General features: G+C 50.6%; 9 protein-coding genes and 1 pseudogene across 9 annotated transcripts in view; 6 read left to right on the top strand and 4 right to left on the bottom strand.

The window, feature by feature from the left end:
• Positions 1 to 12,784, top strand: part of LOC100898561 (homeobox protein CHOX-CAD) — a 12,915-nt gene extending 131 nt beyond the window's left edge. The window contains exons 1-5 of the mRNA XM_003744212.2: positions 1 to 373; positions 9,219 to 9,302; positions 9,409 to 9,516; positions 9,653 to 9,808; positions 11,813 to 12,784. The exon at positions 1 to 373 is cut by the window's left edge and continues 131 nt beyond it. Coding sequence (XP_003744260.1) covers positions 139 to 373; positions 9,219 to 9,302; positions 9,409 to 9,516; positions 9,653 to 9,808; positions 11,813 to 12,318 — 1,089 coding nt within the window. The 5' untranslated portion in view covers positions 1 to 138 and the 3' untranslated portion in view covers positions 12,319 to 12,784. The remainder of the gene's footprint in view (positions 374 to 9,218; positions 9,303 to 9,408; positions 9,517 to 9,652; positions 9,809 to 11,812) is intronic.
• Positions 12,785 to 14,378: 1,594 nt separating this feature from the next.
• Pld (Phospholipase D) lies at positions 14,379 to 24,079 on the bottom strand. Its single transcript, XM_018639858.1, has 17 exons — positions 23,646 to 24,079; positions 19,815 to 19,981; positions 19,478 to 19,658; positions 19,178 to 19,306; positions 18,850 to 19,030; positions 18,275 to 18,738; positions 18,023 to 18,191; positions 17,774 to 17,912; positions 17,448 to 17,630; positions 17,137 to 17,342; positions 16,869 to 16,960; positions 16,608 to 16,723; positions 16,338 to 16,531; positions 15,982 to 16,235; positions 15,709 to 15,872; positions 15,512 to 15,633; positions 14,379 to 15,334 (listed from the first exon to the last, which is right to left on the bottom strand). Exons 2-17 carry the CDS (start codon positions 19,930 to 19,932, stop codon positions 14,843 to 14,845), a joined length of 3,204 nt encoding a protein of 1,067 aa, XP_018495374.1. The 5' UTR covers positions 19,933 to 19,981; positions 23,646 to 24,079; the 3' UTR covers positions 14,379 to 14,842.
• Positions 24,080 to 25,001: 922 nt separating this feature from the next.
• Mccc1 (Methylcrotonoyl-CoA carboxylase 1) lies at positions 25,002 to 28,687 on the top strand. The gene is made up of 7 exons (XM_003744210.1): positions 25,002 to 25,074; positions 25,602 to 25,869; positions 25,980 to 26,115; positions 26,196 to 26,354; positions 26,675 to 26,830; positions 26,936 to 28,134; positions 28,240 to 28,687. The coding sequence occupies exons 1-7, from the start codon at positions 25,037 to 25,039 to the stop codon at positions 28,348 to 28,350; spliced, it is 2,067 nt and encodes a 688-aa protein (XP_003744258.1). The 5' UTR covers positions 25,002 to 25,036; the 3' UTR covers positions 28,351 to 28,687.
• A 96-nt stretch (positions 28,688 to 28,783) lies between these two features.
• LOC100898899 (probable aconitate hydratase, mitochondrial) lies at positions 28,784 to 32,084 on the bottom strand. Its single transcript, XM_018639862.1, has 5 exons — positions 31,972 to 32,084; positions 31,501 to 31,794; positions 31,001 to 31,386; positions 29,605 to 30,905; positions 28,784 to 29,502 (listed from the first exon to the last, which is right to left on the bottom strand). The coding sequence occupies exons 2-5, from the start codon at positions 31,767 to 31,769 to the stop codon at positions 29,113 to 29,115; spliced, it is 2,346 nt and encodes a 781-aa protein (XP_018495378.1). The 5' UTR covers positions 31,770 to 31,794; positions 31,972 to 32,084; the 3' UTR covers positions 28,784 to 29,112.
• Positions 32,085 to 34,084: 2,000 nt separating this feature from the next.
• On the bottom strand, positions 34,085 to 38,675 carry LOC100898130 (uncharacterized; annotated as a pseudogene).
• Positions 38,676 to 40,168: 1,493 nt separating this feature from the next.
• On the top strand, positions 40,169 to 41,478 carry LOC100899045 (uncharacterized). Its single transcript, XM_003744133.2, has 6 exons — positions 40,169 to 40,241; positions 40,340 to 40,468; positions 40,573 to 40,636; positions 40,743 to 40,915; positions 41,033 to 41,217; positions 41,308 to 41,478. The coding sequence occupies exons 2-6, from the start codon at positions 40,364 to 40,366 to the stop codon at positions 41,423 to 41,425; spliced, it is 645 nt and encodes a 214-aa protein (XP_003744181.1). The 5' UTR covers positions 40,169 to 40,241; positions 40,340 to 40,363; the 3' UTR covers positions 41,426 to 41,478.
• Positions 41,479 to 43,229: 1,751 nt separating this feature from the next.
• Positions 43,230 to 53,610, bottom strand: mEFTs (elongation factor Ts, mitochondrial). Its single transcript, XM_018639861.2, has 7 exons — positions 53,428 to 53,610; positions 52,967 to 53,210; positions 52,742 to 52,854; positions 52,536 to 52,659; positions 51,989 to 52,438; positions 51,328 to 51,330; positions 43,230 to 43,239 (listed from the first exon to the last, which is right to left on the bottom strand). The coding sequence occupies exons 1-5, from the start codon at positions 53,524 to 53,526 to the stop codon at positions 52,065 to 52,067; spliced, it is 954 nt and encodes a 317-aa protein (XP_018495377.1). The 5' UTR covers positions 53,527 to 53,610; the 3' UTR covers positions 43,230 to 43,239; positions 51,328 to 51,330; positions 51,989 to 52,064.
• Positions 49,387 to 50,101, top strand: Dim1 (thioredoxin-like protein Dim1). The gene is made up of 2 exons (XM_003744135.1): positions 49,387 to 49,660; positions 49,767 to 50,101. Exons 1-2 carry the CDS (start codon positions 49,508 to 49,510, stop codon positions 50,040 to 50,042), a joined length of 429 nt encoding a protein of 142 aa, XP_003744183.1. The 5' UTR covers positions 49,387 to 49,507; the 3' UTR covers positions 50,043 to 50,101.
• On the top strand, positions 51,325 to 51,982 carry LOC100899472 (diphthamide biosynthesis protein 4). Its single transcript, XM_003744136.1, has 2 exons — positions 51,325 to 51,583; positions 51,688 to 51,982. The coding sequence occupies exons 1-2, from the start codon at positions 51,437 to 51,439 to the stop codon at positions 51,928 to 51,930; spliced, it is 390 nt and encodes a 129-aa protein (XP_003744184.1). The 5' UTR covers positions 51,325 to 51,436; the 3' UTR covers positions 51,931 to 51,982.
• Positions 53,611 to 57,297: 3,687 nt separating the features above from the next.
• Positions 57,298 to 59,802, top strand: LOC108864364 (uncharacterized). Its single transcript, XM_018639856.2, has 5 exons — positions 57,298 to 57,490; positions 58,767 to 58,928; positions 59,014 to 59,091; positions 59,240 to 59,377; positions 59,576 to 59,802. Exons 1-5 carry the CDS (start codon positions 57,298 to 57,300, stop codon positions 59,800 to 59,802), a joined length of 798 nt encoding a protein of 265 aa, XP_018495372.2.
• Positions 59,803 to 67,246: the final 7,444 nt, after the last annotated feature.

Below are 67,246 nucleotides of genomic sequence, written 5' to 3'. Positions count from 1 at the left end.
TCGCCGGTGTCGTCTCCTCTACTCGCTTGCTGTCTCTCCGTGTTGGATGCGTGGGACTTGTAGTTGGTTGACTAGTTCGTTCGTTGGTAGTCAACCCCGACTTGGATAACGTTCCGCGTGGAACGTGAACACGTGATCATGTACCATCCTCCGTACTACTCGTACGAATTCACCGAGCCGTATTGGCCTGCCACTTCTGCACACGTGAGTTCGGCCGGCGCCGAATGGCCGCCAACACCGGCAGGCTCGACACCGACTCAGCTACCCTCGCTTGCCTACAACGGCTATTACGCGACTACCTACGGAGATTTACACGCCGAATCGAACGGACCCCCTACGTTCACCGAACTGCCGACTCCGAACTCTCACATAGGTCAGTATCATGTCAGCTCGTTGTAGATTATCGTGAACGGCTAAGAAATGCTCAGCTCCTCGGAGGATATCCGTTAGTTGTGCTGTTGTCGCGACGCTGTTCACCGCAAATTCGGGAGCGTCATGCGCACTGGGAGACGCGACGAGCTTTGCAGCGAGCGGAAGAAATCTACGAGTGCGTCCCGTTGTGATGAAGGCCAATATGAGACGTATACTTCTAGTGCATGGAATTCCGTGTTCCTCCGAGCTCTCGGTGTTCGACCGATCGAAGGAGAAAAGGCATTTCGTGATTTTTCATGGATGTATCCCCACAATGCCACTCGAGAGTTTATTTCGCTGCATCTCCCCCTTCAGAAGTCCCGCGAACTCTTTTTCGGGAACTCATTCACTTCGAAACATCTGCGCAGAAACGTCGTCAGATAAACCCGTGTTGAGTCCCTACCCTGCGTACTCGCAATCACTGAAAGTTGTAGATGACAGTTCAGAGGGAAGAATTGTTCGCTACAAATTGAATCGAGATCGGTCGGATCGCTTGATGCAGCTCTCTTTCCTTCCTGATCTACCTATTCATTCCCTCTAGAATCAGACATCCAAAAACAACTTACCGCCCGAATATCTGACATCTGTGCGAACTCTGATCAACGGCAAATCGGATTCGGGTCGAGAGAATTCCTCTACTTGGCCACCTTCTAAATCTTCAAGGATTCGAGATTCCTGTATGGGACCGATCCAGCGAGTTCGCGAGATGTCGCGGATCAGAATCACACGACATAATGCTCTTGGATAGCAAAAAAACATCCCGAGAGCAAAAAGACATGAAAAGTCAAGTCCGATAGCCCGAGAGTTCTTCTTTATTTTCGGGAGTTCATTCCGTGACCTTCTATCAGGTCTGCCATCAAGCCGGGATGACAGATTTCTGCGCTTGGAGGGTTCGAGCTCATATCCGGATATTGTGATTCGTGCCCGAGTTGCATGACCCTCACAAGGCTTTCAGTTGAACCACCGTTCAATTGAGAGACGATTCCGCGGACCCTGATTTTATCGACGTTCTCGATGTGGAGCTTATTCTAACTGATGTCATTTACAAAACGCTTACATCCTGGATGTTCGGACGTCCTACATCAGGGGTGGCCAACTTGGGTGAGCTGGGGGACCCCCTGACCGGGTGAGCTGGAATCGGCGGACCCCCTATTTCTCATAATGCACTTTTTGGCAAGCTTCGAATGCGAGGTTCGACGTTCAACTCGACGTGTTTGTCAGCAATGTCTGCAGACTTGATATTCCCGCTGCGAAACGTGCAGCGTTTAGTCACTCCCAGACAGTCCATGATTAATCATCATATTTTCCATTGGGGAATCTGACTCCGAATCTGACTCAGGCACCCCGTCGCGGACCCCCGAAAATCTTGCTGCGGACCCCCAGGGGTCCGCGGACCCCCACTTGGCCACCCCTGTCCTACATCGACAGGGACAAGGGTCAAAGCGTCACGTCACGAGACCCCTAGCCTAAGAGTCTGGGTCGGGTCATTCGGTGTCTCGTTTGGTCTATGATGATGGATTCATGTATCATGATTCTCAGATTCCTCAATCATTGTCTGGAAAAAAATCGTATTGCGATAAACACACTTAGAACGTATATTCCGGGGTTCGACTTCCTCTCGCGTAAACTGCACTCTCGCGTTGAGGTTGGGCCTGACCCTGACATGTTGGGTCCACGTCAAATCGCTCTTCAAGGCTAGATACTCGTCGGAAGACCTCTGTCCCCGGATCGATCCGATAGACGATTCGGTTCCATTCGCTCAGGCTAGATATTGGGTATCGGGAATCATCAGGCAAGTTCCGACGGAAGCAGAATCGAGGAAGGGACGCGTTCTTAGGCGGCATATTTGGAACGAAACATTCAGAGGGATGGTTTGCAGGAGACTTCCCCCCAGACGCACTGATATTACGCTATCTCCCCATCAAATGCTCAATCAGTTTTAAGATTAGTCAAATCCATTGAAAACAATACAGATAGACAAAACAGTTCAATGTAGATTGTTATGAGGTGTGACAAAGAGGTTTTCCCACGTTTTATAGCAAGGACTAGAAGAGCCACCACGAAATGAATCGGCTCTCTGTCCCCGTTGATTTTATAGCAAGAACCCTCGCGCTAACCGCGCAATTGGTAGTAAAATAAAATATATAAACACTTGAACACTACACACCTCCTCTGGACTTTCGCTGGCTTGCGGCTGGCTTGGGTGACTTTCTTTGCTCGTAGGGTCGCCGTACTCGACTGGCTAGCTGGCTGGCGGGTTGGATCGCGGGGTGGCTGGCTGGCCGCCCTGCCGCCCGCCTGGCTGCCCTAGTCTACCCTCCTCTCGCTCAACTCAACGATAAAACGGCCATAAAGCAAGAGCCCACTCTTCCCGGGATGAATCATTCAGTCCCGTCTCCCTAGCAAGCCGGCGTTTCCCAAGCGAAGCTCAACTCCCCTTTTTCTCGAACCATCCGGCCTGTCGAGCATGGCAAGCAGCCACCCACCAGTTCGTTCCCCGCGCATCGGAAGACCACCCCAAGGAAGCCGAGCTGATTATGAAATGCAATTCAAACATAGAGTTTACCCCGCGCCGGGGCAATGACACTGAGCAATAGAGCTCGCAGAATCGATTCCTTTGTACGTTTGCCATAACACACCCACCGAGCGAGCGAGCGAGCGAGCGAGCAACCGTCCTCGAACCGAGAGAGCCAGATGATTTTTCTCTCCTTCATAATATTTATTTGGAGGAAGCTATCCGCTCTATGGGTTGGGAGAGCTGAGCGCATTCCGTAGAGAACGATCCAGAAGAGTTACTCGGAAATATCACCTTCGTATAATTCGCTGATCTGGAGGCATATTTGTCAATGCAAGTACAGCTCGTCTGAAAACACGAGAGAAGATTACCTCCCGAGCGTTCTGAAGTTCCGATGGACGAGGAGTTCAGGAGAAAAATCGGAGAGACGTTTCCTTTGGAACTCCTTCTCCGCCTACATTTCCGGATAGGCGAGTGGACAGTAGAATGGGCGACAAGACCGTGTCAGGTGTTGAAGTGGCGTGAATGAAGTCAAGAGCGTGTTTCGTCTCTCGTTGTCGTCTCGTTTGCCATAAAATCGTCACCTCCCTCCGGCATAAAATTCGATAACCTCAGAGTGGCCTCAGCGGTCTCTGGTGCTTGGCCGTTTACGACGCTGAATCGTGTTTTACAACATTATAATGTGAAGCAAGTAGCGGCCCTATCCGCCGCCACCGCCACTACCACCACCTCATGTGTCGCTTCGGCAAGATGTGATTTTAATTCGGTTACTTTCCCATAATAGAGATTGATTGCCGTCGTTGCATTCGACGCATTTTTCTCACTCGCAGCAAAAGTCGTTCAGGCAAAAGAACAGTCGTTTTCGATTTGCGAGCGCCTCTGTCCCCGCTGCAGGGCGCGCCGCATCTCCTGCATATGATTTCAGAATAGGCTCATATCCACGAGGGTAGGCAGCCATCTCGTTTCCCATGTACAATTGCGTGTGGTAAAACATCTGCAGACTCTCGAGTTGCTCATTTTCTTCCCGTTGCCTGCGTGTTTCCAATCATTGTCCCGGGAAAGCGAGCAGAGGGGTCATAATTTATGAGGTAATTATCAAATCAGCGGTAATCGCTAATCGAAAAACATCGGGATTCACCCTGCCGAGACAAGCTCCGCAGACGAATTTTTATACGTTGGAAATTCGAATCGAAACCGAGCAGGTCTCCACTCCGCATCCGTATATGGGGGTATTTTCGGGGACGCGAATCCAGACGGACCAGAAGAAGTTTCGGAAGGAACGGCGGGACCTCTATATATTTAGATTTTTTTTCTCTGCTCCCTGCATATTTGTAGAGCATGTTTTTGCTGTGGCTCGGTTCTTGAGACTTGACCAGGGTTTGGTGCCTCCTTCTCCGACATCTGTCGTCTCAGCACATAGAGCACCTCTCGATTCCCCAGCTGAATACATGTAGCCCATGTATACTCAAGCGTTCCACATTATGTACCGCCTCCGAATCGGATTCGGCTATTCTGCTCGATGTCTGCAACCAATCATAACTGTCCCGACATTGTTCCGCTATCGATATGGTTATAATGATCCCAACTACGTTAGCTCGGAGAATTGACACTCCGAAGCGGGAGATCAAGAGGTTTCCCGGAAGTGAGCCATTGATTTCATGGATTCATTAAAGCAATGTCATAGACGTGGATTGACCAGGAACTCGCTCCTGAACCTCGGCAGAAGCACATTCCGAACGAGAATGCGCGAACATTCGACTTGAGCAGCTCGAGTCGCCCATGTCGAGCGGAGTAAACGCTATCGGTACGAGAAACGCGAGACTCGCTATGGAAACGCTCGGCCATTCCGATGTCCGGTGCTCCAGTAGCGAATACTTGGCAGGTAAAACCAGTTCGCCGGCGATTCACCTTTAGGCAGACGTTAATAAGAAGAAGCCGGCGGTAGGTAATTAATTTCGCTCCGAGTCCAAAGTAACTGATTTCTGAAACTTCGTGACGTCCTTTGAGCCTCTCCAAAATGAAGGAACGGAAGAAAATCGAGGCCCAAACAATGATGTGATTATCTTCGTCCTGCTGACGATGATCATATCTCCATAAGGAGTAGCTCCAGTGGAGATTGAACGAATAATGCGGAACCGCCGGCCGGGATCCCTCGAATCCGATCACTGATTCGGGGGATGATCTTGACTAAAGTCTACGGCATTATGGAATAAGCATAACATGCTTATATGGGAATGCAAGAAGCGCGAATCACAGAGCGAGGAGGCAGGATCGGTTGAAAGTGAGCAATCAACATCGGTAGCGAATCCTGTTCACCAACTGTGTCTAATAGCGTATCGTTGGTTTCCACGAAGCGCTTGCACTGTTAGTTTATCCTACGATCGACGAAGCCGGTGGTGGATGCGTGAAAGAAGGATGTTTTTGGTCTTCGTACCTTCGTTCGGTCGGTCTGTTTGTCGGCCGCTCGCATGAGCTGATCGTCCATCTAGTTCGCCAGTAGTTTGATCCAGCAGCCAACGACATTGGCGACGGCGGCAGCAGCACGAGGCCAAACCAAACACTGACGACTAAGTGAGTCCAATGGTATACGGTGGGAGCGCAACTCTGCGAGCTCAGTTCAGCTCACCTACGATGCTCAAGGAACGAAGACTAGAAGCAGCTCTGGGGTAGCAGCCGCATCGGCGGCAGTCGCGGCAGCGTCAGAGACTGGGTCTGCATGCGTCGCTCGAGCGAAGTTGTAAATCTTCGAGACTGGCTGCCGCTGCTGCCTGCTTCCCGAGTCCCCCCGAAACAGTCAGCCAAGCCGGTACGGCTGCCTGCCTGCAGGCAGGCAAGTCGACTGCCACTAGGTAGGATACCGGACATGCAATGAGCTATGGGATCGACTAATGTACCCGGCAAGCTCGCCTGGATCGCTGGATGACTGGCTGGAGGGCTGACTGTTACTGACCAGGCGCCCCGGCGAGGCCTATGGAGCACGCTCTGTATGCGTATCGCGCGCGCATGCATTTATTCATTGTTTTCTTCATCCATAATTTGGGTGTTCTGCGTGTAGTCCTTATGGCACGAAAGCATAGCATTATGTCGTCCGACTGTTTGTTTGCTGCCCGCCAACTCAAAGGTGCCCGCACCGAGAGGAGCTCGCTCGATGACTTGCTAGCGGTCCCGATGGTGTGGCTGCAGTCGGTGGTGGAGGCGGACGCTCGCCGACCAGTTAGTCAGCCAGCCAGCCACGCACGCTCACTCGCGCGCTGTTAAGATCTAGGCCTTCGACGAATCCGACCCGGAAAAACCCCCAACTCTGATTGTCGGCTAACCGAATCGTTGTTGTGGTGAAGCGGCCTTGGGTTGTGCCAGTCAGGTAGCTACCTAAACCTACCCGGCCAGGCAGCCGTGCAAACACTAAACGTTGCTCGACTCCGACTGGCAATCGATCTCTTGAGCTCTAAACAGTCATTTGTTGAGGTTAACCCAGCTTTTGATTTGATTGCTGCCAACGAACACCCCAGAGAAGATCCGGCTCGTTGTCCTGATGTCCCTCCTCACTTCTTCCATCCACGGGATTTCCAGCTGAAGCATATCATCGTCAGAGTCGAGAGAGCCCCTCTGTTCGTGTCCAGACGATGCTTCTGGATATTCGATGGCCTCTAGAACTAGGTGAACTCGAGGTGCTGTATGCGTGCATGCATTCAGGTCTTCTACGTTCACTTATATTGAGCGAACGATGCGGAGCGGAGCAAGTCGCATCCGAGCGGTCATAAACTCGTCACCGCCGACCGCTCGTCGTAGAGGAAGATCGTCTCAATCTACACTGACCGGCAACGTCCGTGTAAACAGGTCCGCAAGGAGAACGAGAACGAACCGAAAGTTGCGGCTTGGTGGAACGATTTCGCAAGCGCGCACCGATGTCCATAAGGTGTTTTCCTGCGATTTTTTCTACCAATATTGCGCTAGTCCTCCTTTCGAGATCGTTACGAACGACCGACCTTGGAGATAACAGATAACTGTGCATGACAACGGAATCTACCTCCACCGCGTCGACGGCGACTTCTGTGTGCGCTGTGAAAGTATCACATTATGTGAGTATGCGGGAAGCAGCGGCTGCTGGAGCCATTTCTCACTCTGTTCTTTTGGTTTCTCGTTCTCTCGTTACTCGCTCTCTGTCGTCTTTCTCCGCGGAGCCATCAGTCAGATGTCGCTTCGGCTATAATTTATAGCTACACTCGCTCTCTTCTGACTTCTCTAGCAGTCAGTCGGCCGGGCAGGCAGGCAGGCAACCACGCAAGCGAGCGAGCTAGTCAGAGCCAGCAGCTCGCGAAACGACAACCCCGTCCGTCGGTTCGTCCGATCCGATCCGTGCGACAAAATGGGCTGTACACCATACATACACAGATACATACATACATACATTGAAACGCAACAACAGCCGACTTAAAAGTGCTTTCTATGGCGACCCAATCTTTCACGAGGATCCGCCTTTTTTTTCTTTGCAAATCCCATTGAGTGAGTCCTCAGGCGATGCCAGCGCTCCATTGCGGCGCAGTGAGCATCGATTATAACAGACTTGTCCCAATACGGATTCTACCGGCGCGACGACTCTGCGGTCAGAAATCAGCTTTCGGCATCTGTTCACGAATATTCGTCATCTGCGAACTCAAATTCACGCATCTGCATCTGGCTTCCGCCATATGCTGTGAGCGAGAGTCCTGACGGTGCATCTCCTTTTCGAGATTCGGGGCAAATCCAAATGAGAATAATATTATGAAGGAACGACACTCGATCTTCACTTAATCTGCAGAAAATCCTCGCCGTCCGGTGCCTTTTAGTCATTCCGAAGAATGAATCTGATTTCTCATAAGTTATTTCCTCCACGAGATTTGTGGCGGGGTGGGAACAAGGGCCGAAGAACTCCATTCCGAGATGAGCCCCGGTCTCGCCCACCTGAAGCTCGAGCTGTTCTGGAGAGGTCACTGGTCTCGTAGGATTCAATCGCCGATAGTCAGTAGAAGTCTTCGAGTGCCATCCAAGCTCGGTGGATGAAGATAACCATGAAGATGGCGATCGTAAAGTCTCCATCGTCATTCCTCTCTTTTCATGAACGGAGAAGGCCTCACGCTCCGAAGAAAGTAACGAGACTCTCTTTGGATGAGATGCCAAAGAAACAACACCTTATACGACCAATGATGCTCTTTCTTTCAACATTGATCAGCACTCACTCTTCATCTGGTCCGGCTCCGAACATTCGGAGTTCGGTCTTTCTCGGTGCTCCGCTTTCATCCGCCGCGCTTCATTCACTCGACCTGTCGGGCTGTTTAACCCCTTCGTGTCGGCTTCTGATGATCTATGATACTTTAGTAACCGCAGTTTATTTGGAGAGGGACTCTCCTCGGAGTCTATTTGAGAATCGTATCTCGGACGGTCGGCGCGCCGAGGTGGACGAAAACGAAAACATTTGATCTTATGCAGCAACGCACAGGAGAGCCGTTGCCGTGGTCATTGCCGTTTTACGTGACCACCCCCGCTGCGCAAGAAATGTCAAAGGTCGTGGGGCCCGCGTCAGCGGCGAATGTTCGATTGGATATTATTGTGAACCGCGCGAAATCGCACTGTCTTGTGGAGCCGTCTTCCTCTTATAGAAATTATGCGAGGGACGGCCCGTTTCAATTCGTTGGAACTGATCTCGCATTGGGTCAAAGTCTCGTACAGCGATGGACATCGGCTGAAAATACACTTCGGCCGCGGTATCTTGCATCCGAGATCCGGGCCTATGTTTTGTGCGATGCTCCGCTCGGAACGAAAAATTTCTCTCGAGTATCCACAAAGGAGCTGCAGCTCCTTCGGATCACTGGCCTTTGTTGAAGATTCCAGCGGAAGCTCCATGAAGACAAAGAAAAATCCGAATGAATTAAGCGACGCTTCGCGAGCTTCTCCAAAAATGAATAATTATATATATTGCTCAACGTGATGGCGGAGGGAAAACTCTCGACACCTCAATTATCTTTCTGGACCCTGAACAGATTCGCGGGCCGAAATTCTCCTCGAAAAAAATTCCATTGCTCCCTCTGAGCGCTCACTTCGAAATGAACCCATCGCTGAGAGAAAGCGAACCACCCTGGAATGACGACATGATTAGGTACTGCGCCAGTGCCGGCTGCGCAGCTCTCGCGGACGGAATTGAGAAAGCTACTTAGGAATAGGTCGGAATCGATAATTATTTCAATCGAGTTATGTGAGGCAGCCACAAGCGAGGAGCTTCATGATAGACATGCAAGTAAGTCGAATTGTTTTCCAGGTCTATTATCGGCGGGAAACACACCGACGGACTCTTTCAACCAAACCAGCAACAGTTCACCTCTTTCACCTCAGTCACCCCTAGGTGAGGCTACTTCTCAGCATTATCCGTAATAGTTGCCCCGATTCGGGGCTGAAGTAGAGAGCAGTCACAGTATTTAACTCGGCTCAATCTTCTTGAAATTTGACAGCAAGTTACCATCATAGACAATGGACAGCAGCTCAGTCAGGTTTCCAACCATATCATCCACCGCTCCCCGACGGGAGCCTTCCCCTGCCACCGAATTCTTGCTCTCCAGGTTAGTTCCCGACGGGAGGGTCCATGTGTTCCTCATGAGAATGTGCGGATGCTCCTACACGAGCTCCTCCATGAGTTATAGCTAGGTGTCATTTCCTCGAAAATACGAGTTTAGACAATGTCTTTCCCATCCCAAGGTGCACCAGGTGCTGGAGGATCGAATTCGAGTCAGATGGAAGACGCCCTGGAAAGCGAAAGTGCCAAATCCGATTGTGAGAGCTTGTCTCCGCAGAACGCCAAGGGCGACTGGTCGAAACAAGCCAGAGAGAAAAAGCCTTATCCAGGAGTAATCGGTAGGTTCTATTTGTTCGCTTCTAGACGAACACGCTCGCACACCCAGAAAACACTTGCTCCAGAGCGTCGAGATTAGTTAGAATAATTCGCCGATCCCAATTTTCTCACACTTTTCACTCCCACGGAAACATGGAGCGGTGCGGATCGTCGACGGCATGACGGAGCTCTTATCTCAGCCGTCGGACGGGCTCATTCCTCAATCAATCTACCGCGACCGATTGTCTCTAGAGGTTTCATTCATCGGTCAGCCGACAGTGCTCCTTTGCGCTGAGCTTGAATGCCGGCGAGTAGTCTCTCACAAACCACACCTTCGGCGCCTGTCTACTAGGCATGGTCTCGAATCACCTGAATCTTGCGATCCTCTCTCTATGCCCGTCGCTTTTCATGCGACCGTTCCAGTGCTCGACGTTTCCATCCTGGCGACTGGTCGTCTCCGGGTCGGTAGCGCTTTGCCAAACACCCCAACCCGTTGACTAATCGTTCGAAAGACGCCTTACTCAAACGCTATCCACTTGGCTGGTTCGCGACCTTACCGTAAGCCTGCCCACATCTGGCTCTATTGTGTGCTTGTTACGGACGCTGCTGTCAGTGCTGTCGCCGCTGCTTCTTGGCAAACAGCGGCCGTCCAACTTTGGTCTCCCATTCTGGTGGCATCCTCTCAACACCTTTTCCACCCCGAACGACCACAAGTTATTGACTGAACAACGACGAGATATCGTCGGGGTAGGCAACCGCAGAACCGAAGGTGCCCGCGACGACGGCGCTTGCTACCGAGACAAGTCGGAAAGCGGCGAGGAAACGGCGAGACAGCGCAGGTGAACTGATAACATATGCGCTCACTATCCCAGGCACCAGATCCAGCGTCGACGCCGCTGCGACGACAGCGATATCGAAGGAACCTTTGGGGCGACTCGTCGAAGACGACGACGACGAGAGATTATGCCGCCAAGTCGGTAGCCTACGCGAATTTCAATTCCACCTGGATGTCTCGAATGACAATCGTTTCGCGTCCCGAATTCAATATTTGCTCTCGACATCTGCAACCATCTGCTCGTCGGACGGCTCGTCGATAAGGAGAAGCTCCTCGCAGCAGAGCCCCCCCCTGCCGCATAAGTTGCTTCGTGCTGCTGGTTATGCCACGCCTCGATTCATCTTTTTCCGAAGCAGAATCGGGACGTTAATAATTACCCCTCTCTAATATCCCGTAGAGACAGTTAGACTGGAGTGGTACCCCGTAGATTGGAGTAGTTCACATTGACGCTCCGATCACGGTGATTCTACCGCAGCTCGTCTCTAGCGAGGGAATTCCATGTGAACGAAATCGTCGTAGGAAAAGTCGTACGTTGGGGTATGAACCGGAATTCCGCGCGGAAGTCATTCCGGTGTCAAAAAAAATCTCTCGGTGTTTCCTGTGAATTAGCTTCCGAAATCGGAAGCCAGGAATGGCACATCAGCGACTCGAAAGTCTCCCCTTGATTTCTTGGCGCCGGATTTCGATACACATTCAGATCAATTTTTTACCTACTCATTATTTGTGGAAGCTTGTTCTGCCCAATTGAGAAATGTGTAACTTCTACATTCTCCGCTGAGATCCCAAATCGTGGGACACCCAATGTTTTCGAAGGTGCGGATCGCTCTCGGGTCTGGTGTCCGGATTTGGATCTTGCTGTGGTATCAGCATCCTGAAGCTGGTTCCGGCGAACAACAAAAGACAGGCGCAGGTTGTTAGCCCACCGTTGTTGGGTCTGTAGTTTCTGTGGTCAGCGCGAATCAGGGGAAGATTGTGGGCGGACAGAAGCAAAAAGATTCAAAGTTGTCTCTGCCGATACGAGCTCCGATGCCGATCGGGACGATGACAAGCAACAAAAGCGTCCCGCTCGAAACCAGAGCGGCGCGGCGTTTCCTTCAGAGCTCTTCGGGTGTTTTGAGCTCAACAAGTCTGTTGACTTAACTATTGCCTTCTAGCTTCGGAATGGTAGTTTAGCCTGATTCTTCATTTTCAGGTAAAACGCGAACGAAAGACAAGTACCGCGTAGTCTACACCGATCACCAACGGCTGGAGCTCGAAAAAGAATTCTACCATTCGAAATATATCACGATCCGGAGGAAAGCTGAACTCGCCGCAGCGCTGGATCTTTCGGAACGTCAGGTGAAAATCTGGTTCCAGAACCGACGAGCGAAGGACCGGAAACAGGAGAAGAAACGGAAGGGCGAAGGTTCCGATACGAGTATGCACGAAGGCCTCGGCTCTCCGTTGGATCCCGGCTGCCTCCCGCAGATCAAGGCTGATGAATATCCTCCTCACTTAGAACTCGGTCACCAGGGTCATCCGAATGCGCCTCCGTCTGCTCTAGATCATCATCCGCTCTCTCATCAGATCTCGGCCATAGTAGAGCACCCGCATCCTAACGTGCTTGCCAATTCCTACCACCCGATATTATTGATGCCGCGGCCGGATGAGAGACAACCTCCGCCCGACGACCTTTTGAAGCGTGAAAGCCTCTATTGATCGCAGAAGGAAATATTCTTCCTCGGCAACGTACAGCATGACACGACGGATGGAAGATTACGAACTCCCTCTGGGTGGCGACCCTCAACGGAGGAGAGGAAGCTCCGGAGGAGGGTCTGCACAGGCTCTCGAGGATCTCGATCTTCCGTGACTTAACCAAATACGTATTCAATAAGACTTCTTTGTAGAAGTAATTATGAAACAATTGTGCACTGTGACGGCGAAGGAGCGCCCTTGTTCCGAGAAGCGCGTCGGTTGCCCTTAGGAAAAACGTAGTTCAATTCCGATAAGATCTATTCAAGGAGAACGAAAGCGAAACTACCTTAGGTATCGACCCATTCTGCTTCGGTAATCCATCGAGAGGGTTGATGGCGAGAAGGACCGGCATGACAACCAGGACAAATCCTTCGGCGCCCCGAATAAATTATAATTGTGTAAAAATGTACATAAAGTGTCTCAAAAAACTGCTACGAGTTGTATTCTTTTTCTCAATCCGCATCTCGAGGAGAGTTGTTGATCGGTCTGGAAACGATTGCCGGTCTGATTTGAGCTCGAGCTCGATTATTTCCGCTTACCGAACGATGATAGGGTTCGATAGAGATCTTGCGGAGAAAGGACTCCCATCGAAAGAAGACGAGTGTGATTCCTCCGGCCGGGCAAAACTCGCTCGTTAACTCATCAACGTTTGCCAAACGTTCGATCATTGTCGAGAATCAAACGACTCCCCGAGGGGCTGTCGATCGAGGCTTCAGAGCGAGCGAACAGAGCTATAAGGAACGATTGCCTTCGCTCACAATTGTTTCTTCCTCTGGCTTGTCTGCGCTCCTCCTATGTGTACATGAGTGCGTCTGAGTGCGCGAAAGCGGAAAATATGTGTGTGTCTACGCGAAAGAGCTGCGAATGAGAAAAGCGAATGGGGAGAATCGGAGCCGAAGCGATCGCTGCGGCAACACCAAACCCCCGAAAACCAATCACCGATCACTCCCCAGAGGAACGCTTGGCCTCGAAGAATGAAATGTCTGACTCGATTGCCGAGAACAACTCGGGACATGTCGAGCTTCGGAAACACACACCGATGAGTTTCATACGGATTCGGGGTCCGGGGCGGTCCTCTCCGAGTCACAGAGGAATGGCCATGCATTACTACCGTCATTCTGTCATTCGAACGCTTAAGCAAGCGATTGTCTGTGTGCTGGGAGTTCAGGAGGATAGCGAGCGAACAGCGGGTTAACGCTATTTGCTCTCCAGGTTTCGGCGACATCATTGAATAGTTTCCAACGCATCATCGACCGAGGAGCAGGGAATACCTCTCTGCTGACCCTGCAGCAGGCGTTCGTATGCCAGAGGTGTCCAGATCCAGAAAGCCCGGGAATCTTTGCCGGATGCTTCGCGAGAATACTGACGCTGGAAATCTCCAAGAGACGCCCTTTCCCATCGCGAGCCTTGGTATCCCTCAGAATGCAGTCAGTGATAGAAGTCACCAAGGGAGGCGGATGCTAATTTTCGGAGGGGGTGGACAACCTATTTCTAGGGGAACGAGTCTCTCATTGCTCATCAGGGCCCCGAGGGTATAAACGGAGTTTGCTCAGGAGCGAGGAAACAGAGGTTCGGATAGTCCTGGCATTCTTCTTCCCAGAAGAATCGAATCTAGACTCAGCGGAGACTTAGGGTAAGTCTGGCGGAAATAAGCGTCGAATTCTCGTCAAAGAAGAGACGTGGTCGCTCGTTGTGGAATTTCAAGCGATACACGGATCGTACTCATATCATCGGGGTCAAGACTGGAGACATTCGAGCTCCAGGAGAGTGGTTTCTTCTCGAATCTCCGAAAAAGCGTGCAGTATGGACACGGAGTACCGAGAAGGTGATGCCTGGTTATGCTCGTCAACAGAGCTGAGATCTTCCCATGGCCGGTCTGGGCTATCGAAAGATTCATACTCTTCCCGAAAACTCTTCGATACCGATGGTCTTCGAGCTCGGATTCAATAGCTGCGTTCGTTCATCAGGGACATTCCAAGATCTTGTTGAATTGAGCGAGAAATGAACAGAAACCCGTTCATATACAATACTCAATTTATTCGATAGCAAGATTCTTCGATTCAGTCACACGAGAACACGATCTTCAATAAAACTTCTCAATGAGAACAATCGATAACATCGCGGCAAATCAAGATCCCCTATTCAGATAGAGGAAATCGGAAATTCAAAATATATGTATGTACAAGGGATTTCTGGATGAACAGGCATTCATGATTAAAACCAGCGCTCAAAACAGTCTCAAAGGAAGTTTTCGCACGTGATGCAACAAATCCCGAAATTCAATAACTGGACATTGATTAGCAGTTCCTGCCGAAGGCCCAAGTGATGAATGCCATTTTCTGAATACGCACTCGCCGGAAGCGGGTCGCATTAAGGGATCTATGTAATCATCCCCAGTCATATATGAGTCGTCATGATAATATATTACACAGCAGATTGGATCGTCGAGGGTCTCGATTATAGGTAGAGAGTTCTGAGAAACCTCCCTTCAGGTCCACAATCTCGTCGGCATGAGACTCTCTTTGGTTGTTGGCGCAGGTGTCAAATTCTCGTCCTCTAAAAATCTCTCGGGCAACTCGACGAGATGCCCCTGGACGTCTCGCAATTTCTCAAGTGCCGCAGAGGGGTCCTCAATGGCAAGAGGCGAAACGCGACTGTAGGCTCTGAGTTCGGCGAACGTTTTCACGCAGTCCGTTGGCAAGGGTTTGAATACCTCTTCGAATATTTCAGTGTTTCTCCGGGCGATCTTCTTCCACACGTCTGAATAGAAACTGTCAGCGACCGGATCCTCCACATCTCTGATACCGAGATGCTCTCTGAATATCCATCTCCGAAGCGACGAAACGTACAAACCAGCCTTCACCGGTTTGCCGTCGAATGTCGCGCGCAGAAAATGCTGATCGCTGACAACCTTAGCGATCTCAGAATCCCTTTCGCCAAGGAGTGATCGGTCGTTTATGTTCGCAGATCCGATTATGGCCTGGAAAACGATGAGAGTATCAAATATATTATCTCGATCAGGGAAAGACTTCAGTGGATAATCGCTAGGTCGTGTCCACCGACCCGCGCGATTAAGATGCGACACGCTAGATCGGAGAGCCCCTGGGAACGCACGAGTGGACTGCGCCAAATGTTCAAGATGCCGTCCCTCACTCACCTGCACGTCATCCACGATCATAAGCTTACTATGAACGTATATGAGTTCAGTCACCGGGATTCCATTCAGCATATCATGCTTCCGTAAGCCATAGAAGCCGATGTATTCTTTCGGATCGTCCACTGAAAATGATCTCTAGGATTACTCCATTGAACGTCGGGGGAAACTCGATTCCGTATTGTTGAGTCCTAACGAACCTTCTCTTTTGAGTCTCTCTAGGAGAGAGTACTCGCCGCGACATAATGAGTTGTAGTTCCAGTGTGTGATCGCCTGGATTGAAACTCCGCTTGGAGTTCCCACTTCTCCCTCGAATGCGGGCAGTAGCGGAAGGACAATGTACACTCGGAATTTCTCCTTCGCCCTAGAATAGCGAGAGAGTGAGCTCATCAGCGACCATGATTCGCGCAGTCGCCGAATACTTCGGAAAACCGATGCGCTGTCGAGTCGCCGTGAATCTTAAGGACTCTTACTTGAAAGCACCGACAATCCTAGTAAACAAGGCGTCAGCGACCTCATTGTAGACAATATTGTCGGGCGATTGAAGCGATATGAAAAACTGGTTTTCAATGTAGATGAAATGTTTCGCTTTGAGTATCAGGTCGACGTAAGCCGAATGAATAGAGTTCTCGGTCTCAGAAATCCCCGCCGACCAACTGGAGGCCGATCGGAGAATCTGAACCTCGCACCGATAGAGCTTGCCGAACAATTCTTCACACCTCTCCCCCTGCAATGGATGGAGTCGCGGTGAGCCCGCTGATAACTTCAATGGATCGATTTCCAGGTGATATTGTCTCAACTCGGCCGATCGACTTGGGAAACAACTCACTTCAATATCCTCTGCCGAATCGTAACTTTTGGGAATAAGCCACGGATATGATTTCGCTTTCTTAGCCTTCTGGATCTTGATGGAATTCCATCGTTGAATAAAATGTCTCGCCAAGTCCCTGGCCGCTCGGCCGAGCACCACGGCGCCGATATCGTGCCAGGGCATGCGCGGTATCTTGGTCCGATCAATATGATCTACAAGGGGTCAAGTCGAACCAGAGGGAGGTTCCATCACAGCACACACGGAATTCCAGCGTATCCATGCACTCACCGTCGAAGGGTTTCTCGAGATTCGTCACATCCTTATATATGAAATTGCTGTAGTCTTTGCCGATCCAATACTTCGTCCCGTCCGTCACAAACGGCTCGAGCTTCTCCTCCTCCAAGCTGATGGAGAATTTCAATATTGATAATGAAATTATAATGTATAATTAATAATTAATATTTGCAAAGACTCGTCATCGCGATCAGGGGTTGCCTCCGAAAAGGCTCGTTTCGTGCATATGGATTCCCTGGGAATGGAGGGGCTCACCATTCAAATTGAGAGTTCAAATACCCGGAGTGCGGATCCTCATACATAATTTCGGCCGTGGAGCCCTCCAGGTAGTGCAGATGTTTGAATGCCTGCCGGATCGATAGAATTACTTCGAGAGCCTCGCCCTCTCGTACTAGCTCCTTCAGGGGGATGGAACGCCAACGGAAAGTGGACATCGCTCATGGCTCTTGCTCGAGAAATGTGAGACCCCACGAACTTATCAATGAGCGTCACATAAAAATAACTGAACAAACTCAACACAAACCCTCAATGCTTTCAGTTTGGCTTTTACCCTCTGCAGCATCAGCCGTCGACTGACTCTGTCACTCGGAGATTTACTGTTCACAATTTTCCCTTCGGCTTGATCGAAATATTCAGGCACCACTAGACAGCGCTCGAAGTTGTGCGGCGGTCCGGCAACATTGAGAAAGCGAGTCTCCGAAACGCAGCATGAAGGCTTCACCATGTACCCTGCAACAGATCCCCTTTGCAGCAGGAATTTCGTGTCGCTTCCGAGATCCTGAGAGTCGTTCCATGGCTTGCTAAACGACCGAAATCGGCATCTCTGGGACGTACCATCTACTTCGTCGACATCGGATTCATCGCACACTCCTTGGCGCTTGTTCTCGTCGGGAACCAGGTCGGTCAGTCTATGACCGGCGTCATCCCAACGTCCATAGCATAAATCAATTCCTCCGAGGAATGCGTATTTTTGGTCCACAATAACCAGCTTCTCGTGATGAGCCCACAAGTAAACAGCTGTAAGTTCGTGGAAGAAAAAAAACAGTATAGAACACTAGCACAGCATGGAGAGGCATCGGGTCATTGAAATTCTATAACAGACGTCTGGAAACTTGAGCGGAAATCCGACGTGGAGTCGAGGCGGTCAGATGTAAACGAACCTGCATTGACATGATCGGGATGTCGGAATACTTTTATGTTCGGATGAGTGCTGATTTTCTGTTTCGAATACAGTGAATTGATGGCAAGAGCTGAGCTGACTTCTTTGTACAACATGATGAAAATGCGCACGCCGCTGCTCTGTGAATATTATTCCTCCTACCGATCAGGAATATTCCATTCGAACGTCGTGGAGAATATGTAAATCCGATACAATACAATCCTCGCAAATCCTCGAGCTTCTCTCTCACCGCTTTCCGCCGGAGCAGTAGGTCTAGTCTCCAATCCTCGTTGTTTTTATTGTGCGATCGCTTGAGGAATAATTCGGGCGAAAGCCACCAGTCCGTGATGAAAATTTCTTCCCTGGCGTTCTCAATTGCATTAGCCACTGCTCTCATGTACATGGCGCCGTCGACATACCTGGAAAGGGGGCAAATGTGATACGTTATCAAAGCTCGTCTTTCGTGGCGTACGCTCGGAATAGGCGAGGCACGGCTGCTCACCATCGCGCTAAGGTCCGACTGCGCACAGGGGCATAACTTCCGTGACGATTCTCAGCGACGAAATCCTTCGCCCTAGTCTTGACAAGTTCTTCGATGTGCTTCACCCATTCCATCCTCTGACGTTTCGTCCAGACGTCGATCAACAATTCCCTGGACAAGTTCGATATGATCACACCCGATCGAGAGCCGGTCGGACGCCCATCTTCATGAACTCGGAACCGTCCATCCATGAGAATCACTGATTTCACAGCCCCGGTTTTCGGATGAATGTACAGAATGTACGTGTCCTTCGCGATCAACCAGCGTCTTCTCCACCGTTTGCAAATTTTATACCATACGGATTTCATATAAATGAAACAGGAATTGGGATTGTGTCCTCCAGCTCGTTTACTGACTGCGCCTTCCTTGCCCTTGGGACCAGTGGAGTTCAGAAATGAGTATGGGGAAACTTCCAGGAACTCAGTCTGGAAAGAACCGTAGCGGCAATAATTTTCCAAGCACTTATTATTGCATCCAGGTGCTTTATCATTGAATGATGATGAGCCAGAAATATATTCATATGACTGAAGTCGTACCATTTTTGGATGATTCCGATAATTGGCAACCTTGACAACTTTGTTCAAATAAGAGACTAATTGCTCGCCACGAGCCTGAACTTGAGCCGACGACAGTATCGATTCCGGACGTTTTGGAAACTGAGGGACCTCCTTGCGTTTCGCTCTATCATCGAAAAAACTCTTCCTCCTCATTTGATGCCTGTAGGATTAGCATGACGCAACGCATATGAGCATGAAGTGAAACTATTCTCCGTTGAACCGACTTGACCGGCGGATCAGCCTCTATACAGATGTGCGGGAACCTAGGCGATATATCCTCGAAATCCTGATTTCAGACGAAACTCACGATTCGTTCGGAAGGGGCAGCGCCAAGCTCGCTCTGAACAGTTTCAGGATGGTGTGCAATTCCAGGAAGTGTTTGTATCGTTTCTTCAGCACCCACACAAAATCTCCATGAGTAACTTCTATCACATATCTGGAGGAAAGTAAGATCTTAGGTACTTCCAGGTTTCTGACGATTTCGCACATCGCTTGCCGGATCGCATTTCCCGGCAGCATCGGAATGAGAATTTTCGGGGCGTCCATCTATAATAATTAATTATGCCCAATCGCCTGTTAGGAACACTCGACCGGCTACTCAACTCACAAGTTCGGGTGCACCATGTGACTTGGTCTCGGATCTCGCTCGAATCCCAATAATTTAAAACACATCGGAACGCCCGGCACGAAGAAGCCATCCGAGGAATCGGTGACTGATTGAGACGAGTCGTAGATACGAGCGAAAGGTATACTTCCGAAATGTGTTGAAAGATGAGTAGCTATACCACCTGCGTCGGTACATAAGCGATATTATTACCCATGGGACGCAACGATTCCGCCTTGGATTTCTTTGATAAGGAAATACAATCGGCACCGAAAGCTCAGGCAATCAGGAGTCGCTCAGAATGAGCGAAGTTCGCAATAATCGGGGAGAAACTGCATACAATCTGTATCCAGAGGCGAATTCCGTAGATTCTCGTCCTCCTCATCGTCTTCCAGCTCGAGTTCTTCAAACTCTTCGACGTCCTCTGATCCGTCAGAGTTCTCGCGTCTCAAGTCCATGGTGTTGTAGGACTTGACGGTTTTCTCCACGCTGAGGAGACGCCTGACGCTGCAACAGGGAAGTTCACGAATTAAAGATCAGAGAGACGGCTGGTTCACCAAGAGCAGTCTCGCGAGAGCTGCATTGAGCATCGGATTCGGAGAGCGGGGCCGCACCAGAGCGACGAGCTCAAGAAAGAACAAATTCTCGCGGAGTGTATCTCAATCACGGGACCCAGAACATTCGGAGGCGCATTTGAGCTTCATGCCTCGAACCAGAGTGAGTCGTCCTGAACTGCCGGTTGATCTCAGTCTCACTCGGGACCCTCGGATTACGTTCGCGTGTAGTATTTAGAGCGCTCGATCAGCGGCACGTGAGAATTCAGCGTGCTTACAGTGCTTGGCTCCTTCCGTGCAATCTGCGGGAGCGGGTTTTCCGAAAAAGGAACCGAGTTTTCCCTGTTCGCTCCCTGGATAGGGCGGAGCTCCACTCGGAGTCTCCCGAGCTTTCGTTGATTGAACAGATATCGTTGATTGATGCATACCGACGGGTCGGGAATCCCTCAGCAGCGTTTCAGGTCGGTTCTACGTTTCGGACAGCAAAATGAAATCGATCCGTAGAGAATCACGGTGTGAAGGAACACGGCTCGACATCGCCGAACGGTATCAGCTCCCTAAACGAGCGGGACCCTCACCTTCAGCGGTTTCTCGCCCAAGTTTTCCTAGCTCACGTCCAGGCAGGGGTCGATCGCACGCAACGACGATCGTAGCTCGCCGACAATCTGTTACGTATGACGTCATTCCGCCTCTGGACTTTAAAGACTCGGTCTCCAATAACCGTGTCAACCGAACGAAGGCGTGACAAGCCATGGTCAAGAGTCGTCGAACACGGCCTTATCTCACTTGATGCCATGACTCATGCTTACCGAATAATCGAGCCATCAGGGGATTTAGATTGTCTATATCCATCGAGAGGGTCAAATGATATCTTGCCGTGGCTTCCGATACGGAGCAATTTAGGAGGTACAATCACTATAACTAGCACGTATCCGGAGATTTGACTGCGAACCTATGAAGCTCCTCCATCAGCCCTCGGGAGAAGAGTTCGAGTCGCACGCCTGGACTCGTCGTGATTCGCCAACACACTCTTACAGATGCCGTAATAGACGGAGTACGCTGATCATGGAAAGTCGTCGATCGGAGTCCCGAACTCGCCGGTGATTGAATTCTGCGATCCATGCCGAGCAACTTCCAGTAAGTATACTCAGCGTATCGATTGTTTCGCAGTTGGCAGAGCGAGACTTGCTACCCGTAAATCATCGCACATCAGCTCTGACCGGCAAGCCAGCTAATTATTTCATGGAAAAACTAGATACCACTGAGAATAAGAAAAAAAACTCCAATCCACGACAAAATAATGATCTAAAGACCAAGCTCAGTGCTATCGAGCAGAGTCGGTCATCATTCTCGGTCGCCTGACAGCTTGGTGTCGATCGAGATCGATGACGGTGGGATCCGAACCCTCCGAATCAGACTGTCCAGCACTTTTCCGATCTCCTCTCTAATGTGTTTTTCATGCTTTCATCTACCTCGTCCTCTCATTGGAGGGAATAATGCTAGATCATGAGGAGGGGGTGCCGATCGTCAAACAAAGACGGAGGTAAGGAGGAGTTCCGCTGTGGAAACTCCTGAGGACTGCGACATCCTGGCCCACATTTCTCACTTGCCTAAACATCTCGAATCGCCTCGATGTTTACAGAGAAGTCAGAGGTGAGATTGCGCAGATACGGTGATGCCCTCCCCGGCAGCGGGAGTTACAACACGAAGCGGAAAAACGCCACAATAGATCCACCGAGAACAGCAACTTTAGGAGCACCGGCTGGAACCACGAACGGACTGAAAGTGCTCGGCTGCCTAGTAGACGAACGAGCGGGCCCACAGGTGAACATGATCTGTTGGAAGCCGCCGGCCGGACTGACGGTCTCGCAGCCCAGCCTGATTCGCAGCTGATCGTTTGTTAGGCAGCTCGGTGCCAAGCTGAGAAGGTAACAGTCTCATGTTCCAAACTCGGACGAAAACGACGGGCTCGAGAACAGGCGGCGCGCAAATGGGATTGCGCACTCCAATCTCGAGATATGCGGCGCCGGATCCATCGCTACATTCCCATCGGTTTCCGGACTCGGATCCAGAGAGACTGGGTTCCAAGAGGTCGAACGGAGCCCGAGTCTTGCACTGTGGTGATATCCGACCTTTCCCTTACTCATCTGGGAAAGCCATCCGCTCTATAGTGTATTTCTTTATCAGGAACCCCGGACTGATTGAGTCTCCACCAACGACTCTTGAGAATGGATTTCCGGTCTCATTCTAGAGCTCGAAAAACACGGCCCGGCGGTCGTCAGATTCCGACAAAACGTAAGTTTGGAAGCATGCTCTAGCGTGACGATTTCTGATCCGAATCGATTCAGAAGGAATATTAGCCGTTTCGTCGGTCGCGATGATGACTCCCCTATACCATGAAATTCAATAGGGGTGCGATCTCGGAGTCTCACAGGATACACAATGAAAGTTTGGAGGTTGACCGCAAACCTGCTCGAGTTTTCTCAATTATGGGGCGCGGTGAGCATTCATTGAAGCATCTGACGAATTTTTCTGAATTTAATCCGAATCGGAAGAGATACGCTCTAGGGGATCTTCGACGTGACGGAGGGCAGATCGCTGATAGATATGGGGTTTCTCAGTCTCTGTTACGCTGTGCACCTTCCCATCATTTCATGTCGTGGACACTCAAAATCATCTTGCGGTCTCCACTGGGAGCTGAGAACATCTGCTATCCTCACGGAACAGATAAGGTGCTCTCTGTGAAATGATAGTAGTTTTCTTAGCCACGTTAAGTGCTCTGATCGAGGTGGACCATGAAGACGAGTGTCAGTCGAAACGAGTAAACAGCCTATACTATCAGTAATCGGAACTCATCGTCGGGGAGTCGTACCGAAGGTGATGGGGAATCGTTGCATCATGATTGAATTGATGTTCCTGATCCGGTATTGCATGCCTCAGCACCCTGCGATCGATCCCGCATGTGATTGAGAGCTATCCCGAAACCCCGAGCTGCGTCGCAAGGTTGGCTCCGACAGGAGCGAATCCCGATGCATAATCCCATTCTGTGCCGGATTAGCTCTAGATATACAATCGCGCAACCTTCCCACCCGGAGACGTGAATCGGATATCGGATCCTCCGCTTTTTCGATTAGAAACTGCAACCAGAATGCCCAGAAGAAAATCATTTCGAACGAGAAAAACTGTATAAAATACGCAGATTAATGCGGAAATGTCCGATCGATCTCTGATCATATCTTCCTTTTTCCTCGAATCGAAAGCAGGAATTTGAAATCGGTTTGGAATAGCATGGCGCTATTGTTTTTTTTTATCGATGAGTGCATATTCACATCTCTGAACCTCTTTCCTCGCCAGAGTACCCGGTGAAGCAGGCCTCTGTTTGAGCGGTCTGATACATGCTGGCACTGTTCCCTCCTCATAGTCAGTCTCTACTACTCCAGCGGCAACCTGTGCTGTCAGCTGAGCGAGCCATCTGCCGGAGTAATGCTCCATCAGGGAGGCAAGAAAGTGGGATCACGGTCACTTTTCTCTAGCTCACGAGCAAGTCACCTGATTCATTATTTACACCGGAGCGATCAATTACTCCCGAAATTCCAATTCTAATTTCCTTTACTCACCTCCTCTCACTAATTTAAATTCGACGGCAAGTCATCCTGCTTTCGGTCGTGATGAAATTCATTTCACACTGTCACGGTTCAACAAAAGCGGCACAGAGAGTTCCAAGCGAGGAACTTGGAAAAAACCGTCCGAACAAATCACTTCTACGTTCACAAGATCTTCCGAAATGCGCCTGCTGCGGCGGGATGAACCGCCGTCGAGCTGCGAGGGTTCTTGAAGCGCGGCGATTACTTCACCGTCGTGAATCGGCTCTGCCTCCTCTCCCGATGGCGACTTGAGCAGTCACGAAAACTGCCCAAGTCGCCATCGCACACAGCCTCCGCTTGAGAGTCGACGATCCGCGATGTTGATTCACTTCAACTCGGAAACTCACAAATTCTTCCACTGACGACCAAGACGATCCCGTCGCACCGCCTGTTCCACCGGATCCCGAGCGAGTGGGCTTGGCCCCGGGTATGACTCAGGAGTTCAGACAGACGGGTGCCGCCGTCCTGTCTGGCGCCACGGGAAAGGGGCTTCGAGTTGCCGTTTGCCCGGGAGAACGTTGCTTGTCTGAAACAACACGAGACGAATACTGTACGCGCTCCTTACTCCGCTCCATCTGCTGCTCCAGACGGAGCATTGGTACCTGTTGTACGGTCGGCATTTCGATGAGTTCAGTCCGCTCTCTTCGGAGTATGCGTCCGACATTGGCTGCTTTTGTCTTCCGATCTATTTTGAGAGTATTGCGAATGAACCCAGCAATCATGAGAACTCGTGCCGTATGCCGACCTCGAGGGGGGAATCATTGCAAATGGGACTCGTTGTGCAGAAAACAAGTCAAATGGAGGAGGTTGATCCACACACATTTTTCGGGATATGTCCCCGGAGGAAGCTCGATGGGCGAAGCGATCGAGGCTGAGCAAAATTTATCGAGTGTGAAACTCAAATAATGATAAATCTTTGTAATTGGAGGTCGCAGGAAAACAGACCGATGGAGAATGCGGAATAACTCGGGAAAATTCTGTCCCTCGATCGCTTTGGAGTCGCCGGACGCTGATGAGACGTAGGAGCGGAGGCTCACTCAGTCAGTATACATGGCATGTCCCTTCCAATCTCGTGGATTTGAACGTGGCGCCATCTCATTCATACAACGCTCGGGCACTCCGCTAGGCCGCGATAGGTTCGGGATCTCCGGGACTGCTGTGGGCGTCTTACCCATTAAGTATCCTGCTGGTTCGCGACGATTAGTCTTGTCGCTACTCACTCTGCGAATCCGATGTCCCGATAGAAATCTGAGCATGCGTTGTGAGAATGTTGACGTCACGAGGTCGGCGGGAGATCTGCTACTGGCTCCTGCTGATACCACCGAAAGCCGTATGAACGTCTTAGATGTGGCTGGCAAGCAGCAATGGCCGCACACATTAGGTTATTCCAACTCAGGAAAAGGTATGCGCTTTTCCAGACTCTTCTCTACCGGGAGAGAAATCATCTCGATGAGTCTTCACTAAAACGCTTCTTAGCTCCGCGATAATCGCGTACACCGCTCTGCTCAACGCTACGTTCGGTCTGGTCGGATGAACCGCGCATCCGATCCGCTCTAGCGTCACCCATTGTTTACATCAGAGACCTTTCGTCACCTCTCCGTCAGTCACGCTGCACATCCGCGCGTCTGGAATGCCGGGGAGCGATGAACTCAGTGGACCGTGCCCCGGCTGGTTTTGCGGAACCAATGCATGCAGTGCTCCCTCATGGTCCTCCATGATATCTTCAGATAATGCGCTTGATAGGGAGGGCAGCCGGCGCTTCGTCCGTGAGTCGGGACCGTCCGTGAGGCCGGTCGCATGAGCCCCATAGCGCGAAGTGATATTCTGATCTTGGGTGAGGGGTCTCCGAACTAGCTGTTTCGTGCTAAGGGGGTAGAATGGGACCGGAGACCGGGGAATATTTTTCGAGCTGTTTCCGCTTGTTTCCAGTCTCGGTATACGCTTGCAATCTTGTCGTGGAGTTTCGTCATTGCCTGATTTGGAGACCAAACACCCGATCGATAAATTACTGATCGCAAATCGCGGAGAGATCGCCTGCAGGATCATCAGAAGTGCTCGCAAGCTGGGCATCCGATCCGTGGCCATATACAGCGATGTCGATAAGAACTCGGTTCACGTGCGTGAAGCAGATGAAGCCTACAGGGTCGGAACGGCTGCGGCGGCCGAGAGTTACCTTCGTCAAGACAAAATCATCGAGGTGAATGCTGAACAATTCTCGTTTGCCAATCGAATGTGTTCCTCTCATCCAATGCCGAAATGGGATAATTCTTCAGAGATTGAGGAGTACGAGCAGGACGACTTCCCCAGGTTGCGAAGCACTGCGGCGCAAAAGCAATCCATCCTGGGTATGGATTCCTATCGGAAAATGTCGAATTCGCTGAGCTCTGTAAAAAAGAAGACCTGATTTTCGTCGGACCGCCAGTCAACGCTATAAGAGACATGGGTGCGTATTCATGAAACAGAATACCCCGGCAACCGATCATTTGGCTGGCTGAGAGAGCTTTTCATTATTTATTGTTTCAGGGATCAAGTCAACTTCAAAGCAGATTATGGCTAAGGCCGGAGTCCCCATTATAGAGGGTTACCACGGAGTGGAGCAAGACGACGCAATTTTGCTCCAAGAAGCCAAGAAAATCGGCTTTCCCGTGATGCTGAAAGCTGTACGGGGCGGTGGCGGAAAAGGTGAATACACCGACTAGCATGACTAGACGAGCGAGGGAGGCTGCCCTCAGAGAGCGTCGCGCCGTTTGCGGTACAGGACGGACCGTTCCTTGAGGAGTGGAGAATCTCAAATGGCATCTGTGACCAGAGCGCTTTCTCTCCCGCTTTTTCTAAGAGAAGATGCGGGATGAATTTTCATTGGTGGAGAAAGACACTAATCTCGAATCCTAGGCTCGCCGGTTGGTGAATTGCTCCCTTGCCCGATGAAGTTTGTCGTAGATTTCGAGCTCGCGGATAAGGAAAGATGATTCATCGAACGGAATTTCGACTTATCCGTCCAGGTATGAGGATCGCGATGAATGAGGCCGAGTTCGAATCGCAGCTCGAGAGTGCGCGACGAGAAGCAATGAAATCCTTTGGAGACAACGTCATGTTGGTCGAGAAATTCGTGGTGAACCCGCGGCATGTTGAAGTTCAAGTTTTCGGAGACCAACACGGTGAGTTACTGGGTCTGTGCAAGACATTACCAGCTCGAATCCCCAACGAACTTTCTTGGAGGGTATTATCTCATCACACATTGTGGACCTTCTTCCATGTCGCAGGAAACCACGTGTACCTATTCGAACGCGACTGCAGCATACAGCGTCGCCATCAGAAAATAATCGAAGAGGCTCCAGCCCCTGGAATCTCGGACGAGGTTCGTCGCCGGATCGGCGCAGCGGCGGTTCGAGCCGCGAAAGCTGTCGACTACGTGGGGGCAGGAACAGTGGAGTTCGTCATGGATTCACAGCAAAAGTTTTACTTCATGGAAATGAACACTCGGCTCCAGGTCGAGCATCCGATCACCGAGTTGATCACGGGAGTCGATCTCGTCGAGTGGCAGCTACTGGTCGCGTCGGGCGCGTCGCTACCACTCCTTCAGGAACAAATAGAGCCGAAGGGACATGCGTTTGAGGCTAGGATCTACGCCGAAGACCCGAAAAATAATTTCATGCCCGCCGCTGGTTTCTTGAAGAAGTTGAGGGCTCCTGCCGATGCTCGCGTCGACACCGGGGTGCAAGAAGGCGATGAAGTCAGCGTTCATTATGATCCGATGATCGCTAAACTTGTTGTTTGGGGCTCCGACCGACAATCTGCTCTCGCGAAACTCAAACGCTCGCTGGGGGATTACATCATCGCTGGCATGCCAACGAATATTCCGTTCCTGATGAAGCTATGTTCTCATCCTAGCTTCAGAACGGGGGACGTGCATACGGAATTCATTCCTCAACACAAAGAATCTCTCCTGGGCTTCGCGAGGCCATCGGATAAGATGGTCGCCTTGTCTGCCCTAAGTCTCCTGCGGAGAAGGAATTCGTTGGATTTTTTCAGACTCAATATGGAACACATCGAGAAAATTGAGTTCAAGTACGGTGATGGGGACTTCTCGGTCGAAATAACCGCTCACAGTGATGACAAGGATAGCTTCACGGTTCGATGCGGTAGTTTCCTTGAGGAAGTCAAGATGAAGATCTGTGATACCGAGGGAGTTGCGAATGTTCGCTGTGAGCTCGCTGAGGAAATTTGTACATTCAAATGTTCATTCGACGACGGTAGACTCAGTGTATTCACCGAGGACGACGTTCTCTTGTTCGATATACCGGAGCCAAGCTACATGGCTAAATTAGCCAACAAAATCGGAGTTTTCGAGGGCGGTGCTGTGGCCCCGATGCCTGGAGTTGTCGAACAGGTGTTGGTCAGCGAAGGTCAGGAGGTGGTCAGAGGCCAGTCTCTCGTCGTGATGATCGCGATGAAAATGGAGGTGAGAACCGGAACAGCGTTTTTTGCCGATCTTGGGCCGATCACAGAATCATGAGACTGGAGTATTTTCGAACCGCGCAGATCAATTCAATTACTCACCTTTCAGTATGTCATCAGAGCTTCCGGCGACGGGATCGTTTCGAAAGTGATGTATAAGAAAGGGGACAACGTCGCCAAAAACACTCAACTGGTGCAGGTCGTACCCAAAACGGAATGAAGCCTCCGAGAAGCGATGGAAGCGCAGATGTGAGACGATGTTTGCAATGGGGATAGCTCTTGACTGGGGAAACCCTTCACGCGCCAAGACAGGATGGGCCTCAAGAAATGGAACAATACTCAACGCCTACTACAACGTATGCACATATAAAGGTGCGGAAAGAGTCGCTTCGTCTTGGAATCGGGTTTCACCCGTCGTTGTTGGATGTAAGCATTGGACCTTCGATCTAGTTTGGCATGAATAGTCTCTCTGGTACTCTCCTAATCTTGAGTACGGAGTCAGGCGAGTAAGTTCGGGTATTCGCTCCCGATTCGGAATAAATGAGTCCTCGAACAAATCAGTTTCTGACCAATGATTTTCGCCGGCGTCATTCCTACTATCCGCGGCCTCCTGTTGTCGAATGGGTCGCGAGTGCCAATAATTAGTCTTCCCGTCCTTCTCAATTGGAGCAACCGTTTATTGCTTTCAATAAAAATTAACACTACGAAGCCCGGCAAGGTGTTCAAGATTTTCGACAGCCAAACTCGCGTTTTCCCGGTATTTTCACGTGCTCAAGCTTCCACTCGCCAGAAAAGAGTCTTTCGGAGGCGTAGAAAGGGGCCAGAAGTTGTTTTCCGTCGTTCCTTATGTTACACATGACTATCAGAAACAAAAGTAGTGGAGGCTTTGGCTGTCAGGATATCACCGTCGGAGAAAAAATGAAACAAGAAACTCATCAAGATCGTCTCTGTCGCTTTCCTCGATTCGAAGATCCCAAATCGCTTAGGCGTTCAGTTCCTTCATTCGGTTCAGAGCAGATCCGGCCTTGAACCAGGCGATCTGACCTTCGTTGAAAGAGTGATTCAGGTGGATTTTGTCCACCTTTCCATCCTTGTGCTTAATGTGGCACTCGAGAGGCTTGCCTGGCTGGAAGTCTTTGAGTCCGACTATGGAGATTTTGTCATCGGACTTGATCTTATCGTAATCACTAGGATTCTGGAAGGTGAGTGGGAGCAATCCCTGTTTTTTCAGGTTAGTCTCGTGGATACGAGCGAAACTCTTGACGATGATAGCGCGACCACCGAGATGACGTGGTTCGAGAGCGGCGTGTTCCCGGGAGGATCCCTCGCCGTAGTTTTCGTCACCAATGACGACCCAGCCCTGTCCTTTGGCCTGGAAGAGAAACGCATTCCATGACGAACCAACGAACCCTAGACTTCTCAAGGAAGTTCCCAATTGCCGCTACGCCTCCAAATCACAGCCGTGGGCACTCACCTTGTATTGTCGAGCGACATCGGGAACGCCTCCCTTTTCCCCAGTGAGACGGTTCTGAACTTTGTTGGCTTCTCCACTCTCTTCGGGAATAGCTCCAATGAACATGTTGTTCGAGATGTTGTCCAGATGTCCTCGGTATTTCAACCAGGGCCCAGCGGCGGAGATATGATCAGTGGTGCATTTGCCCTTGGCTTTCAATAGGATGACCAGGTCTTGAAGATCCCCGCCGTCCCATTTCGCGAACGGGGTAAGCAGCTGGAGACGCTGCGACTTCGGGTCCACATCGACCTTGACTCCGGTGCCGTCGTTGGGGGGACCTTGGTAAGTATCCTCTCCAGGGTCGAAACCAGCACGAGGGAGCTCGTCTCCTTCCGGGGGCTGGAGCTTGAATTTCGTGCCGTCAGCCGCGGTCAGTTCGTCTTGCAATGGATTGAAATCAAGACGTCCAGCGATAGCCAGAGCGGTGACCAATTCCGGCGATGTGACGAACGCGTGGGTCTGGGGGTTTGCATCGTTTCGACCGGTGAAATTCCTGTTGTACGACGTTACGATTGTGTTCTGGTCGCCCTTCTTGGCATCCTGACGGTCCCACTGACCGATGCAAGGACCGCAAGCGTTGGCGAGCACCATTCCTCCGAACTGCTTTAGCGTCTTAGCCTGTCCGTCGCGTTCGATCGTGGCGCGGATCTGCTCGGATCCCGGGGTCACGGTGAAGAGAGACTTCGATTTCAGACCGTGGTCGAGAGCCTGCTGCGCGAGCATGGCAGACCGGGACATGTCTTCGTAGGACGAGTTGGTGCAGGATCCAATGAGGCCGACCTTGACGTCGAGCGGCCATCCCTTCTCCTTGGCGACTTTGCCCAGTTGGCTGATCGGGTGAGCGTAGTCGGGAGTGAAAGGTCCGTTGACATGTGGCTCGAGAGTGTCGAGGTTGATCTCGATCACCTGATCGTACTTGCAGCCGGAGTCGGCCGTCAAGAGCTTGTCTTTGACCTCAGAAGCCGCATCCGCGATCGCGGTACGGTTCGTGGCAGCCAAGTAGTCAGCCATACGGGAGTTGAAGGGGAACACCGAAGTTGTGGCACCGATTTCAGCGCCCATGTTACAAATTGTTCCCATGCCTGTGCATGAAATACTCTGCACACCGGGTCCGAAATATTCAACGATAGCGCCAGTGCCACCCTTCACGGTTAGGATACCAGCGAGTTTGGTGATGACGTCCTTGGCAGATGTCCAACCAGACATTTTACCAGTCAGATGAACACCGATGACTTTCGGACATTTTAATTCCCATGGAATGCCTGAGAAAGAGTGGGAGCTATGTATGTATGATAGGCGATCGAGCTGATTGAGCCAACGTCTGACTCGAGGGAATATTCTCCCGCGACCTACGTACCGGCCATGACGTCGACCGCATCGGCACCACCGACTCCGATGCAGAGACCACCGAGACCGCCACCGTTCGGGGTGTGGGAATCGGTACCGATCATGAGCAGACCGGGGAACGCGTAGTTCTCGAGGATGATCTGGTGTATGATCCCCGATCCTGGTTTCCAGAATCCAACGCCGTATTTCGCGCCTGCGGTGGCGAGGAAATTGTACACTTCCTTATTGATGTCTTTCGCGCGGGCGAGATCCTGGCTGCCTCCGTGCTGGGCTTCGATCAGATGATCGCAATGGATTGTTGAAGGAACCGCGACTTTGGGCAGACCCGAGGAGATGAATTGCAGCATGGCCATCTGAGCGGTGGCATCTTGCATAGCCACGCGGTCGGGTCGGAGTCTGCAAGCGAGAATTTTCGTTGAATTGATATTCCCATATGAGCTCTCGGGGAGGGAAATTAGTTCGAAGTCTTTTGAGCGTCAATGCGAGCATAGGGAAAAATCGAACGCCTACTTCAAGTAACTCTCGCCGCGAACGACCTCCTCGGACGCGGGCTGGTCGAGATGAGAGTAGAGAACTTTCTCGGATAGGGTCAGAGGTCGGTTCAATCTCTTTTTGACGACATCGATGTTGGCGGAGAGCTTATCGTAGGGTAGGTATTTGTCTTTCTCGAGGTTGGACAGCGGAACCTGCTTCGAGCTGGCCGCAGATAAGTGGATGAACCTCACCGACGGTTCATTGAATCGCTTCAGAAGGGCGCTGCTTGCCTGGCGGTACGCCATGCCGAGTACTCTCTTCGTAGTGATTCTGAAAGTTGAAGGATTTTCCGAGACTCAACACAGTTTTCTCGAGTTTGAACGAACCTTGTCTGTACCTATGCGCTTCTTCTGAGAGTTGAGCGATTTTCGGTGGCGGAAGGCACGAGTCGTGGAGAAACCGCTCTGAGGAGCAAGGTCACTCATTGCACGACCAGTCGTCTCTCACCGTGCACGCGCAGTACCAGAGACTTTTTTCTTCACATGGAGCCTAATGCTACCGCTTCGGATTCCCGTATGGACTAGCCACGAGGAATCGCTGCGCCTTCATAGCATCGGACGCTTTCCACGGCGAGATAATATGCATCGATGGCACTGTCGAGATACACAAGACTCGAGCACCTGACGAACGAATCAAAAGTCTCTGTTGTCCGCCGTAAATGACGTCACTCTTACTGCATTTCAGCTGCGAAAAATGGCATCATGGTCTATCGCCGCTCGCTCAGCTCGAAAGTCAAGTCCAGAGTCTGAACCGGCGGTCCATTGTCTAGTAGAGGGCAAATCGGTTGTTGAGATGGACGATGACAAAATATGATCCTCGATTCACAGAGGACCATAGTGTCCCGACGAAATCCTTCAGCATTGCGCAAATCGATTCTCTATCCGCGCGAAATTCGTCTCGCATGTGGTAGCCGGTTCAGGAACCGAGAAGTTTCGTCGATTCGAAGGGAATGTGCCCGCCCGCGTGTTTTTCTTCCGGTGCGGCTAAACTCGCTCCGTGATTCGAAACCGTGCTTTCCGATTTTCTTTCCGCGCGGGGAGAATGATATCACCTCCAGATGGTCCGAAGGAAGGATTCTGAACTCACCAGCAAAGGTACGATCACGCTCTGTCCTCCACACAGTGAGGCTATGACCTCCTTCTCCGATGTGATGCGGTTACCTCGGGCGCGCGACCATCCAGATCTACTTCACATCGTCCCGGTCAGCTACAGGCACTCTGCTATAATCTGTGTACTGTCGGGAGACAGGGCGAGATCTGTGCGAGATTCTGCTGAGATACTCCGGGACAATATCCACGACAGTAGTCCCTCTGATCTTTCCGCGGAGTCATATGGACCAGTCGATCAGCTGATGCATAGCGCAGAGCTCCGATACGGGGACGTTAAAACGGATCGATCGCGTGCGACAAGTCCAGGCCCGGGGAGAGTATTCCCCAATGAGGGTATCTTTGGAATTCGGGAGACAGATAAGTAGATTCGGAAGGATGATTCGGTTCACAATAGGAAGGTATAAGCAGAAATCAAGTCATCATCTCAGTCAGAGTAGCTTCCAGCGCGCAACTTGATCTACGTTTGAGGAGCTGCATCGGGCATTTTGTCTTCCTGAACTAGGGTTGGAGCTTCCGGAAGGATAACCATTCGTCGGCTCGGCCTTAGAACCGAGTCGAGTTCTCCGAACCCTTGCCGGACTCGAGAGAGTGGCTCTTGGAATCTCTCCTCGTGGAGTCAACGAAGCGCCTCCTCGAAAAACGGGAGCGTGGAACCACTGGATCCGCTGAGCCAACTCGCGCCTGAATCGAAAGGTTGATGTATACATATAATTATAATGATACCATCTGATCGAAATAAACCATTAAACATGAAGGACCAGCCGGCCTTTGGCCGGCTGAAGCCCCCGTTCTCTCACCTCCCAATGCCCTGGGAGTTCTCGGGATTGGGACAGAGAGACTCATCAGCATTGAGGAAAACAGTTGCGGCGGCGTTGCGTCGGAGTCATGGGTGATTCTAAGTAAAAAAGGATTCTGTCTATCATGTAAGCAAGACTATTTATTCAGATGTGAAAATTCGTAGCCGTGCATGTCGACGGTTTTTGGAAGAGAGACTCTTTTTCATTTTTGCCAGTCCATGAACTCAGTCAGCCATGAAACTTATGTTCTCTAGCTCCAAAATTTCGGCTGAGAGCGCATAAGCTGTTGCGAGCAAAGGTGACGTTCCTCGGATTCAGGCAGAATGTACATGCGCCGCAATTGCCTATGAGGGCTTTCATGTACGTGTTCATGTCTTGATTCAGCGAGTCTCGAGAGTTGGCTAGCGGGGGTATGGTGGAGCAAATTAGCGTCCTTGGGTGTCGCGTTGCAAACCCGGTTGGGGTTAAGCTTATCTTCAGGACCGGGCCGGTCAAAGTAGGGAGAGCTGCGTCGACCATGTTTACCGGTATGGACTATGTTGACTATACACTATGTTGGCGATCATAGGGTGATGGTCCAGCACGGGACGTAAATCCGCGGCTTTGAGTTTCCTCCCCTGAGACCATAAATGCAGCATCACGCGGGGGACGTCTTTACCGTCGCTGGAATAAGTACAGCGCGTCATGATTTTCGGTGTCATTACGTTTCTTCGATCTGATAGGGGTGTCGTCGGTGTCGTCAACGGCGGACTCGGCCGCGGATACGACCCGTAGTACTAGTTGGTTGGGAATTGTGATTGCATTCTGGAAAATTTAAGTGGAGCACTTATATATGGATATGATTATGATAGTGAATCTGATGTCAAAAAGCGATTACCACAGGAACCTCAATTAATCGGGGAAGAGTCGTGTTTTTGTCCAAGGTAATCGTTTGCCTTCTTCTGCGTATCAAGAAAACGTTTGACTCGAGCCTGGAGCAATGCGCAACTGATCGCTTCTAGAGAAAAAAACTCTCGACAGGGCGACATACAGCTGGCCATGGCTGAAGATGTCCTTCTCCAAAAACAACTCGAGTCGAGAAAAAGTTTGACCTTGACTTTTGTTTATAGTGATTGCGAAAGCTAACCGCAGAGGGAACTGTCTCCTTTTCAAGCGGAAGGGGAGTCTTGAGTAATCCGAGTTATCGATCCGAGGTATGATCGTGAATTGTCCGAGCCTGACTCCTGTGATGAATTTGCATCCGAGTGTAAATTAACCCAGAAACTCGATGCTGAGCCTCGTGCCGTTGCACAGACCTGATATCTAAATTGCGCAGGAGCATCACGATTGCTCCTTTTTTTTAGAGTTAGCTCGTTAGGGGGCATGCCGGGGGGTGTGAGAGTATTGAAATACTCTCTGGGGAAGTATGTACCTCCATTTTCATCACCTTACACCACTTCGTCGATGCTTTCATAAACGCGCACTTCACTCGGATTTCTGACAATGAGACGGTCGAGTATAGCTCTGTTCAGATGGAACACGCTGAAGTTTGTAGGAGCCAAAATGGCCTTGCTTGCCAAATCAGCAGTGTTGTCGGGCTCGATAGTGGGTCATCATATCTCATCAATGATGTCAGTGTGACATATGAGTTCTGGAAGAATAGTCACGTGGCCTCGCGAATTGTTGCAAGTTCCGTTACCGACTCGAAGGAGGAAGTTGTGCCAAGACGGCTCCCTTGCACGGACATTCTCCTCTAAGCGAAGTGTTTGGGAAAAGGGCCACAATTGTGAGCGTAGAACGCAGGCATCAATGGTGTCGAGGGGAACCGCGCTCAACGATTGGTAAAGTCTGACGGAAATCCCCTCCCACTACGATCGTAAGGCCGCCGAAGAGCGAGTTTTTCTGTGAGACTTCTCTAAAGGGGTCATCGACGGCTTCTAGAGCTACTTTTGGTACCATGGAGATTTCGTCCCAAATTATCAAATCTAGCTGAGCAAGATACTTGGCTTCTTTCTGTTAGCAACTCATCGCTGACGTGCGGTTACTATCGTGAACATTCAATTCAAACAGAGAGATCTACCTCCAGGCGATAAATTCGCGGCAATTCCGGTCCAGGCGATGCACTGTACTTTGCGTCCCTCTCCTACAGCAATGTTGTACCGTGTGTTGTACAAATATGTTTCGCCCGATCCGCCCGATCACGGGGCCATCTATGAAGAAATAGCCTCCCTTCGATTGACCTTCTCGGATCATTGTTTAGACTTGCATACATGGGTACTCCCTCATGGTAATGCCGAGTGTAATCAAGTTGGATCGAAGCCATATCGGGGAGATCACACTGCGGCCGTGGCAAGAAAATTTCGAACGTCGCGCCGAGAGATGCTAGGTTATAACTGATGTCATTGTAGGCCAAGGCGGGTGAAATTCCGCTCGAGAAACCACGATGCGCATCATCTTCCGTTCAATGGTCGTGAAAATCATCCCATAGAGCCTGAACATCGAAAACTTCACAGGAAGCTATGAGACATACGAAGAATATCCTCAAAAGTTTGGGGGTTCGGAAGGAGCACGCTCCTTCCAGACTTTATGTGAAATACGCATCATCATTGAAGAGCCCCGCTGCTTTGGCAGCATGCATGAATGTTCGGTGTACTAGGATGCCGTCGATGGTTTTCAGGTCATCGAAAGGTTTAGGGGATCGCGCATCCAAGAGGAGTACTCGAAGAGCATATCGTTCCGTGTCTCAGGGCGAGACTGTATACATTCGACCGATGATACCGCCGATGGCCGCTTCCCTCTGGACCAACCGATTTCGGCTTGAAAATGAAGAACTCGGGCAATTCATGATAATAGAGATCAGTGAGATTCAGAGAGTCTGAAGCTTGATCATCCCATGTAGCATTCAGTCGAAAATACGCCGTCAATGTTGTGAAACTCACAGCAGCGCAGTTCAGCGCTGAGTGCTCGTCGCCGTCGTGAAAATAAATGTTTGGCTGGTCGGGCAAATGGACGGCGAGCCTCACTATCCTATGCGATTTCTCCTGGAGTGCATATCCGAAGATTCTGTGCAAAGCTTCAGGAGCACAGACGTATCTCGCGTTCAGGGGCCTCTTGATCCCGTCATTTCCTCCTCATTTGATTGGATCTGGATGAGTGCTCGATCAGATCCTTTGTAGACTTATTTATAGAGATACTTGACCGATGAGATCATGCCGCAGATCTCAACGTTTATGTGACAACCGTACGTGAGTGAAAAATACGGACTGTACGGGACTACCCACTCGTCGCCATATGCGCAGTTTCCTACGGTTGTCCTGAATTCATTCCTCCGGCGCAAGGGCGGGTAGCCGTCGGCCACCGATGTTTGAGAGCGAATGTCTCTTGGGAAGTTCTTCGAGCAACGGCCGTCCTTCATGCATGGAGCTTTCGCGTCAAGAGCGCCGCAATTTCTACGAATCATCAGAGTCTTCACAACTTCGTGGAGACGTGGTTCTTTGACGGGGTCCGGGATTTCTCCACTGATCGACTTCTTCAGCGTCGCGTGGCTTATCTTGAGCGCTCAATATGAGCAAGGCATGAAAATGAGGTAAAGCCCGCTTTTGAAATTCTATGACCATTTTATGAGCGGCGATCTCCCCGAAAACTTTCTTCTTCAGCATGTCGTGGAAAATTTCGTTGAGCTTCAGCTGAAAAGCTTTAGAGATCAAATCTGGACGATCCTGTGCCGATTGCCCAGGATACAGATTCTCCTGAATTCCTCCCCACTTCGGATTGCAAGTGACGGTCATGAAAATGTCGGGTTTACCATATCTCAACACCATGGCCAACGCATCTTGGTAATTTTGCTGTATATGACGTGGGGATCCGATAAAAGTAGACGGAAGAATGATGCGCCTGCCCTCTGGTGCCTGAGAGGCTTCGTTGTGTTCCAGAAAATCTTGTAGATTGTTATAAGATATAAGACTCTGCGCGCATCTGGGCTTGATTCTGTCTGCAGTAATTGAGTCGATTTTGCTCAATTTTCACGAAAGAATCGACTGCGAACTGCTGAAACAGTTTACCGGCCGGCAGAACGGGACTGAATGCGTCCCGTATAGCTATCAGATGCGAGTAAACTGTTTGTGGGTGATCCGTTCCCCACGATCGTCCTGCACGGTGGGCGTCCAGCCGTCTTGTCCGGTGGGAAAAAGTAAAGGATAGGTCAGAGGGTCGCATCGTTTGTCCAGGTGCGATATATTGATCAGATGATCTCGTCTGTCGTGGATGCGTATAGAACGGGTCGCTGGAACGTCACCATCTTCGCCGACGTATATGACAGCTACCTCATTCGCCGTCGGCAAATCGTACAGTCTCCCTTCGAGTCCATTTGAGCGGAAATCGTCGAAAACCATCGTCAACCTCAGAGGTGAGCGATTCTCTCGTTTTCCGGCCGTGAGCTCAGCTTCCTCGAGTTCAGCCATCCTTTTGTAAGAATTGGCGTACGGATTGATATGCGATATCAATTGTCCCAATTCTGCGGGTAAGCCTCGGTCGCATTGAGCGTTTTGAGGTAAGCTCAATCGTTGCGCGGTCGCTTAAGCCGTGTCAAGTATGTAGATTTGGCCGAATTGTCTCACTTCGTCTTCTTGAGGGTGCAAGGGTCCAACACTGTGATAAACCTGTCCGTGAATACGGAAACAATACGGTCCTCCGGCCCGTGGATTGGCAGTTTGCGCACCCATTGAGGCTATGGCAAGAGAGGAGTTGAAATTGCGAATGTATTTATGGAAGTTTCGCTGCACCCTGAGGAATTCGGCCTCATCGCAGGACCCTCGTTTTAGGAGGTCTCGGAGACGGCACGGAAAATTTCCGAAGTTTGTCGTGGATATCCGCGCTAAATTATAGCAATCTAGATATATGTTGGGGTGTTGCGCTTTTTTCTCCGAAGGGAAAAGTTTGGCACCGCAGTTTACGCAAACGTGTTGCAATGGACCGAGATGATGAGGTTCGACTTCCCTGAAATGCCTCGCGAGGCGGGTCGAAAGCCTTCCCGCCGTTCTTCGTGAAGCTCCCCTCTGAGCGGACCGTCGAGCGCTACGGGCAGCTGCATCGGAGGCAAGGCGCTCTGCTCTTGTAACGGGATTTTCACATGCTCTCTTCGCGGCATGCGGAATAGCATCTGCGGTAAGCCGTACCTGCCTGTGCTCGACTGTTTCTCTTTCAGGGCGGGTTCTCGCGCATGCCACCTTCTGACGCTTGCTCTCAGTCGTCGGATGGTAATCTTCATCATGAATATCTTGGCGTGCCATTGAGAAAGAATTTGATCACAGCAGTATAAAGCGAGTCGACTTCAATAACGACAACAGATCCGACGAATGAAAAATGGAAAACGGAAAATACGGCTCCATTATCGCAGCGAAGGCGGCGTTTAAGAGCTCCTGTACGGAGAAACCTCCAAGCTAACTCGAGGACTAATAATTCCTCTTTGGGGCTACGAGCGCAGAACGGGCGCAGTACGGCCATGGCGGCGAGCGTAGAATTCGCGAAGCGGCGAGCGTAGAATTCGCGCAGCGGCGAGCGTAGAATTCGCACAGCGGCGAGCGTAGAATTCGCGCAGCGGCGAGCGTAGAATTCGCGCAGCGGCGAGCGTAGAATTCGCGCAGCGGCGAGCGTAGAATTCGCGCAGCGGCGAGCGCCGTCGAGCCCAGTGACCGCAGCACGGCCGCGGCGGCTGTGCAACGGCAGGTCAAATAGATCCGCTCTGGAAGTCATTTATGTCCGCTTGCAGAATGAATTTGGAGCTGGGGACACGCTTGGTGACGGGCGAAGGTATTCTAGGTACGCTGCAGTCACCGTAAGAATCGGCGTCAAATTTTGTGTACAGACAGACGCTAAGCCGATTATGTGTGGGGGGATATTCAGGGAAAAATAACATCGGAACGTGAGATGAGGAGCGAATGGCAAAGTTCACGGCCTTACGCTCCAGCGCGCCAAAATTCACAACCTCACGCTCCAGAGCGCCAAAATTCACGGCTTTCGACTCGATCGTGAATGCCGCGACGAAAGCCGCTACGAGCCGTAGCACCGCTCTGATTTCGAATTCATCGATTTCCATTCCGAACAACCATTTATTCTGGAGCCCTGGGACGGACAGGGGACAGTCTCTGTCTCATCACGGACTCGCGAATTGCGAGAAGAAAGTACTTCGCGGTAGAGATTGATGCCATGTCGGCTCTAAGTAAACGGACGTGGGGTCTCGCACCCATCGCTCCTAGGGATATCGAGTCACCGTTAGTGTTGACCTGTACGGAAAAACATCTGCGGCCTGTCCGGGCACAAGATAAGCGACCGATTCCCAATACCGTAATCCCCTGAACCTCAGGATCACGATTAGAGCAACAAGAAGCCTACGGATTTTCCTCAAGACCACGCGCTCTGTCTATGAGCGGTCGACTCCAAGTGTTTCAGGCAGCTGTGTTTCCGGGTGTGATCGACCTTGGAATCGCAGGTAGTACAATAAAGGAATTCCCCACTCGAAGGGAAAATTCCCGCCGGTGTCGGCTCTAAGTAAATGGACGAGTGGTCTCGCACCAATCGCTTCTAAGGATATCGAGTCACCGTTAGTGGTGACCTGTTCAGAAAAACATCTGCGGCCTGTCCGGGCACAAGATAAGCGACCGATTCTTGATACCGTAATCCCCAGGACCTCAGGATCACGAGTAGGGCAACAAGAAGCCTACGGATTTTCCCACGACAGTGTTGCATGGTGGTGTCATATTCCTCCAATGCTATAAAATGCAGCGTCTCCTCGGCAGACGTCGAAGCTGGGATAAGCACTCAACTTGGTATCAACGTGAGTAGAGCGACCAGGAGTGGCCATTTCGATAATGTAGTCGGATGAGGAGTCGAACTTCATATTCACGGAGTCTGAGATTGAATTCGATCTGACAGGATAAGCCACGGCACAGATTGGTAATGTTCGCCCGAGTTCTACTCATAGCTGCTGCGGCTTCTGTCGCTTGCGGGAACCCTGCCGTCGACTCCTTAATGGATAGAGTTCTCTCAGATTTGAAGAATCAGGTGAGCTTCCAGCCGCGTAGACGCTCCATAGGAAATACATGCGTATTTTCTCAGAGCATGTCCGGAAAAGCTCTGAAGTTCATTGCTTTGTTTTTTTTCCGCAGCTCAATACCCTAGGCCTCGATCCTGTTCGGGCAAGCCCGTTCAAAGTTTTCGTTGCCTCGAATGGTACGTTCGCACGATCGCCTATAATCGGTAGATCATTCTATAGGACGGTAGATCGTTCCTCATCGCGAGACAATCTCCCATCGCTGACGTCTCCGGACTTCCACAGGACCTTTCAACCGCGACGTGAGAGCTAACTTCACTGAAGGATCAATCGTCGGCCTCAGCGGACTCGTGCGTAACCGCGATTGCACTTATCTTCGAGCCGGCGGTTCCAATAGAGTGTTCGGCTGCGAGGTGCTCTTGGGCTCAACTCAATTCATGATGAATGTTGACGTTGAGGTGGGTCGACGATCATGGTACTCGGTAGAGGAATCCTGATCCTCGGGATCGACGCCGTATGATAGCGAAAAACTCGTGCTCATCACAGCCCGGTAACGAAGGGATTCCCGCTTACAGGGAGACAACGCGATGAGATATCATCGTATCTCGACCGGCACTCGGATCGACAACGGAACTCGAGCTCTGATCATGGTTCGCGGCATTCAAGGAAATCAGATCAAGTTCGAAAGCATTAAAGTTGACTCATCAATAACCTCAACCACCAAAGTTCTCCGGGGAAGGCTCGAGTTGAACGCACCACGGTACGAAGATAGAAATTCACAGTCGTGATTCTCAGTGAGATCCTGCAAAAAGGAGGATGCAAAAATATTATGATCGGATTCTGTTTTCAGCTTCGCCGAGTTCCGTCGCCAAGTGAACCAAAACATCTCCGCTCAATTAAGGAAGACCCTGACTGGTCCCTACGCCCAGGCTCTCTCCAATGCTTTCGCCAGATATACGATGCCTTGAATCTCGGGAGCATCATGGAATACCGATTGAATAAAAATCAGTTTCGTTGATGATGTTCGATTGACTGACTATATTCCGATTTGCCGCGAACATCCTTGATGCCTGCATTCCGCTTGAGGAATTCTTCAGGCCATTCGGATGCGATGTGGCGCAACTGGAGTGTTTTCATGCTTGTCAAGAGGGTATTGGCTCTCAAAGACAGTCCAGTGCCCCATGAAGTCTCTTGGCGGAAGAATTCGGGGAGTTGAGTCGACGGTTTTTGGGGGAAGAGGTCGCAGAACTCGATCTCACCAAGGATGTGGTGCGGGCATTAGCTCTGGAATAGAGCTCCTGATATTGTACGGCTCGGTCGAAGGACGCTCGGTCCAGGAAAAACAAAACGCCTTTCATTCCGTGCGGATCGATGGACGGTCCCTTCTCTCAATCAGTCCCATGGCGGAAGAACACCTATAGGGGAACACCTGTGTCGTTGTATCGAGAAGATGAAAAGTGGTGCGGCGCTCGAGCTTGGATGTTCTTCACAAATTCTTGGGATTTCGTTTGCGTGGTCGTTCTGAACTTTCAACGAGTTTCGAGCACTCTTGGAGCTTCCGAAACGTCCCCGCACAATGTCAACTCGCTCCAGAGACTCCGCAGGATATGCAAGGCTCTGTGTTCTCAATATTCATCGGATATGACGAGAAAGGCTTGCCCTTTCGCTTTGTATGTTATTCCGGATCACAATAAGTCCACCGATTTCCTGTGGGAGCTGCTCCACATGCATATATATCTTGCGGGCGATCTCTTATCGTGAAACGCGATGACGGAGAGATCGTTATTACCTGGGGACGCGACGTGTTCTCCGATAAGGAAAGCGCGATCGGTCAATTTGATCTCAGGAGCGGATGTGGCCATGGTGTTTGCAGCGCTTCTCGAACGAGCATCGAAAGCCAGAAGCTGGGAAAGCGTGCTCTCTGATATTTCCCTCGGATTCGAGAGTCGTGGTGGGGAGGCGCCCTAAGTTTCAAGGCCATCAGGAGTGATGCAATTCCGAACAGGCTCGACAGTCAAGACAGCCCGCATCAGCAGAGCGTACTTGGTCACCTGGAGTATTCCGACTCTGGAATACCCAAGCCAAAGCTTTGGGACTCTGATGGACAGTCCCAAGGCTTTGGCTGACTCGCATCCGCTCTAACAGCAGTTCTGATGGACTTGCGCGCTTCGAATTACCATGTCCCAGAGAGTCACTCAAGAAGTGAGCGCGGAGTCAAACAGCGCTCTTTTACCTAGAATGGCGCTTACGCCAGTTGGGCGATAAAAATTCAACACTTCCCGGTAATGGCATTCGGGAGCGGCCACACTTTGGAGAATCGGATGTCACTGTGATTAAATTTTTCTATTGGCCGTTCTCCCTCACCTACAACTTTTTGGCCTCATAAAATCCGCCTGGTTTGTAGCCTCTCGATTGGCGTCCTGATCAAACTCCAAGATTCTCGAGCCCATGCCGCTTCGGATATCCGAATCAGAGAGTGAAAATATTCTCAAGACACGGCATATCTTCGAGAATCCACACATTCGAATGCACGCCGAATGCATCGCTGTATTCGACCTTCATCGTGAGGGGGCTTTCTTGAACGCGAGGTCTGATGTACGCGAATGTCATCACTCCGGAGAGCGGCTCTGCAGCAGCCCTGAGTCCTAAGCCCACATGTCCCGCCGTCCACATTTTTGAATTTATGGCTAGTCGCCCCTTGCCGAGCTTATCGTTATACTCATATCCGCGCACCCCGCACTCTCTTCAGTCTAGAGCGATATGTGATTCCACTCCGGTTTTCCTCCACCCAAGATCAGCCCGACCGATAGATTATTTATTGCTTAAGCATGACTATATCGATTCGGTTGCTCACCGATTTGAGCCGAGCCCTAGCATTCTGGCTTCAGATGCCCTCACTCAGCGTGGTTAATGCGGTCATTTTCCTTAAGATTGATCGATTCGATCGGGGCGCGTATCCAACGTTACGATATGATCTTGCTCGAAAGGACTGCTCGCTGGGAGGATTCTCCTCTATCCCCGAACAGGCTTACGTGGAGCAGCCTAAATCGACCGCTGGAGAGAGGACATCTCCAAGACTTCGGATCATGACTGTGATGATGGAGGGAATCTTCAACTCGACGATCGCCATCGCGTAAGGTGTGTCGACCACGGGAAAAATGAGCATAGCGCATTCAAGAACATCAATCCTTGTCGTCGTACCAATCAATGGATATACCGAGTCATTCCAGGAGAAGGAAATCTCGAGGGGTCGATGGCTGAGCCGAGAATGATTGCTCTACTCTCATAGCTTAAGAGAACGTTTGTTCAACGCTCATTCGTCCGTTCGTCAAGCTCCGGACATTCCTGGAGCGCGTTTCGGGCTACATGTACAGGAAGGCGACTTCAGGCCTCAAGCCGAAGATCACTATCATGATGAATGATGATGACTGACTATGACTATGATTATAATCACAGCTCGAGGAGCCTGTGATTGTGACCACTGGGGGGATTATTCTTACGGAGATGTTGCAAAAGTGGACGACTCGGGTGAATGAGCAGTTTGATTCACGTATTCGAATACGAGCGCGGGATGAACTGGGGTGAATGGAGGAAACGTAGAAAAATCGTCGGACTCATCGACGGCCACCAGCACGGGCACTGAAGGGGGATCTTCAGGCAGTCGAGTCGATATCTTCTCTTGAGAGCGGAGGAGAAGGCGCTCTCGTTCTGCGGCTGCGATGCACATCATCCGCCGACAGCGCGCGTGGGATGGGAACAGGATCAGAGCGAACTTATCGAGCGCCTCCCATTGGCCGAGGATCTCTTCACTTTCGCTGTCGCTGCGTTTGGACTATCCCGAACGCAGTTATTTTTTTTTTTCGCTATTTCTAGAATTTATTTTCGCATTGTATATGCAGCTTAATCGTCAAGAATTCTTCTAACTATACTATTGAGTGACATTCCTTCGAATTTCGCACACTCCAGTAGGTGCAGGCGGGTGATTTTGCTCTTCCCACAGTATGTACAAACACAATCGCTGTGTGCTACAGTGTAGAAGTCTCTCCTCCTACAGATTTTATGATGATAACCATGATAAGTGGTTCTAACAATCGTCGGGCGGTCGGGTCTGTTCTGTTGTCTCCATCCCCTCTCCCGTGAAGGCTGGTCCCAATGCGTATTGTTCGGTCTCGAATTTGGCTCTCTTTTCCGATCTTATCGTTCCGTACTCTTTCCAGGCTTCTACCTCAAATCTGAATCCCTGTTCCTCCAAATTCTCACAGAGGGACTTCTCCCCTGCCAGCTCCAGGGTGAACGTATTCGATGTATTCCTGCTTAGCCCAAGGGCGGACTTGAGATACAGTGTCTTGCACTTGTCCAGTTTTAGTAAGGCTGTTTTGGACAGTCTTTGCGAGATACACGTCATTCCGTATGTGATGGTTGGCACGATCTTGATATTGAATATCTTGATGGCCAGCTCCAGTGGCAACCTTCGGATGCTCCCTAGGCATGCCATGGTGGTGGCCGTCCTGGTCAGGAGTTGTTCGATGTGTTCGCTGAAACTCAGCGCGGGCTGCATGGTGATCCCCAGATACTTGAAGCTGGTCACGTATTCGATTGGCTTTCGATGTATATACAATTTGCGCTTCCCTATCTGGCCGGCCTTTCGGAACTTCAGTACCTTCGTTTTCTCAGTGTTGATTATAATTTCATTTTCCTCGCACCAAATACATAACACGGATAGGCTTCTTTGTACTTCATCTATGTCTACCCCGGCTATCACAAGGTCGTCGCAGTATTGTGGTTGGATTCGCTCGTCTCATCGCTCGCGTCTACACTGCCTCCCGTATGGATCTGTGTATTGCGGCGACCCACATAATAGGTTTACTCTCACCTTATGGGACGTGCTGTACTCGGAATGACGAAATCAATGTATATGCTCAAGGGTATATAAGGAATAAGATCGGATGATCGAACACAACAAGTTCATCAGACTGTGATTGATACATCCGCAGTTCTGCCTGCGCTCGATCATCATTCTCACAACAAGGAATATTATCCACGACAAACTCAGACGGAATTCGGACAGATTTCATTTTCAAGGGATCGAAAACGCGTCATGCTCTGAAGGAATTAGCCGCAGGCTGCTTGAATCTACCGCGATGTAGCTTTGGAGCTCTTCTGCAGACTCCCGGAGAGCGCTGCTGGTTACCACGAGATTTCCTTCACGAGTTGGACTCACATTGGACCATTGTTAGAACAGAGAAGAATACTCATAGCTAGATCCAAATTAAAATGATCGCGCGTCAAAACGATCGAGAAAGAAGGAACGAGAAGAGAGAGGGAAGACGTTGTCTCTGTAACGAGCCGGTCGGGGATGACCACGTTATCTACGAATCCTGCAATAAACCCGTAATTGAGTGAATTCGGTGTGATTACTGCAAGATTAACACCATTCAACTAGTAGGCTCAAATCATCTATGACGATATGGGCGCTTATTTTGCTGCCTTCATAGTCCGTTAGCGTCGCCTTGAGATGAGGGAAGTAAATCCTGATCTTGGCGAGCTCTTCTCTTATCTTTCCTGTCTGGCACAAGTCGACAATATTGGGCGCATTCGAGCCAGCTCCCGTCTCATCATTGAAGAATTCACTATATTCCTCCAAAGGTCAGCGTGATACAGAGCCGCTTTGAACTAGCTATTCCATCAACCGTATTTCCGACATCATAAGAGCACCCTCTAATAGGAGCGCACCCACGGGGGGATCGAAAAGTAAAAGAGCACCCTCTTTTCGAAGAGCACCCCCAGGTGGGTAGCCATAATCCCGCAACCTATTGTCGTATAGACAGAGTCGCCACCTGGCGGGATCGATAACAAGTCAATAAACAGACGACACGAGCAGAGTACGATCGGCGCGTGAACACGCGTTACTCGAGTTATCGTTATTCTACACTGATGCACGCAAGACAATTGGAAAAATCCGCGTATTCTATCCCACGGATGCCCCTTCAAGAAGTATTCTCTTCGAAGTCCGAATGGAGAATAGCTTGATTATAGACAGGTACCCTCTATTAGAGGAGCACCTTATAATAGACAGACGAGCTGCAGAGGCATTAAAAAGAAGAGGAATAATACAGGAATACAGGAAACTCTTATAATACAGGAAACACGGTAATCAAAACCGGCGTGTTGGGTAGGCTGGGGGGCTTCTCATGGTTCTGCAGGATGTGTTTAAATCGCGCTCTGCGAGCGGGGCAGGCCGTGAAAGCCTTCTTGATCCTGCAGACCAGTCCGTTGACTCCTCTATAGCATGAGATCCATGCTTCACAGACAAGGTTCAAAATGTGAGCGCTGCAGGTCACGTGGACTGCATTCAGGAATAAAGCCTTTAGGGAAGCGTTCCATGCTTTCTGCATGTATGTTGCGTTATCTGTGACGGAAGAACTCACTTCCAACGGAGGAATTCCGAGCTTCGGCAGAGCTTGCAAAATTGCTTCGCTGACCGTCTTGAAGTTGGTACTCTCGAGCACAGCGCGTTCGAGTAGAGCAGAGCCTTCAGCTGGAGTTCCTCATCTGCGCAGCAAGGAACAGCCAAGATGTTGAGAACGTACCTATCCTCGACGTCCGTGGTCTCATCGCAAAGTATTGCGACTGCTTTCCTGTCTGCGAGAGATGTCTTACGAAGATTCACGTGAGCTTCGAAGACTTTCGAAAGATAATCCCGCCTGACTTTGGTCGCTGAAGGTATATGCCCGATATCTTCAAGTTCGCTTCATGAAATGCTCTCAGATTCTTGTCGTCCAGGGCGTGCACGGGTATATTGGCGCCCCCGAAAGCCTCCACCAGACCGATGAGAGTTGATTGCCTAACTTGTCTTCGGTGAGCTGAGCGAACGATTCGACCAAACTGACCTGTCGCTTTCTTCTCGCTTCGGCTCCCTCGAGAAAACGCGCTCTATGTCTATGAGCGGTCGACTCCAAATGTTTCAGGCAGCTGTGTTTCCGGGTGTGATCGACCTTTGTATCGCAGGTAGTACAATAAAGAAATTCCCCACTCGAGTGGAAAGTTCCCGCCGGGAATCGTTCCGCGCGGGTCCTCGGTGTCAACAGAGTAGAGCTCTTCGCTCTCACTTTTGTGGCACTCATCAATGAGAAACCGAATAGAGAATCGCGTGTTGTGCTTTCTCGATCAAACACAGCGCTGCCGCGGAGCCACTCTCAGCGAATTCATGCTTACCGAGTTGCGAACGTGCATCTCGAATAGGTACCCATGGCGGTCCACTGCGTCTACAAAGCTGCTACGGGGAACTCGATATATACTCAGGAACGTTATGGGTATCCAGGAAGCACGTGAATACGGACGATGTCACCTAGCTGCCCGCCAATCTGAACGGACGCACCGGCTGCGGCCTAGATGGTATACCAGCGAGCGTCTTGAAGCGTTATTCCGGATCACAATAAGTCCACCGATTTCCTGTGGGAGCTGCTCCACATGCATATATATCTTGCGGGCGATCTCTTATCGTGAAACGCGATGACGGAGAGATCGTTATTACCTGGGGACGCGACGTGTTCTCCGATAAGGAAAGCGCGATCGGTCAATTTGATCTCAGGAGCGGATGTGGCCATGGTGTTTGCAGCGCTTCTCGAACGAGCATCGAAAGCCAGAAGCTGGGAAAGCGTGCTCTCTGATATTTCCCTCGGATTCGAGAGTCGTGGTGGGGAGGCGCCCTAAGTTTCAAGGCCATCAGGAGTGATGCAATTCCGAACAGGCTCGACAGTCAAGACAGCCCGCATCAGCAGAGCGTACTTGGTCACCTGGAGTATTCCGACTCTGGAATACCCAAGCCAAAGCTTTGGGACTCTGATGGACAGTCCCAAGGCTTTGGCTGACTCGCATCCGCTCTAACAGCAGTTCTGATGGACTTGCGCGCTTCGAATTACCATGTCCCAGAGAGTCACTCAAGAAGTGAGCGCGGAGTCAAACAGCGCTCTTTTACCTAGAATGGCGCTTACGCCAGTTGGGCGATAAAAATTCAACACTTCCCGGTAATGGCATTCGGGAGCGGCCACACTTTGGAGAATCGGATGTCACTGTGATTAAATTTTTCTATTGGCCGTTCTCCCTCACCTACAACTTTTTGGCCTCATAAAATCCGCCTGGTTTGTAGCCTCTCGATTGGCGTCCTGATCAAACTCCAAGATTCTCGAGCCCATGCCGCTTCGGATATCCGAATCAGAGAGTGAAAATATTCTCAAGACACGGCATATCTTCGAGAATCCACACATTCGAATGCACGCCGAATGCATCGCTGTATTCGACCTTCATCGTGAGGGGGCTTTCTTGAACGCGAGGTCTGATGTACGCGAATGTCATCACTACGGAGAGCGGCTCTGCAGCGGTCCTAAGTCCACATGTCCCGCCGTCCACATTTTTGAATTTATGGCTAGTCGGCCCTTGCCGAGCTTATCGTTAGACTTATATCCGCGCACCCCGCACTCTCTTCAGTCTGGAGCGATATGTGATTCTTGTCCGGTTCTCCTCCACCCAAGATCAGCCCGACCAATATATTATTTATTGCTTAAGCATGACTATATCGATTCGGTTGCTCTCCGATTTGAGCCGAGCCCTAGCATTCTGGCTTCAGATGCCCTCACTCAGCGTGGTTACATGCGGTCATTTTCCTTAAGATTGATCGATTCGATCGGGGGGCGTATCCAACGTTACGATATGATCTTGCTTGAAAGGACTCCTAGATGCCACCGTCCAGTGATCCGCCCCAGGCTCGGAATAAGCCAACATGAAACGGAAAAGACGAACCTGCTAAAACCTGGCATATGCGCGCCAGTTATGTTCGAGACGCTGCCGTCCTGACGTAATTTTGAATCGCGCGGTGGAGGGGCTCGCATCTCTCCAGTGTTTTTGTTTTCATCGTCGCGAGAGCTTCCTGCTCAGCAGACGCCTTCCCCCGTTACCTCCTCGGAGTGAAAGGAATCCGGAGTTTTATTTTCGTAATTCAGTCGCTCTGTAACTTCCGTAACCCCGAGATTTGAGACTTTAACACCGCCAAGATGTCGTATATGCTCCAGCATCTACACAATGGCTGGCAGGTCGATCAGGCCATCCTCTCCGAAGAAGATAGGGTGGTCGTCATACGTTTCGGTCACGACTGGGACCCAACCTGCATGAAAATGGATGAAGTTCTGTACTCTATCGCTGAGAAGGTGAGATCGCGACGGGAACGGGGTCCTCATTTCCTCCTCGCTCAATTTTCTGTCCACGGGATTCTGCGTGTTAGTCTGGAGTTCGAAACGATTTTTGATGTTTCAGGTGAAGAACTTCGCTGTGATGTACCTTGTGGACATAACTGAGGTACCAGATTTCAACAAGATGTACGAGCTGTACGACCCGTGTACCGTGATGTTCTTCTTCCGGAACAAGCACATCATGATCGATTTAGGGACCGGAAACAACAACAAAATAAATTGGGCGCTCGAAGACAAACAGGAGATGATCGATATCGTTGAGACCGTGTTCAGGGGCGCCAGGAAAGGTCGAGGTCTCGTCGTATCGCCCAAGGATTACTCCACGAAGTATCGATACTGATTCTCGACTATGATTGTACAAAACAGAATGTGTATATGTATGGCCTAAGAGAATATGGTCTATTTCAATGGTTCGCTCCTTCCTTCAATCTCCCAGGAATATGGCTCTGGGTCGCGAGCCGCTCTCTGATGGACGGTCTTCTACGGAGAGACTTGAAGTAGAAGACCCCCAACTCAAACACGAGGCTCCTCTGGGTGGCAGTGGAGTACAGAAACCATCCGTGTGACATACCCCAATCGTATTTCATTCCATTTTTACTCCGGCCGATTTTCATGCACCCAGAGCCCCGCTCTGTTATGAGTTATGAGCCACCTCTAGTTATTCATCATCCTCTCGGAGTCGAGAGAACCATTGGGAACGCATTTCTCGCAGCTCTCTGTGCTGTCACCGCTGGCAGACTTCGCCCGGAGAGCTTCCCGAGAGAGGAGGAGGTCGAAATTTCGTATCGTCGGCCATTAGGAATTGATCGCCGAGATCACCGCGTGACATTCAAAATCAGTACGTTCATACAGGGTCGCGGAGCGAAAATTCTGGGCCCAGGTGGGGATTCAGACGAGGGCCCCTCCACATGATCCTCTCACTTCTCTCGCTTCGTATGTTGAGAAGAATTATTGGTAACATGGAGGGCTTAACGCACAACAGAGTGGAAATATCAGACGCGGGCCGGAAAATTCAATAGAAGATGTACCGCTAACCCCTTCCCTCCTCCTCCAATCGTTCCCGCGCACATGGTTGCGCTCCCGACCATGGTATCAGTGACTGTCTCCGTAACCAATCACCGATGGTTACCTCGTCGCAGAACTATTATCAGAAACCGCAAGAACCTTGTCATGAGTTTCGGAACTCCCTGGGCTGGCCACCATGCCTATGAGCGTATCCTGAAGTGTGTCCGACCTCTTGCGTTCAATCAGATGCCAGCTGATACAGACGCATTGGTCGATAACGTATTCACAAGCTCAGCTTGTAGAGTGATCTTGCCGCAACTGAAATGGTCGATGCTGAATCGAGATCTCTCTGGCTTCGCCCGGCATCTCACATGAAAGTCATCTCGTGGACACGCCCATCTAATGCGAAGGATCCCGCCATCGCAGCGATATGTCCCGAGATGATTAGACTTCTTCCTCGTTCCTAAGGAAGCCTCTGCGACTCTGAATAGATCGAGGGCGTCGGGAGCACCCGCGCAGCTTTCGATTTCCTGAGCTGCCGATAGCGAATAGGCTCCACCCATGTAGTGCTCTTCCCGCGAGACGTCTGCTAGCTTGCTCTCGCCCGTTGTTTAGTCGACGTTCTGGCCGGCTCTTACGGCGCTCCTTGCGTTCGAATCAGTGGAACAATTACATGAGGATACCCGAAGTTGATCGGAACAAACGGGTTATGCGGGACAATATGTCACGATGGATAAGTATAGCTTACTGGGCTTGAGCCGTGACTGTACAGAGGAAGAAATCAGGAATGCCTACAAGCGACTCGCTCTAAAATGCCATCCGGACAAGCCCACAGGAGATCGGGAGACATTTTCGTCCTTAGAGCAAGCGTACAAGGTCAGGCTTCATTTAGATCACTCTACGTCATGCCACACTTCGAAGCATTATGGAAGGACACATGTTCGAAGCTCAATCGCCTCATTGGGACACCCATGTTCCAGACTTTATCGGAGCCTTCCGCGCGAGCCTCATATGACAACGAGCTCGCCAACGCGTCGAAACTCATGCATCCGGTCTGGCAGGCCGTGAATTTGGATGACATGGAGCTTCTAGATGATTCCTACCGCATGGACTGCAGGTGTGGTGCGTCGTTGCAAGCGGGCAAACAATCGTTGGTGAATTTACCAGCCCTGATCGAGTGCAATGATTGTTCTACGATGGTCAGGGTTGACCCCGCTGCTTGACATCAACACGACCGACGACGTCATTGAATACAAGAGCACTCGGATGCTCGAATCCGGCTAAGAGTTTTTTATTCGCTCCAATAATGAATCAGATGATTAAGCTTAAAGTTACTAGTCCTTAGGGCGGATGACGATTATTCCCGAGCTTTGCTCTCCATTAGCTCATCACCGCACTCGAATCTCCAGAATTTCATTATTTCCATGTCGTGTTCCCGGAGAATATCTGCCACTTTCAGATCTTGATCGAAAACGTAATTCTGGAGCAGCAGCAAATCTTCATCGACGCTTTCGGGAGCTTCTTCTTCGGCTTCTTCTTCTCCTTCTCCGCCAGGTCCCTCCGTGCCGCTAGCGGCAGCGTCTTGCTTGTCACTCGCAGCCTCTTTGGCCTGACCTTTGTACGCATCTCGAGCTTTCTTCGCTCTCGCCAAATCTTCTTCTGTCCCGATGGCAATCGGTCTCATTCCGATAATATGACGGCACAATTTCTCAGCGATTTCCGCGTTGCCACCTGCCGGAAAGCGGGCGTGTTCGCAATTCATTCAGGACAAGCACGGCTGGTATGCGCGGGTACATCCAAAAAGCTCGAGCTCGGATCGAGAACAAACCTTTATAGAAGATAGCGGCGCCATACCTCCCAAACGTGCCGTCGGGATGGCAGCTCACGGCGACTTTCTCGCCGTCAGGCGGAGATACCACCAAGGACCGACGTACATTCAAGTTTTCGCCTAACTGTTGACAGTACACCGAATGAATGGGACTTGATCGAGGTCATAAACTAAGGATGGCCCGAGTCCCGTATATGGCTCCTTACCTTTGCGACGAGTCTCGCTCGGCTCTCTTCGATACTCTGCTCTCCGAGAATCAACTGCGAAATTTCCTCCCAAGAAATTTGTTTCAGGCCGATAGGGGCTTTCTCCGCGAACTCTGCAGGTAGTCGGAATCACTTTGGGTGGTATTTCGGAGCGGCATCCTCGAATCGGTCTACCATCGACCAAGTTCATACATACTCAATTAAAGTCAACTCCAGGCTTCTAACCTCCGCAAAGACCCTCCGAGACTCGAGCGGCGAAACCACGCAGTTCGGAGTTTCGCGCGACAAAATCTGTCTCGCAGTTGACTTCCGTGACCGCTGCTACGTTCTCGATGCGTGCCACACCGAAGACACCTTCCTTCGTCGCGCGCGCGGCAGCTCTCTCGAGTTTGGTCCAACCTTGTTTGACTGCTTCGGATTCTAACCATTTCACCGCCTCATTGATGTCGTTGTTTGAATGCTCCAGGGCCTGGAATATCACCGGTGTCAGAAGGTCTATGTAAGTATGTAACTCCCAAGGGTGCGACGCATCCGACCGACGGACGCGAATAGCGGTACTGGGCGAAAACCGTGGCCTTATCTGATATAGGATCACTATTAGGAGCCTAGCATGCGATTCGGGGTTTAGGCTATGGATCTGGCAAGGACTGCCATGACATTGAGGGAGAAGCTCCACCATGGCTTACCTTTTTACAATGTTGGAAAGAATGCCCCGTGGACTTTCTGAGCGACAGGAGACTCTGTTTACAAATGTCGGCCCTCAACAGCCTGGACAGAAATACCATTCTGGATTACAATCGCGAGCCAAGCTCCTCAATAAAAATCTCGGAGCCGGTTCGATCTGCGCGAATTTCTCGCACGCGGATATTGTTGTTGATGATAATGATTTCTCTCCCCGAGAGCAGACGATTTAGTTATGGCACGGGCGCTGTTGCCAGCGCGCGTTTCTTTGTTTCGCCGGGGTCCTTCATCGGGGAAACTTGGAGCTCTCCATGAACCATCGAGACGAAATTGTTCTCGTCCAATTCATTCGATTGAACACTCCAACGCCTCTCGGCGTCTCCGGTGTCGCTCGCCGCGATCCATCGAAGTTCTACTCAGCCACAGGTCGAGATTGAGCAGGAACAGATGCGGCGATCCGGAGAAGATCGAGTGACGTTTCCATCATCACTCCCGTCATCGGCTCCTCCATGAGTCCATAGAAGGAATACTTTCTCACAGAAATATACCTTAACCACGTTGAGCCGGAAACGAAAAGAGCTTTCAGCAGAAGAACATTGACCACTTGAAATAGCATTTCCAGATGGCGTCGTGGGTGAAGGGCAAACAAGTATTCTTCAGACACTTCCTTATTTTTACCGCTATTTTTCGCAATAATCGGTCCTTTCAATGGACTTCGAAGTTCTGTCAGAGGATAGCCGTCTGGCGGACTTCCGAGCCGGCAGCGAGAGCAGCGCTGCGCCGTGCTTTCGACTGCGTTTCGTGGATTTCCCACGGGAAACCCGGGACTCGAATGACCGGGAGTCGATGGAAGGCGACAAAACATGGCTCCGCCGACGCCTACTGACCTTCTGGAATATAGTCAGTACGAGTTGACTCGTATTATCTGTTTCCAATTCGGCTTTCCTCAAATGTGAGATGAGGAAAAGAAGAAAATTAGTGTTGCTGCGTAGAGGAACTCAAACTCGATATGATACTTTTGAGAACGCGTTCGTCATTGATAATTGCGATGCTTCGCTCATGTCGTGTTGACTTCGAGGAAAATATTGTCATTGTCATCCCTGACTGAGTCGTTCGCTGGAGAAGCGGATGAAGTTTTTCCCCGAAAAAACTAGACCGATGACCGAAACAAAGGAACATTCAGCTCATAGTATTCCATGGCATGACTGCTCCATGAATTGATGCTTGTATGCGCTTATCCTATCTGAGCGCCGATTTCATCGATTCGACTCTAATACACTGTGGACGTTCTCCTAGCCAAAAGAAGCGGCTCTCAGAAGTCGCAATCAACGCCTTCACCTGCTGTTATTTCGGCTGACCTACTCGATGAGCGCTTCGGGAGCTGGCCGCAAACGCAAACACCATTGCGGCCTGTGAATTATCGCGTCCCGTGTTCTGCGTAGACGGTCGCAAATCTGGGAGATTATAGTCACTCTAGGTGGGTGTTCAATCGGCTTCCATAAGGATCAAACACTTTGGATCCACAGATTTTCTATCCAAGAAGTGGATTGTGCAGAATTCCACCCCTCCACCACAGCTTACCGCCGCATATGCTGCAGCCGAGCTCCCTTTCGATGGACAAGGAAGGAGCGATAGTGCTCGGGATATCCTTCGTCTGAGGTAGTCCATGACTTTTCCGCGCAGGCTCGAGAACGTCAGCAGAGCGAGCGGATTCTTATTCATCGACCTCAGGAGGATCTCAGGAATGCGAAAGCTATCGATGGCACGAGATTCGGGAGCGCGAGCTCACTGAGGCGAGACGGAGAACTTGTTCAAAAACGCCTCGATGAAAATGTTCGTGCTTTTCTTCGGTTGGACGATTTACCACCAAGGTTCGAGAGGACTCCCTCTCTCGAGGCATTCCTCCTCATCAGGCAGACACCATTGTCCGCACTCGAAGAGTGTCTCTGTGGTCGTCGAGCCCGAGGCCCAGATACCGGCTGACTGTGCGACACCAGTTCAAGACGATGGTTCATCGCCCTGAAAAGTTTGCCTCATAGAGTAAAACAAAGCGCGCTGAATGAAAAATTTAAGAAATCCCGTGACCCCTGAGCAAGTACCAGAATAGGTTTCGATCAGTGCTTCGTCCGAGCTCCCCCCCACCCAACGAACCGTCGGCGGAGATCTTGCTTCAGCTCAGAACGGGAGTTTGCTTGAGGTAGGCGTAATTTTCGCGGGATTCATCATAGCTTGTAGCTCACTCCTCACGAGCATTCACTGCTTGAGCCCTTCCCGGATCGCAATGAAACTTTTGCTCCATCGGGGCACGTTCCGACCACACACCAACCTTTTCCATCATCTCCGGTGAAGATACTCCTGGAAAGGAATTCCGATTGATCAACAGCGTGTTCAGCTCCAGTCGCATCGGTCGAGAGAATCTCGAATGAGATCGCTAGCTCGGGTTTAACATCTGCGTTCGATGCTTTCGATGCCACCGTATCGGCCTCGTTCCGTCAATAGGGGATGGACGGCGAAACTCTCCGATTCTCGTACCTCAGGCAGCACCGCGCATTTGTTACCGCGCGAACATTTATACCTCGTTGGGAAGTCGGAGCTGCGACGCACATGGCCCACTAGAGCCGGACTTGAAGCCGAGCATCAAACTCTCGGGATAGATCGATTGCGAGAGTGCTCGAAAGGGCGACTTTTCGAGTCGCTTAGTGAACATGGCAGCAAGCACCAGATATCTTGGCAAGCAACAAGACCAGCTCGAAGCTGCTCGTCGAAACGTGTGATTGAGTATTGCCAAAGTTCCGAAATGCCCGAGAACATTCCGATGACAGGAGCTCGAGCCGACGATTTAACTTCCTCGTAAAGTCTTTCCCATCAGCATGTACACAGAGCTCGAATTGATTCGCTAGCTCGCTCGTGTGACACTTCTCGCATTCGTAGAACGGCTTTTTCTTCGCGCACGAGATAATCTCTCGACTGTAGTATATCAGTCAGAGTTTGTCACACTCGAAATTCAGCGGACACGGTGTCGCTAACGCTTGCGGCTTCATGCGAATGAATTCTCGCCTCGTAAAGCTCAAACCTAGCCCGAGCTTAAGCTTCTCGGTGCGTCGTGGGAAACGTGACGCGAATCGCAGTTGAAGAGGAGAATCTATCCGCGTGGTTCTAATCGGGAGTTTCAGGCCTTCATGGAGGAATCTCCGATGATCTAGTGACATGAAATTCGAGGGCTTCACGAAGCGGAATCACTCCAGCCAATAGACACTCTTCCTTCAATGAAATCCTGTAAATGATCAAATAGCACACAAGCCTGTAGAGAATACTAGGTCTGGTCTCGGAGGGTCCGTGCAGGAACTGTGAGCACATCAGCATCTCACTGTAACCCGGGGCCAAACCGGGCTCTCCTTAGATATGAGGACGGAGATCCCGAGATCTCCGATTTGATATCCGCGTGAATGCTTCTCCGACCTGAACGGGACTCATCAAATGCTCTTCCGCTTTACGAATTCGTCTCGGAGCATTTGTATATAGCCATCTTGATCTAATCGAATCTTCCGGCACCAATGAGCACCTCCTATCAATTATTATGAGTAAGGATCTTAGATCAGTTATTCCGATGATTTAGATCATCAAGTCCTAATCTTGCTGTGAAATACATCGAATCAATCATTCGACTTGATAGATCATACTCAAGGACTGTTTTTTTCCTTTTGATAAAAGGGAAGCCTTCCGATCATTTGGTCATCCATCGAGTGCCCCGCCGTGTGGTGAACTCTTCCATTTTCAGAAAACACAGTTAAAAAAGTTTTATACATAGGGCTACTATTCACTCGAGCATGAATCTCGAGACGTGAATCTGAATCAGGTTTACTCTTCCAGCGAATATGCCTCCGCGGAAGAAAGTTGTTCGGAAGGGACACTCGAAGAGAATAAAACGCTTCGAAGAAGAGTTCGATGACTATGGTCTCGATCCGAACGCTACCATCACCGTTGAAGAGCTCCTGAACGAAAGGAGGCATCTGATGGCGGCGACGTTTACAGCATGCTTCACTCTCTTTTTCTGGATCATTGCAATCGGTGAGTTAAAGTGAATGTATACATACATTGAATCGTGCAGATTGTTCATATTGTTCATATTGTGAGAGTGGAGTTCTTTCTCCCTTGGGACTCTTTGCTGCCCGGAGCAGAGCTTTGTCAAATGATTTTTTCTGATGGTTCCGATTTGTGAGCGATGAAGTGCTCCTTCATAAGCTCTAGACGCTTCCTCCGAATGGCATGACAGGCACTTAGACTCTCGTCGGCAATATCTTCCAGCCCAATATGCTCGACCCCGATGGGAGGGTCCGCGCCACCATAGGTGTGGTAAATCATTCAGAGATGTGAAAAATATCAATGTTGAGAGGTAGTATATAGAGCTTGGGAAGCAAAAAATAATTATTGAGGAGGAGGGAAATTCCAGCGCCAGAACAGGGCTCCGGTTTTTCGGTACGGAAAAAATCTGTCCCCATCCCGGATGACGTACTGTTCCACATCGGGGCGGTGAAAGATTCAACGGGACGCGCTGCTGCGAGATAGTCTGTAAAGTATCTCCGTTTTTCGATTCTCACCGATAGCAAATGACTCCGCTTTGTCATTAGGGACATCCCTCGGAAGAGCTGTCCGAGGAAGGCGCTACATTTAGCGGGTCAGCCCGACGCGTAAAAATATCGAGTTGAAGCATTAGACATTCTTATCCGTGTGTTTTTCTGTTGTAGTCCGTTGTCAAAGTTTCTTGCCCGCAACAGAAATTCGGCATCAGCAAATATTCCATCCCTCCGAGGACTCCCAATAGAGAAAAACCTTAACGACGAATAGTTCCCGCTGGAGGTTATCGTCCTGTTTCAACAGCTTGTCGCGTTGCCCACTTACGTTGCTGCATTAAGCGCGGAGGCGGTCGGGTACCAGCGGCTTCTCTGATGTTCCTACACGTGAAGCGTTCGTCGCTCGCGTGATTCTTGAACTCAGAGAGATGAACTCTGGCTACCGCGCGATCTTCCCTGCTACTGTCGTCAATAAAAGTTCACAGATCTTATTGTCTTTGGCGACTGATCGAACATAAGACTTCGATTTCTATTTTCGCTCTCAAAGATTCTTCCGAGGCTGGCCAGAGCAATAGATGAATCACAGCGCCCTGCATGATAGGGCGGACCAGAGTCGATGGCTGTGCTTCACCCCGACTCCGGTCTTCTGAGCTCCTCCCGCCATCCTTCCAGGTCCTCGCGATGGGTCTCTAGCCATCAGAGATCGCTCACCTTGTGCGAAAGACTTGCAGGTTCACAGCTTCTAAACTAATTCGTATCGATCTCCGCTGCAGGATCCTCATATTGGGTGACAATCGATGGCGGTCCCGACGGCATCTACATGAATCACACGAAGGTGACATATTTTCATGGTCATATGGGCTTGTTCCGGATGTGTCGGTCGGTGTTGCGGCATGCTTGGATCGATGGGAAACCTTCGGAAGAGGGCGTAAAAGGTATGAGCTTACTCGATCGCAAGAAACCTGGCTCAGCTCGAAATTCGGGGTTCGAATTATATTGAAATGAGTCTGACGATTGCAGAAGAATGCCGATATTTCTACGTGAGTCCAAACAAGGTAGACTACACCACCGACTCGATGTTGGATCGGACTATTCTAGGTGAGTTTGACCACCGAAGCATCCCGAGGAGAGTGTGATGCCGGAAAGATCGACACCGGGAGATTCCGCCCTCAGGCTCCCATCCCTTCTCTCGAGATGTTGCTAATGCAGTTCTTCGACCGTATCAATTCCGATTCTCGTTCCTCAGAGTACACTCGCTCCCAAATCGGATTTTGCTGCGTCAGTATACTTCTCATACTCATGGCGATCGCATTTTCAATGTACACTTTCACCCAACCTCGATACATGTTCAAGAGATTAGCTGGCGGAGTGCACTTCATCACAGGTTAGTTCGATTTTCCTTGCCTGATCTACTTCGGAGTGGAGCGCTCTCGCAGGGGTAGGTACAGTCCGGATGCCGATCGGATTATCATCGAGCCTATGAGGTCGATTTCCTCTGGGCGGGTTGGGTGGATCCTCAGCCCCAATCTAAAAATCTATCACGACTGCTGTATGTTGATTGACTTTTTTTTTCTCCTCGCAGCTGGAGTTATGTTGGTCATGATTGAGATCGCGTCCAACACCGCTCATTATGAACGGGAGCATTTCCACATGCGACATCCAATGCACGCCTCGTGGTCCTCAGGCATTTCGTATTTTCTGGCGTGGATGTGTTTGCTCACGTTTGCGGGGGTGGGAACGATGTTCATGGTGTATTCGAGAAAGCGGAAGCTCGATATTGCAGCTGATCGAGACTTTTCTCTGAGCTAGGATTATCCCACTTGAGCTCATTGTCGTGAGATTGTTCATGGAGATGCTCTCCGAGCAATACTGATAAGGAAACCGTCGGAGCTCTCATGGAATATCTCCCTGTAAGACATCGAGCTCTCGGAGAGAGCTGGATTTCCGGTCGTGCCCCCGGAAATTCCGAGATAAGCTTGAGTTGGGAGAGAATGATCTCCGGTGAATCCCGCGAATTTTTCACGAGGGAAGCTTCACGAATTACCTACTCGAATAACTTAGGTATTTGAATCATGGATCAAAGTGTTTTGTCATAGCTGCAGCATCCGGGAAATCATTCGTTGATCTGTGTTTCATGGTGATGAATGAGCTCCGGAGGAGTTTGGAGGAAGGAAGCGAACGGAATTTCTTAAAACGGATATTATGCAAAATCGTCCCAGAGTTTCGCCGACGCCTAGTCTTCTTTCGGCGGGTTCAGTATGATTGTGTGTATATTTCGCAAAGTTTTTCTACGATTCTCGCAAGGTGTGATCTGCTGTCACACACGAATAAACGATGACTCATCAATTTTCTCAGACATTTCTCACTAATCAATCTTACCCATCTCGAAGGTAACACCGGCTCGGTTCTCCCCGTTCCGTTCGCTGTCTCTTTTTCTCTCAGCTGTCAGGCATTTTACGATGTATGTCTTGCGCTGACACTGTTCGCGTCTCAACAAGCCCGTGGTTCTCCCTCAAACGACTTTTTCTAATACCGAGCAGAGCGCGATTGTGCCCTCCCGATAGCTTCGCTTGCTGTAACCATTGTTGCTGTACTTAATCGTTAGCATTTTCCATGGCGTCGCGTGTAGCATGGTATTGACCCGATAATCCGAGGGACCCTGTCGACTCGATCCCTGTTCCATCCATTCGCTGAGAACAATATTGCGTGAACTTCCCGTCGGCGGGGGCACCTTTCGCGTTCTTCCACATTCTCGGCATTGCCGACTGCTCCAAGTAAAGACTCCCCAGCGGCGTAGCATTAGAATATCTCCCTGTAAGAAATCACTCTTCACTCGGGAAGACGAATAGGCGTCCCGAAAGTCCAACGCGACCGAGCGTGTGTCACTCTGATCGAATGGTTGGATGTCTGACTGAGCGATCGTCGAGCGAGAGCGAGAACGCCTTCCAGCCACCTAAGATTCGTCCAACCTGACGTGGCTCTTGTTCACTGGACTCGACCACGTCATCGTTGTCCCACTTATGTACGGCTTCAAGTGCTCTGCACTTCGCTCTCAACTTCTGGTAGCACGTCAAGGGACTAGTCATAGCATCATCATGTGGCACTGCCGGATGTTTGTCCCTGTTAGGAGCTCTCCGATGAATTCCTTTCCTCCATTCCGTAGCTCAGAGTTGTGAGTTCTCATGCAATCATCAACTTCGGACGAATTCCGCGCCGGCCTGCCTGCATTTGAACATCGAAAACGATACTTAGTTAGACAAATGAAGTACAGTTTTGCGGTGATGACTGCTGGGTATAAGGGGATTCCTCGGACAAGTCGCTCCCCATAGAAGCTCAGCCCGAGGCGCGGAATGGGACACTTTTCGGAAGGGGAAGCTTTTGACAGAAGTTCCGTGTCAAGAATGACATATCGCTGCGTTGTATTCGAGCTGATGACCATTCTCGACCGTGAGAAAACAGATGACATTATGAGACAGATTATGAACGGATGAGACAATAGATGCAACTGGGAAAGCCTCATCCTGTTATGGAATTTCCTTCAACCTATGACGATCCGCCCATTGACGACAAGGGTTTTCGAGGAAAACGAACTTCCAAAGTCAGTCGAAATTCACCGACTTATGATGATGGTGATCTAGGTGTTGTAACACAAAACGACAATGGCGTCTCGGGGAGCCCATGTAGTCGTCAAGGATTTACTCATCCTCAAACGTACATATATATGATCGGCGAGCATGCGCTTCGGATGGCGTTCGGGAGGAAGAAGCGGAATAGCATGCTGCAGATTTTGGGTCGATTCCTTTCTGGGCGTTAGAATCTGTCTACTTCGGCTGACTACGGAAAGTTTGCTGATAGGCGGACGAGCGGATGTAACGACTCAAAGACGGACAGACAGACGTTTCGACCGCCGGAGCGGCCGACCGAGTGGCCAATCGCTCTTGATGGGGACCGACGACGAAGAGCACTTGCGCTGTTCGAAGAGTCGCCCTCGAAGCAGGTGTCTTCGGTCGACAGAACCGGAGTTCTAATTACTTCATATAGATTTCCCCATGGGAAAGACAATCACTAGTACACAAGCGAGCTCCGCTTGAATAATAATAGTCGGCCGCCGGGAGATTCAACAAGACTGAATTCGGAAAACACATGAGTGCTCCGAAAACAGAAATAAGCGCCCACACCGCGGTGCCGTTGACCCAGTTACAGCGGTCCAGAAACTTCGAAGTGGTAGTAATTCATAGAAATTCGAAGACTGCAGAAACCGTTCCTTTTGTCGCTCCCCACGAACTCCGATGACTACAGAAAGCGTACTTGAACGTTCCGAAATCTTCGTCAGCGGAAGCGCTCGTGAGCGCTCCAGGCTGAAATGGGGCTCCCCTGAAGCCGAAGCGCCATCGTTGGGATTCCTCTATCAGCTTCAAGCGCGTCCTACCCGTTAGCTTGCTGCCGTTCGGGGAATCTCGAGTCGAGAGTCGAAAATCTAATATTTGAAAAGTGCCGAACGGCTTCTGCGGCGAGGCGATTTCTCTCCATTCGGCTTGACTGCGTGCTCTGAACTTGAAAGCGCCGGCGTGACATTACCGGCCGGAGCCCACGAGCTTCATGACGCCGTATCCGGCCCCGATGACCCAACAATTGATCGTGAAGGAAGCGGCGGGTCGGGTGAAGGTCGAAAAGCACCAGCGTTTCCTACGGGAACTCCGTGGCCCGAAGCCAGAAGATACCGTGCGGTCTTTCCGCATATCGATTCTGCGGCCGAATACCAGTACGAAGCTCCCTTGGAGCTTTTCTATTTTGGATGATCCCGCTCCACGGGAGCGTCACCGGCTCGCTCGTGGGTGATTCGGAGAACATGGGGCGATGAATGATCGCATGCGGTTCCGAAACAGAATTGAGAAACGTTGTCGCTTGGTCTAACTAAGTGATAAGTTCCGTTTTGAGAACGCTGGACAGATAAGTTTACGGGAGTGGAAATGGTGAATTTTTGAACGTTGACAATCGCTGCCGTCTCGACACGCATCCGTTTGTCGGTGACTTTATTCAACGCTCAGTCGAGGGATCTCGTGTCGTAACGGGGGTTCGAGGTGCCGGGTGCGGCTCAACGTCTGGTGCAATCAATGAATCAGTGATGTGTAAAGTTACGATTGTCTCGCACCGTCGCTTGGCTATGTAGTATTATTCAAAGGAACCCAACGAGCATGGGGTGAACCGAAATGAAAAGCCCCGACGGGCTTTTGACGCTCGCTCGGAGCGTCAGTCTTCACACGGCGATAAATTGCCCCCTACACCGACGAGAAACGACTTGCTATCCTATGGCGGAGCCGCTAAGCGACAATCGGATCTGGCCGTAAGCTCCGTTTGACGCTTTCGCAAGCGTTTCTCGAGTTCTGCAATTCTCCGCCCTGGTGTATCAATAATGTCAACATCGGGTTCCTTCTATCACCTCCGACGGCCTCCTCTGAGGGTCCGATTCACAGCGAAGGTCACTTTCGGGACCCACAAAGTCACGGCCACAACTCATCTTGTCCCTCGAAGGAAACCCCAGGTGGTTGGTGTGACCTTGATCTTTCCAGGATTCGCGCGGGTTACTATTCTCGCCGCTGCTGCTGATATGGTTCTGAACCGCGACATGGACACCGCTGCGTGACGTCATGGAAGGGCTAGATGCTCATTGATGGGAGAGTAATTTCTTCTGGTCTTCCCCCCTCTTTGACATAGAATAAGGAAAACGGGAGACGAGAAGAAGACACAGCTACTGACTCGACCACAGCTGAAGACTGGATTCGCGGAATGCGGTCGAACAACGATCAACGGCTCCTAAAAGTTTGCTCGGTCTCATTTTCCCCTGCTCCGAGATCATTATTCGGGCTGAGACGTGCTACGGCTAATATTCCACCGGATCTTGATCGGGTCGTTCGCGAAACGTAGTTCTTATAATTGTTCCAGAGATGATGATTATTATCGTCGACTGGAAGATACGGAAGCGCGCTCAGTGGAAACTTCTCTGCTCTGACATGAGCGGTGAGCACCGCTGTGAACGTAAAATTCATCCTCCTTGCGAAAGCCGGTATCCTGCGTTTCGCTCCGGCCACGTTCTCAGCTGTGCCTCTCCCGCTATATCTCTCCATTCATTGCTTTTGCTAGCATTGGTACAAAAGCAGAGTTTTCTGGGGATGGTATGTTGACCCGGTCTTGGTGCTAGCAGAGGGATACACGGAGTTTCCCGCTGATCACTTGACTCGATACTCGTCTCTTCCACTGAGCACTTTCAGGTTACCGTAGCGCTTAAGATGACCGCTTTTCTCCTTGATCTCCAGAAATAGTGCCTTATTTGACAAATGAACACAATTTACTCAACAACTTCGGTCGTGCCCTATTTTTACCACTAAGGATCGGCGGCGATCCTTTCTTTCTCCTTTCAAGTGTTGTTCCCCGTAACTGTGGAATGATAGCCTCGCGCCTCTTATCGTTTCCATGCATCACAGAATTTACCTCCACGATATTATTCAATAGTCTCGGTTGGGAATAAATGCGCGAGTTAAGGTCAAATTATAAGACTCATCCACTCACTGTCCGGGTCGGAGAGTCTCGATTCCGCGATGAATACTCGGTGTGTCTATGTATATTCCTCATCCGAATGAGAGAGAATTCGTTCAACCACGTGGATTTCTTATCGCGCAAACGAAAGCCGGTGACGTGGTGTCTGTCAGGTCGTCGGATCTTCTGTTTTCGGATGCGGTGAGTCATCGTGACGCATCCACAGGAGTTTTTGTCAGAATTTCACTACTCTGAGCTCAAGCTCTGCTCTGGATTTTTGACGGTCATGCCCAATCTTTCGTTGTCGATTCGATCAATCCTCAGCAGAAGGGGGAATCTGACTTCGATGTGCAGCTTCGCCAGAAGCTCAAGTCAGCTCGACCGAGTAGTTAGCCTCATATCTGGCCGTCCGAAGTCGGCTATCAGGGATGGACTCAAACGAAGGGATACAGCGAACCAAAACCCAAGATTGGATTCGAAGGGAACGACGAGTGGAACAGCTGGTGGATACCTGATTCCGTGCTCCTTCTCAATGAGATCGCCCCAGACTGTGGAGCGCTAGGCACTCAATCGGCAACCTGGATTCCTTGACGATGAATTCTCAATCTGAAATGAGAATTTTCCAAACTAACATCGGTTTGAGACGTACTAGACATCCTGTCTCTTTTGGTGTCGCGACGGAATAGTTGACCCACGGGTCTTGCTCGAAGTGTGTCTGAAATTCAAATCCATGCTGAACACTTCAAAGTCTCTTCGAGAAGCCGAATTCCCAGCCCATGAAGTCTTCTGGTTAAGAATTCCTGAGAAATCTACGGAAGCGTCCCTGTAACCGTTTCAGTAGAGAGCCGATCGGAACGAGTCCGCTCTCTGGAACTTTGGCATACCAGGCAACGAGGTCCTGAACCTGAGGTCCTGTACCGCATCACGAACGATCGAAGTCGAATATCAGCCCGAGCACAGCGTTCCGGCTATTGGAGGGGTCACGCCTTCCCCTCAATCCGAAGATTCTCCTCTCCCTCTTCGAGGTTAGGCTATGTAGGTCACCGTGATGCGTTCAGCAGCACTTGAACACGGTTTCTGCTCCCAAAACTCGACCCGAACAGCTTCTGCATGAGTCGTGATTGTCTCCAGTCACACATTTTTCTGTTGGAAAGCTCAAGAAAATTTCAGCTTCTTGACTCACTTCCGTCGCCGACTTCCGTCAGACAGCGAGAGAATATCGAAAGGCTGGCTGTCGCGTGCCCGACTTCGACAAGCGTATACAAACCGACGCTGGATTCTGTACACCGAATCGACCTCGACCTTTCTAGCAAGAGACGGAGATGCTTCGAATATCACCCGCTTCAAGTGTTGGAGGCGAGGGGTAAGTTGAAAGTTTCGAAAACTGTTTTTCTCGAATCGAGTATTTCGTGCGTTCGTGTGTGAAGAGGATTCGGTAATCTCTCTGATTTCCTGCGTTGATGCGAGGCAGTTGGTGCGACCGCGACGCCGTCTGCCGAACGGCCACGTGAGACGAAGGGGACTAAAGGAAGAAAATCTCGCTCAGATGACTTCTCAGGCCTCGGTCGGATTCTGTCCTCCCTATCCCCATGGTCTGTTTACTCAGACCGGTTATCGTACCTATTATGCTCATGAAGATTCTAATTACGGTGGGGTTCAAGGAGCAACTTAAAGATCTCATGGGAGCCGACAGAGCGCTCACCACGCATGCCGGCCATTCCAATCAAGCCTTAAGCCTTGCTGGATTCTGTATTGAGGGCTTGAACCTCCGAGAGGAAAACAAACGCTCCACGAATAAAATTCATCTCTAGTTTCTACGCGCAGGTTAATTTTGTCCATCCAAAACTACGAGGAAATCATCACCCGCGCCCTGGAGGCGAGCTTCTCCCGAGGAAATTGCAGCGAATAGGGTTCGTAGGTTCGAGGACTCATCGAATCCTAATTCAGAGGGATCTCGTGCACGGACTTCCTCGCCGCATTTCAAGCTTGGCTCCATATGACTCTGACACCCTTTCCAGGCGCCGACGCTGAGCTTTGAAGGAGCGCAGCCGTTCATGATTTTGACGAGAGCAGTCGAATAGATCAATCATCGCTCTCAGCGAGTTCTGAATACGCGTGAGCACCGCATTCAGATGGAATAAACAAACCGCCCCGGAACCCCCTCCCAAACTAAACTTGACTGCGGGCGAGAAACTCGTGATGGATGCCTACGTGAGCGACTGGAGCTCCGGCGAGTGTCGAATGTGGAAAGCGCCGATTGAGTGAGGAGGAAGTGTCTTCGCCGTCGTATAAGACTTCACTCTTCTTCTGCAACTGACCTACTGGCAGGCCCTGTCAAGGATTTAAGCAGTCGTTCGTGGAATACTACACTCGGTGGTGACCACTAAGTTTGGATCGCAGCTCGAAGCTGGGATTCCGCTGGTGGACGAGTGGTGTGAGCTCCAGAAATCTCATCTTCTCCTTCCGCTTCCAAGGAGGGTGTGCGTGAGCTCGCATCGAGGAGGATTGTGCCAAAGCAACTATGTTGACCATCACGTTTAAACTAGGCCAAGGGAGCAAGGCCGTCACTCAAAAGGTATAGAATCTACTGCCTCGTAAGGGTTTCAAGCGAGGATTTTGAAAATTCAATGTTTGCTCTATTTTCCACAAAGAAGCCACCAGCGCTTGACTCGGTGCATTTACTTCCGGTGTTTTTCTCGGCCATGCTTCGCTTCTGGTC

Source organism: Galendromus occidentalis, unplaced genomic scaffold, assembly GCF_000255335.2.
Source record: "Galendromus occidentalis unplaced genomic scaffold, Mocc_1.1 scf7180000077460, whole genome shotgun sequence".
NCBI lineage: Eukaryota > Metazoa > Arthropoda > Arachnida > Mesostigmata > Phytoseiidae > Galendromus > Galendromus occidentalis.
This window is presented reverse-complemented; position numbering and strand designations above follow the sequence as displayed.

What these genes read in the sequence shown, in the direction of transcription:
- Pld (XM_018639858.1), bottom strand. Translation starts at nt 19,932, where the DNA reads ATGGACTTGAGACGCGAGAACTCTGACGGATCAGAGGACGTCGAAGAG. An exon ending in TCCCGATCATGTCAATGCAG is followed by an intron (nt 17,631 to 17,773) that starts GTTCGTTTACAT and finishes ACGAACTTACAG; the next exon opens with CTGTTTACTTGTGGGCTCAT. An exon ending in CCAAACTGAAAGCATTGAGG is followed by an intron (nt 16,961 to 17,136) that starts GTTTGTGTTGAG and finishes TCGATCCGGCAG; the next exon opens with GCATTCAAACATCTGCACTA.
- Mccc1 (XM_003744210.1), top strand. Translation starts at nt 25,037, where the DNA reads ATGGCCGCACACATTAGGTTATTCCAACTCAGGAAAAG. An exon ending in GTCAAGACAAAATCATCGAG is followed by an intron (nt 25,870 to 25,979) that starts GTGAATGCTGAA and finishes CGACTTCCCCAG; the next exon opens with GTTGCGAAGCACTGCGGCGC. An exon ending in AGTTTTCGGAGACCAACACG is followed by an intron (nt 26,831 to 26,935) that starts GTGAGTTACTGG and finishes TCCATGTCGCAG; the next exon opens with GAAACCACGTGTACCTATTC.
- LOC100898899 (XM_018639862.1), bottom strand. Translation starts at nt 31,769, where the DNA reads ATGGCGTACCGCCAGGCAAGCAGCGCCCTTCTGAAGCGATTCAATGAA. An exon ending in TGCGGTCGACGTCATGGCCG is followed by an intron (nt 30,906 to 31,000) that starts GTACGTAGGTCG and finishes ACTCTTTCTCAG; the next exon opens with GCATTCCATGGGAATTAAAA. An exon ending in ATGTCGCTCGACAATACAAG is followed by an intron (nt 29,503 to 29,604) that starts GTGAGTGCCCAC and finishes TTTCTCTTCCAG; the next exon opens with GCCAAAGGACAGGGCTGGGT.
- LOC100899045 (XM_003744133.2), top strand. Translation starts at nt 40,364, where the DNA reads ATGTTCGCCCGAGTTCTACTCATAGCTGCTGCGGCTTCTGTCGCTTGC. An exon ending in TCTCAGATTTGAAGAATCAG is followed by an intron (nt 40,469 to 40,572) that starts GTGAGCTTCCAG and finishes TTTTTTCCGCAG; the next exon opens with CTCAATACCCTAGGCCTCGA. An exon ending in TGATGAATGTTGACGTTGAG is followed by an intron (nt 40,916 to 41,032) that starts GTGGGTCGACGA and finishes TCCCGCTTACAG; the next exon opens with GGAGACAACGCGATGAGATA.
- Dim1 (XM_003744135.1), top strand. Translation starts at nt 49,508, where the DNA reads ATGTCGTATATGCTCCAGCATCTACACAATGGCTGGCAGGTCGATCAG. An exon ending in TGTACTCTATCGCTGAGAAG is followed by an intron (nt 49,661 to 49,766) that starts GTGAGATCGCGA and finishes TTGATGTTTCAG; the next exon opens with GTGAAGAACTTCGCTGTGAT.
- LOC100899472 (XM_003744136.1), top strand. Translation starts at nt 51,437, where the DNA reads ATGGATAAGTATAGCTTACTGGGCTTGAGCCGTGACTGTACAGAGGAA. An exon ending in CCTTAGAGCAAGCGTACAAG is followed by an intron (nt 51,584 to 51,687) that starts GTCAGGCTTCAT and finishes CCCATGTTCCAG; the next exon opens with ACTTTATCGGAGCCTTCCGC.
- mEFTs (XM_018639861.2), bottom strand. Translation starts at nt 53,526, where the DNA reads ATGGTATTTCTGTCCAGGCTGTTGAGGGCCGACATTTGTAAACAGAGT. An exon ending in CTTTCCAACATTGTAAAAAG is followed by an intron (nt 53,211 to 53,427) that starts GTAAGCCATGGT and finishes GTGATATTCCAG; the next exon opens with GCCCTGGAGCATTCAAACAA. An exon ending in CGCCGCTATCTTCTATAAAG is followed by an intron (nt 52,439 to 52,535) that starts GTTTGTTCTCGA and finishes GCTTTCCGGCAG; the next exon opens with GTGGCAACGCGGAAATCGCT.
- LOC108864364 (XM_018639856.2), top strand. Translation starts at nt 57,298, where the DNA reads ATGCCTCCGCGGAAGAAAGTTGTTCGGAAGGGACACTCGAAGAGAATA. An exon ending in GTTGGATCGGACTATTCTAG is followed by an intron (nt 59,092 to 59,239) that starts GTGAGTTTGACC and finishes CTCGTTCCTCAG; the next exon opens with AGTACACTCGCTCCCAAATC. An exon ending in CGGAGTGCACTTCATCACAG is followed by an intron (nt 59,378 to 59,575) that starts GTTAGTTCGATT and finishes TTCTCCTCGCAG; the next exon opens with CTGGAGTTATGTTGGTCATG.